The sequence below is a fragment of the Ruditapes philippinarum genome, unplaced genomic scaffold (assembly GCF_026571515.1).
Source record: "Ruditapes philippinarum isolate M1 unplaced genomic scaffold, ASM2657151v2 ctg71_1_1_1_1, whole genome shotgun sequence".
NCBI lineage: Eukaryota > Metazoa > Mollusca > Bivalvia > Venerida > Veneridae > Ruditapes > Ruditapes philippinarum.
In genome coordinates, this window is record NW_026863691.1 from 155,958 (window position 1) to 228,046 (window position 72,089).

The 72,089-nt window shown below is 32.4% G+C and overlaps 5 protein-coding genes across 9 annotated transcripts in view; 2 read left to right on the forward strand and 3 right to left on the reverse strand.

The window, feature by feature from the left end:
• The first annotated feature begins 602 nt into the window (after nucleotides 1–602).
• On the forward strand, nucleotides 603–23,258 carry LOC132723015 (RNA-binding protein 5-like). The gene is made up of 22 exons (XM_060707664.1): nucleotides 603–776; nucleotides 7,145–7,401; nucleotides 7,643–7,757; nucleotides 10,367–10,477; nucleotides 10,854–10,920; nucleotides 11,791–11,864; nucleotides 13,290–13,397; nucleotides 13,877–13,937; nucleotides 15,196–15,252; nucleotides 15,634–15,898; nucleotides 16,251–16,438; nucleotides 16,978–17,057; nucleotides 17,373–17,502; nucleotides 17,875–17,966; nucleotides 18,317–18,493; nucleotides 18,878–19,018; nucleotides 19,302–19,349; nucleotides 19,959–20,177; nucleotides 20,750–20,818; nucleotides 21,164–21,249; nucleotides 21,699–21,825; nucleotides 22,548–23,258. Exons 2-22 carry the CDS (start codon nucleotides 7,154–7,156, stop codon nucleotides 22,671–22,673), a joined length of 2,589 nt encoding a protein of 862 aa, XP_060563647.1. The 5' UTR covers nucleotides 603–776; nucleotides 7,145–7,153; the 3' UTR covers nucleotides 22,674–23,258.
• Nucleotides 23,259–23,541: 283 nt separating this feature from the next.
• LOC132722999 (uncharacterized) lies at nucleotides 23,542–27,248 on the reverse strand. The gene is made up of 3 exons (XM_060707644.1): nucleotides 26,634–27,248; nucleotides 24,334–24,393; nucleotides 23,542–23,795 (listed from the first exon to the last, which is right to left on the reverse strand). The coding sequence occupies exons 1-3, from the start codon at nucleotides 26,814–26,816 to the stop codon at nucleotides 23,685–23,687; spliced, it is 354 nt and encodes a 117-aa protein (XP_060563627.1). The 5' UTR covers nucleotides 26,817–27,248; the 3' UTR covers nucleotides 23,542–23,684.
• A 1,721-nt stretch (nucleotides 27,249–28,969) lies between these two features.
• Nucleotides 28,970–31,755, forward strand: LOC132723000 (S-crystallin SL11-like). 2 transcript variants are annotated; one of them, XM_060707647.1, is made up of 5 exons: nucleotides 28,970–29,322; nucleotides 29,592–29,687; nucleotides 30,038–30,153; nucleotides 30,681–30,792; nucleotides 31,124–31,755. In XM_060707647.1, the coding sequence occupies exons 1-5, from the start codon at nucleotides 29,190–29,192 to the stop codon at nucleotides 31,279–31,281; spliced, it is 615 nt and encodes a 204-aa protein (XP_060563630.1). In that variant the 5' UTR covers nucleotides 28,970–29,189; the 3' UTR covers nucleotides 31,282–31,755. The 2 variants fall into 2 exon arrangements, with proteins under 2 accessions (XP_060563630.1, XP_060563628.1); XM_060707645.1 differs by having other exon boundaries at nucleotides 28,975–29,322; nucleotides 30,681–30,788; nucleotides 31,120–31,755.
• Nucleotides 31,756–33,693: 1,938 nt separating this feature from the next.
• LOC132723001 (uncharacterized) lies at nucleotides 33,694–37,004 on the reverse strand. Its single transcript, XM_060707648.1, has 3 exons — nucleotides 36,734–37,004; nucleotides 34,646–34,705; nucleotides 33,694–34,061 (listed from the first exon to the last, which is right to left on the reverse strand). Exons 1-3 carry the CDS (start codon nucleotides 36,914–36,916, stop codon nucleotides 33,951–33,953), a joined length of 354 nt encoding a protein of 117 aa, XP_060563631.1. The 5' UTR covers nucleotides 36,917–37,004; the 3' UTR covers nucleotides 33,694–33,950.
• A 24,728-nt stretch (nucleotides 37,005–61,732) lies between these two features.
• The window catches only part of LOC132723016 (molybdate-anion transporter-like), a 26,578-nt gene continuing 16,221 nt past the window's right edge, over nucleotides 61,733–72,089 (reverse strand). The window contains exons 12-14 of one of the 4 annotated variants that reach the window (XM_060707665.1): nucleotides 70,015–70,094; nucleotides 69,658–69,718; nucleotides 61,733–63,050 (exon numbers count right to left, since the gene is read on the reverse strand). In XM_060707665.1, the coding sequence (XP_060563648.1) occupies nucleotides 63,027–63,050; nucleotides 69,658–69,718; nucleotides 70,015–70,094 (165 nt within the window). In that variant the 3' untranslated portion in view covers nucleotides 61,733–63,026. Of the gene's footprint in view, nucleotides 63,051–66,711; nucleotides 66,767–67,447; nucleotides 67,473–69,657; nucleotides 69,719–70,014; nucleotides 70,095–72,089 lie in introns of all 4 variants that reach the window. The other 3 variants (XM_060707668.1, XM_060707669.1, XM_060707667.1) reach the window with 3 other exon arrangements.

A 72,089-nucleotide genomic window follows, 5' to 3' on the forward strand; every position in this document is an offset into this window, starting at 1 on the left:
TTAACCTAAAAATAGACTATAGTTTGTCTGGAGTTCCTTATTTAAGGCTTAATCATTTGAGAAATTTTATATTACTTACCGTGGTAAATGAAGGCAGGGAACCAGGCAAGACTGATAATGCATATTGTTATGATTGCTTAAAGATAAAGACCCCACTTAACCATATAACAAATAATGTAAGATATAGCACATGCACGGGTTAAGCATATATCCGAGTGTCTAGTCCAATAAATCTCTTGTTAGTTTGTTGTTGTTGTTTTAAATATATATCTAAAACTCTTACAAAAACTCTAAATATTGCAAATACTTTACTTAGAATTTTTTCATCTGACAAGACATTTATTAACAATCTAGTTCCATATAAATGTACAAGCCTGTATTGAAATTTTATTTTTTGATGAAATTTTAGTTAAAAAAAAGCCCAAACTAGATCTACAATGTATTCGATACAAAATAAAAAGGACTTGTTGACTCGAAATACCTTTGTGGATAGTAGGGGGAGTGAATCTTGCTCTCCAATGCTGTGGTCTTTTCTTTCCTCATTTTTTTTCGTATATTTTCTAGCTTTCCGCTTTTTATGTTTTCAGCGTACTCTTTTTTTCGAGCATGCGCAGTTGTATAGACGAATTTACGCCATATTTGTTAATAAGCAAATCTTATTTTGCGCAAAAATACACAAATACCTTCGGGCTGAAAATTTAACATTAGATAAATTCAAAATAAGTATATATGTCATCGAAATAAAGAAGAGTTTACCATTCAGATTTTATAATAAGGTAATTGCAGAATGTCTAATTTGACGAGTCTTTTCACACAGACCACTTTCATGACTTTGGGTGTGGAGCGTAAAACTCCTTTAAAATCCAAATAAAATGTATATTTTTCAAAACCCAGCACATGTACTTAACATAGTTTTTTTGACCGAACATATATATCATTAAAACATATTATTACATGCTTTTCGGTGGTTTATAGAAATATATCAGTGAGTTAAAAACTGGTATCGATAATTTCACTTTTTGAAACAGTGAAATTATCGATTTGATAATTTCACTGTTTTGAATAATTGAGCCCAGTACGTTGTTTCAGTGAAATACAAGCATTTCACAGTACTGGAAACCAACTTAACTACCTGACGTCGTAAATGCAGTGTTGCATCTAGGCCGCCCGATTTGCGCATGTTTTATGCAGATCGCGCATTTTAATGAAGTCAGTGCGCGCCAAGTCTCGCATCTGACGATCTTTTCAACTTAATTCAGTTTATCTTCATCGTATCAAAAACTATCTCAAACGCTTCAGCCATGTTTGTTTTCACTCGTGGTTATGACTAAAATACGTACTAAATCGCGTGTAGCAGCCTACTGAGTCATCTCGCGTGTGTTTTGTAGTATTCGTCAATATTTTATTTTTTCTACTTCCGTTTTTGAGCGGACAATAACTGTCAAAAAATGCCTGAACGTAAAATAAATGAATTCTTTTCGGTATGTCATATTGTAAGGTAAATGTATGTCCCCCACATTTTTTTCAAATCCCCCACATTTTTCAATTGAGTGGGGGACAATCCCCCATAATTTTGAAATTCTAGATTCAACACTGTAAATGACATCACGTTGTATTATTATTTGGCGCCCTTTTTATTTAGTACTAACTTAAAATGTCTTTTTTAATGTTTCTTTGCATATAATAAAAGAAAATTTGTTTAATGTAATGTAAGATCAAAATATATTTCACCTTGTGAACACCAAAAGTTCATATTTCATTCGTGGCTGCGCCACTCGTGAAATATACCTTTTGGTGCTCACTAGGTGAAATATATTCCGATCTTACACTGAACTAAACAAATATCCTCTATATATTAGATGTATTGAAAAAAAATGTATTTCAACGTCTTGTTGTGTGGCGGCATGGCCGAGTGGTTAACGCGTTGGACTAGTAATCTAATAGGGGTGTAACAATACGGCAAAAACCGTATTGCAATATATTGCCATTTTGCTGAAGCGTATTGCAATATATTGCAATACGTATTGTTGTGTATATGTTTTAATATAAAGTCTTTTAAGATGGAGTAACATTATATATTATTATTATATGTATATATTTTTAGTAGAAACTTAATATAAATGTAAAGAAAAAATAGAAAGTAAAGTGTCACACAATTTGATAAACAAAACTAGTCACATGTGACCTTTCACATCTGAGCCGCTTATATAAATTATGCGGCCGCTTATTGATTTTTAAGTGTACTAGTTGTCGGATACTTTTACCTTACGTTGGTGCCAATAAAATTCGCCAATTAAAGATTTTATGTGAAATTTGTACAAAATTGGCTGGCAATTAATTGAAAATTATGATTTTTATAAAATACCGGTTTTCCAAAAATCATACCGTGGTACGAAATTTATTTTTTCATATTGCAATATATCGGTATACCGGTAAACTGTTACACCCTTATAATCTAATGATCGCTAGCCGCATGAGTTCAAACCCTGTCAGGGGCAAGTCGTTGTTTCATTGAGCAAGAAACTTTACACACATTGCTCAGTACTGTAAACTTTTGCTTTAAATGACATCTCCTCATAAACCACTGAGCCAATTTCATCCAAACTTCACAGGAATGTTCCTTTGGTGGTCACCTTTAAAAATTGTTCAAAGAATTTAATTCCATGCAGAACTCTGGTTGCCATGGCAACCGAAAGAAAAATCTTTAAATATCTTCTTTTAATGCTAGAGCTTAGATATTTGGCATGAAACATCTTCTAGTGAGTGTCTACCAAGTTTGTTCAAATAAAAGCCCTGGGGTCAAAATTGGCCCTGCCCCAGGGGGTCATAGATTTTCCCTATATGCATATAGTAAAAACTTAAAAAATCTTCTTTAAAGAACCCAAAGAGCTAGAGCTAAGATATTTGGCATGAAACATCTTCTAGTGTGTGTCTACCAAGTTTGTTCAAATAAAAGCCCTGGGGTCAAAATTGGCCCTGCCCCGGGGGGTCATTGATTTTCCCTATATGCATATAGTAAAAACTTAAAAAATCTTCTTTTAAAGAACCCAAAGAGCTAGAGCTAAGATATTTGGCATGAAACATCTTCTAATGAGTGTCTACCAAGTTTGTTCAAATAAAAGCCCTGAGGTCAAAATTGGCCCTGCCCCAGGGGGTCATAGATTTTCCCTATATGCATATAGTAAAAACTTAAAAAATCTTCTTTTAAAGAACCCAAAGAGCTAGAGCTAAGATATTTGGCATGAAACATCTTCTAGTGAGTGTTTACCAAGTTTGTTCAAATGAAAGCCCTGGGGTCAAAATTGGCCCCGCCCCGGGGGGTCATTTATTTTTCCTATATGCATATAGTAAAAACTTAAAAAATCCTTTTTTAAAGAACCGTAAGAGCTAGAGCTAAGATATTTGGCATGAAACATCTTGTAGTGAATGTCTACCAAGTTTGTTCAAATGAAAGCCCTGGGGTCAAAATTGGCCCCGCCCCAGGGGGTCATTGATTTTCCCTATATGCATATAGTAAAAACTTAAAAAAATCTTCTTTTAAAGAACCCAAAGAGCTAGAGCTAAGATATTTAGCATGAAACATGTTTAATGGGTGTCTACCAAGTATGTTCAAATAAAAGCCCTGGGGTCAAAACTGGCCCTGCCCCGGGGGTCATTGATTTTCCTTATATGTGTATAGCAAAAACTTAAAAATCTTCTTTGAAAAAACCCGAATAGCTAGAGTTTAGATATTAAGCATGAAACATCTTTAAGTAAATATCTACAAAGTTTGTTCAAATAAAAGCCTGGGGGTCAAAACTGGCCCTGCCCCAGGGGTGTCATTGTTTTTAACTATATGTGTATAGTAAAAACTTAAAAAATCTTCTTTTAAAAAACCCAATGAGCTAGAACTTAGATGTTTAGCATGAAACATCTTCTTATGGGTGTCTACCAAGTCTGTTCAAATAAACAAATAAAAGCCCTTGGGTAAAATTGGCCCGGGGGGGGGGGGGGGGGTGGGGGAGGCTATATACAGGTGAGCGACCTCAGGGCCATCATGGCCCTCTTGTTACATTTCCAATTGTATTTTCACATAATCCAGCAGATAGTATTTTCCATGATGATTTTCAGTTTTAAATTTCAACGTCATTTTAAATAATGCAACAGGCAAATATCAAGTATTGCCGATATACTCCATTGTATGGCTCTGACTACCAGTAGCCAGACTGGTTTTGTATTGTACAGAAATGAAGGTGATAATTTTAATTGTAATCAAGGTAAAGAGTCAACTCGGACTTCTGCCAACTGGCACAGGTCAACTCGGCACAGGTCAACTTGACCGGCTTCTGAAAAAAAAACATATTAAACGTATAAACTTTTCCTTATTAGCCCGGGTCTCCACGATACCGGTGTACATAATTTATACAAGGTTTTTTTCAGATAAAATTTTACTGACTTATAAAAAAGAAGAAATAAACAACTTCATTAACATTTAATCCTCTTAAAACTACATTACAGAGTTCTGTTACATTGAAATTCTCGCTCATTACGAATGTAAACTATGGTCGACCATTTTGTATGAAGTAGTTAAACAGACTAAATGCTACCGTGCACTGGTAAAAATGTTATTTATACGGAAAGCCATTGCAGTTTTAATAGCAAATATATCATTTTAGCATTCTTGTATACATATCTGAAAAAAAAAAAACTTTAAAACAACATAAAAGCATGTGTTTCAATAATTTACTGTTCATCTTTTATTACTCCCATGGGATCTCTGTTTAAGAATCTTTTCCTCCCAATTACAGGTGTATATTATACCATGTGGCTGGATTCAAAAATTCCCTTCGTTTAATTTTAGTGTTGTTGTGATTTTCTGGTCCTTTTATATCATTGAATCTATTTTATTTATATATGATGAACATTAAATATCAATATGGCACTTTACACAGACTCCCTTAAAAGACTGAATGAAACTAACATATGCACTAATGGCTTTCCATAGATTTATTTTTCCCCACCAAAAATGATGTCAAAAGGTCAAGTGACATAGAATGGAGGTTGAATGATGTCAGCACCTGTCATTTTTAGCTCACCTGTCACAAAGTGACAGGGTGAGCTTTTGTGATCGCTTTTCGTCCGTCGTCCGTCCGTCCGTAAACTTTTACTTTAAATGACATCTCCTCATAAACCACTAAGCCAATTTCATCCAAACTTCACAGGAATGTTCCTTTGGTGGTCACCTTTAAAAATTGTTCAAAGAATTTAATTCCATGCAAAACTCTGGTTGCCATGGCAACCGAAAGAAAAAAAACTTTAAATATCTTCTTTTAAAAAACCATAAGAGCTAGAGCTTAGATATTTGGCATGAAACATCTTCTAGTGAGTGTCTACCAAGTTTGTTCAAATAAAAGCCCTGGGGTCAAAATTGGCGCTGCCCCGGGGGGTCATTGATTTTACCTATATGCATATAGTAAAAACTTAAAAATCTTCTTTTAAAGAACTCAAAGAGCTAGAGCTTATATATTAAGCATGAAACAACTTCTAGTGTGTATCTACCAAGTTTGTTCAAATAAAAGCCCTGGGGTCAAAATTGGCCCCGCCCCGGGGGGTCATTGATTTTCCCTATATGCATATAGTAAAAACTTAAAAAATCTTCTTTTAAAGAACCCAAAGAGCTAGAGCTAAGATATTTAGCATGAAACATGTTCTAATGGGTGTCTACCAAGTTTGTTCAAATAAAAGCCCTGGGGTGAAAATTGGCCCCGCCCCAGGGGGTCATTGATTTTCCCTATATGCATATAGTAAAAACTTAAAAAATCTTCTTTTAAAGAACTCAAAGAGCTATGGCTAAGATATTGAGCATCAAACATGTTCTAATAGGTGTCTACCAAGTTTGTTCAAATACAAGCCCAGGGGTCAAAATTGGCCCCGCCCCGGGGGTCATTGATTTTCTTTATATGTGTTTAGCAAAAACATTAAATCTTCTTTGAAAAAACCCGAATAGCTAGAGTTTAGATATTAAGCATGAAACATCTTCTAGTAAGTGTCTACAAAGTTTGTTCAAATAAGAGCCCTGGTGTCAAAACTGGCCCAGCCCCAGGGGTGTCATTGTTGTTTTTTAACTATATGTGTATAGTAAAAACTTTAAAAAAAATCTTCTTTTAAAAAAGCCCAATGAGCTAGAGCTTAAATGTTTAGCATGAAACATCTTCTTATGGGTGTCTACCAAGTTTGTGCAAATAAAAGCCCTTGGGTTAAATTGGCTCTGCAACGTTGGGGGGGGGGGGGGGCCTATATACAGGTGAGCGACCTCAGGGCCATCATGGCCCTCTTGTTTATTTTTTGGGAAAAAAATGTGTTTTGTAGAAAGGCCAATTTATGCAATGGAGGAATAGGATAGTAAAATGCCTGTTGCATTATTTATAGTGATAAGAATTGACCAAACTTGCTTTTTCATCCTCTCAGTCTAAAAGAATGCTGAAGTTAAAATCTGACAAAGGGGAATTTTCTAGTTTAAGATATGCGGACTATCCTTGGGTATACTTTTCTGTTATAAAAGATGGCTTTTTCTGTAAAGTTTGTGAATTTTTATCTTAATTTGACAGAATTTTGTGATAAAAAAATCACAATTTCAGGGATAGGACTGTTGCAAAAAAAATATAAAAAAAAACAACACTGATTATAAAAATATTTTTAAATGTTTGTTCTTTATCTTATATACATAAAACAACATGTACTGCATTTATTAACATGCAATGTATTTTGCATTGTCACAAGGATGGATTGTAATAAATTTTTGTTACACAAATCATTGAAAACTCTTTCAATACCAAAAATGTAATAATTATAATTTAAGAAAACATCTTTCCATGTTTGTAAATAAGTGTTAGTCCAGATATTAAATGCTTGTCAACTGTTGTGTATTTCAGCCAGTCAAAATCAGACAGATTATATGATCATACAGTAATTACACGAATAAACCTGAAAGCCATGTATAAACTAGTTTTTCAACATTTTTAAATTTCTCCAAGTAACTAAAATGCTGCTTTTCCCCCAATTTAAACCCTGGTGTTATAGAAATAAATTTTAAATTTTTCTGTGGAAGCAGGAATTTCATTAAAGTACTACTTAAAAATTGATGTTACAATTTATTTATTTTCAGTTGGCAACCATGGCAACTACAGATTATCCAAACCCGTATGAAAATACAAGTTACCAAAGTTACCAAGATCCTTATGCTGAAACACAGAACAATTATAACTACAATGATTACAACCAAACATACAGCGAAACAAACAGTAATGAGGCATACCAGTCAGAAGAAAGCTATGGGGGATATCAGGACTCTTACACTGGCAACAATGATAATTATGGGAGTGACCATTCCAGTAGGAGTGGAGACCAAGAAGAAAGAGACAGGTAAATACTAAATTAACATTTTAGATCCATATCGTCTGTTGATATGCTGTTAAAATTGGTTGTATTTTCAGCCTGTACATAAAATTTAAAATATCCCTATGACCTTGGCCAAATTGGTTGTTTTTGCTGGCACATCTGTTGCCTTGGATAAAAACGAAAACGATTTTCTCTTAACTGCTTCTCCCACAGCACACGAAAAAATGTATAAAAACTTGAAGAAAATTGATTTTTTTTTTCACAGGCAACATAGAAAGAATCGGTCAGAGCGTAGACGTGAAATGAGGAGTGGCGGTCATGATCGTCATAGAGACAGAGACAGTTCAAGGAGTAGAGACAGAAGAGATGACAGATATGATGTATGATTTTTAGCTCGACTTTTCTATGAAAAGGGGAGCTATCCTACTCGCCCCGGCGTCGGCGTTGACGTCACACCTTGGTTAAGTTTTTCGTACCACCCCACTTTAATTTCAGAAGTATTACAAGTATGGCTTTGAAACTTACCATACTTGTTCACCATCATAACCTCCATCTACAGACAAGAGTACATAACTCTGTCAAGGTTTTTGACAGAATTATGGCCCTTTTTTGACTTAGAAAGTGTATTGAGCTTGGTTAAGTTTTTTGTACCACCTCACTTTATTTCAAAACCATTGGAGGTATTGCTTTGAAACTGACCATACTTGTTTACCATCACGACCTTCATCAACAGACAAGAGGACATAACTCTGTCAAGGTTTTTGACAGAATTATGCCCCTTTTTGACTTAGAAAATACATTGAATATGGGTAAAATCCACTTATTGCCTTAACCAGGGCTCACGCTGTCGGTCGCCATAGTCGCCATTTGCGATTATTTTATAAGATTGGCGATTATTTTTGCATTTTGGCTACAAAATCTGGCGATTATTTTTTACTTCCAACAGTGTTTATGTAAGGTATAAAAATCGATAATGAATGCAGAAGACCCAATTAACACCAGCGGGGTGCATTCAATTGAGTGTCAACTTTTACCGGTCACGTGCTGCTAACTATATTGCCCGAGGTGATAAAATACATGCGAGATGTATAATTGTATAAGTACTTTAAAGATATTGTCCAGCATTTATAATAGCCATCAAATATCCGTCAGTTAGCCACAAAAATCGTTTTAAAATTGATAAACTGGATATTGACTTACCCAAAATTTACCGTGAATTCCAGTAATTGCAAATTTTGATTTTTTTTTTGTTTTAAGCTACTTGACTAAATCGCCAGTGGAAAACAATGGTAAAATATTTAAAAAGTATTAAATTCCAAATAACTATTTGCACAACAACCAAAATTGTGAATATTTCTTCAGAAAACAGGAAAAATCCGATTGTCACATATTTTCGCGACACCGATAATTTTGATATTTATTTAAAGGTGAAATAAGCTATGTTCTGTTTAAAAATCTTTACTACTATTGCAGTAAATTTGTATTACATTGGTGATGATGATATTTTTCAGTTAACTATTCAGAAAAAAGGCTGCATTCTGTGAATGAGTTTGCAAACTTGTGTTATTTCTATAGGCTAATATGACCTAGATCTACTCCAGTTCTGTATGAAATGTGGAAATTGACAGTGGTTATAGCTGATAAAATTTGATTAGAACAAACAAAAAAAGTTGTGTGATAACAGCATTATGTAAAGTTATAATAAATCTTTAATATTATTGTTATACAGTAATTATACTAATTATAACGTTTTTATTCTGTTCTATAATTACAATTAAAGTACGTTGTGGTTCTATTTTAAAAAAAGGTAGTTATCAATATACACAAATGTATCAGTTTATTAGAGAATCCTTATAAAACTGAAAGATATGAATTTATGTTATGTTTATTTAATCAACTGCTTATGTTGTTAATCGCTAATTCGTGAAAAGTCCGCTGAACTTTTGGCTATTATTTTTTTAAGTAAAAATTATTGGCTATTATTTTATTTGAGCCAGTGTGAGCCCTGCCTTAACCCTTTGAGATATTGCTTTGAAACTTTTAATGCTATTTCACATCATTACCCCCATCTGTACGCAAGAGAAGGTAACTCTGTCAAGGATTTGTTTTAAAAATTAAGGCCTTTTATCGACTTAGAATCTTGGTTAAGTTTTTAATTATAAGGTAACTATAATACTTTCACATACAAAGTCAAATCTATATATTATGCTGATTGTACAAAAATATACTGCTTCCTTGGCATAGATTTCTTGAAAAATTATGTTATTATGTCATTTACCAAGGTGTTCTGAGTGACGTAAAAATACCTTATTCTCTCAAAGTGGGTTTAATACTATTAAATTTATTTAAGGCTCAACTCAGTTTTTTTTTCTTTCTTACCAGCCCTCTTTTGACATAAACATTTCAAACTTTGCTGCAGTGTTCAAGGGTATCACACAATTCAGTAAAATAATTCTTCACTAAATATCTTAATGCTCATGGCCATTGTTCACTTTAAAAATACAGAGATTCTTGTATTGCCTTTTACTGCAAAAACTTTTTTTATTGGCAAGCAATAAAAAAGTCGAGCGCGCTGTCTTACGGACAGCTCTTGTTTGTTGTTGTATTCAAAATTTCAGAGTACTTGATACTGTTTTTATAGAGCTCCACTTATATTTTAGTGATATTGTAAATACGTTTGAATTTAACCCTTCCCTTCTGTCAAATTAGGCTGACAATGCTTGAAACATTTTTCAGCCATCATAAGGGTTGAAGTCAAAACTTGAAAGATAATTGGAAACTTACGTACTACAGTAGTCTCATAATGAGTAAAAGGAAGGGGAAACAATGATCCCCTAAAACTAAAGTGGTTGTACATTCAGCCCCTGAAAAATTAATTTTTATGTTGTATTTATAATATTGACAAAGAGTAATGATTTATGATAGGTCTTGGTATTGTATATTTGTTGTAAACTGAATACATTTATATGTGAGATGGTTTGTATTATAGAGAGATAGGAGGGATAGAGATGATGATAGAGCTGGGGAGAAGTGGGTTACAGACACACCATCTAATACAGTCATTCTACAGAGGCTGCCCACATGTATTGAAGAAAAAGATGTAAGTTCAAAATTTCTCACTGACCAATCGTAAATGAGAGCTTGAACAAAAATTAATTTTACATAATGTGTATTTATTCAACAATGTTGTAAAACATTGTAAAACATCAACTTATAAAATTCAATTTTCTTTAACTTTAAAGGTTTCATAAAATATATTTATAGTTTCCAAATGGTACTGGTAGTACCAGAATTTATGCACAAACAGGTATGTGGTGGTCCCCAACAAAACAAGCTTGAACCAATCCAAGACAAAAATCAGCTCAAGGGTCAAAGTATTGAGCATATTTGTGGTGGGCATGAGCAAATTTGTTGTGGGCATAGTTTGAGAACATTATTTTTTAACCAAACATGACATTTTATATTTTGTTTTACAGATCAAAGCTGAACTGATGATGTTTGGGGCCCCAATCAGAGATGTGCGTCTTATGAGAAAAAGTTCAGGTTAGTATCGGAACCAAGTCAAAATATTTTTACATTACTAGGGGTACCATACTGTGCCATTGTATGTATATGTCAAGCCATCTTATTATATTGTCCCTGATATGTTTTTTATGGTCCCACTGAATTGCCAGAAACATTCTTCCCTTTACAGTATTGAAATTGACTTGCAAATTTGTTTAAACATTTCTGAAAAAACACAAAAACATATTTAACATTTAGAATATCTAATACTTCTTTTGTTTCAGATAATAGTATTTGATTATAATTAGTTGATCTTGCCATCAAATGCCATTTAATACTTCAACCTAATAAATGTTTTAGATATTAAAAAAAACATTTAATATGTCTGGTGTTTACTTGGTACATTTTGGTACAATATTATAGAACTTAATTCGAAAAGGGTGAAATATTATTTTTTGAAGGTAAGTTCGGATAAATTTTAATATATATACAATGCTCGTAATTTGGAGCTGATTCAAATAATGAAAATTAACATTCTGTCCAACCTGATAAATCGTTGCCTTGTCTGTTGGTACATGGAAGACTTGATATTTTCAATTAATTGCTCAATTTGGAAATAAAATATGAGCAATTTTGGTTCTTTTAAGTTCACATGTTCAAGAACTGAAGATTCCATTTACTTTATACACAAACTGTACACATAAATGGTAAGTATGTAAGCAAAGTAATACATTGAGAATGATTTCTAGGTCGTTCTGGCATATTCAGTGGGTGAATTTTTTTTTATTGACAAAACATTGTGGTATGACCTGTTAACCTGTTATAAAGCATATTATTGCTTCAGGTGCCTTAGTTAAGAATTTATCAAAACTTTAATATTAAAACATGACACATTATGATTATGTACAGGTGCCTCAAGAGGGTTTGCTTTCGTCGAGTTTCAGAATCGAGACGATGCTGTACGCTGGATGGATTCAAATCAGGTTTCTAACGACAAGCTTACTACCGTTATATATGTATAACCATTGTGATACGGTATAGTAAACACAAAACTGATACAGCTCGCTCACAACACAATTATTTATGTGTGTGCAGAAAAAAAAAATTTGTTGGAAAGATAAGAAGCCGTTAGAGGGAGGGCAAATATAGCATTTTAAGATTCGTTTAAAAATGTGGGAAGGGAAATGTGGGTGAAGATTTTCTGGGTGAAATAAGGGGAGATTGATATGTTAATACAAAGTATTTTGATTTGAGTTGTGTGAGAAAATATTAAAGAACTGAAGGGTGAAGTACATGTACAGGGATGGGCACTTTCTGAAGCTGTTTGGGAAATTAAGGTTTGAGAAAGTTTGACTTGTGGGGGATAGAGGATTCAAGTTTTGGAGAAGAAAATTTTATGCATGCTTCTATGAAGATAAAAAAAAATGCTATCAATTCAAGAAATTTGATTGTGATCATTTAGGAAATGAACAGAGAACTATTTAAGGTACCATGTTTTCCAGTTATACATATTACAAGACTTTTCTTTGGCAATTTTTTTTGTGGTTTCATTATCCTTTTGCTAAAAAGTTTGTTTTTTTTATACTAACCGAATACACTATATTGAAATACCATTCCAGTCATTGAAAGAGTTTCTCTATTTCACACATTTTATTGAGGAAAAAAGAAAATATTTCTCGATAAATTATAATGACAAGAGACTTATGATGCATAACATCACTTTGTTGTTCATACATCATTTTTTAATGTTGCCAGATTTTGAAAATACATAATATTTCACAGAATATTAATATCATTTTGATTTTGTTTAGTAAATACATGAACAAATATTATATTCGAGGCATTTTGAGAAGTTGTAAATTCAAGACTTGGCAGCATTAAAGAATTAGAAAATGAATTATCATTGTACCTTCAAATAACATTTTCGTCTGGTCAATAGTAGACCTGTGTTTGCATTAAGCTGTGAACTTGACAGAGTCATTTCAGTACACAGCATTTTTCTCTGACATTTAAATCTAAAAGTGCCAGTTGACCTTCAGTCCATAAAGTTACTATGCAATAAAAGTTGGATAGCTGTTTGGTTATATAGTGAAATAATTACAGATGGGAAATAAAGAGAAACAGTTTGTAAAAAACAACAACATTATATGTGTATGCAGGGTAAGGTCAGATGGCACAAAAATCCCTATTTTAAGTCGTCATAAGATGTAAAGGGAATAATTCACAAAATATTCTATCGTATTTTGACATTATAAAAAATGCACAAAAAAAAAATCAAACCAGATCAACCATTTAGTCACTGTCATACAGTGCACTCAAACAAAGGTGCCCTCAAGGTGGAGTTTTCAGCCCCTTTCTTTCTATGTCAAACTCATATACTAATTGTGTAAATGATTTATTAATTGCAGAAAAAGTTGATCCTGCAGAATCAGTACACATGTTCGATGAACTTCAGCACGCCCAAAGATCCAAAGGATAAACAGATGGTACATCGCATGGACTGGATTTGTGTAAAGGTATTGTGACGTTTATACACTTTAATACATATATGTATGTTATTTGTGTATTTCAAATTTGGTATTTATTACACCACAAAATCTTTTTTAAACTAATTTTTTTGAAGTTGAAATAATATATAAGCTAAGAGCTTTAGACTGTTCTTTATTCCAAGTACTTAAGAAGTAGGTTTTACAATTTTCCAAAATATGAATTACTTTAAACAATTATTGGCAGTATTTTCGAGACTTTAAATTATTGAAAAAACAACTTGTGTGAAATTTGTTCAGAGCATAGTGTTACACAGTTACACAGTGTGGTTAATGCTTCCGAGGGATCACTTTGTTTCCAGAATTTTGTTATATTCGTAAGAAAAAATATATATCCTGTACTAAAAGAGGTAAAAAGTTAAAGAATTTAAATCACTTTGGAGAGGGCTGTGAAAAAGTTTGAACTCCGGCGGTTTTATTATTAGTGTAAATGTTTTTATTTTCTACAGTGTGGCGTACATAATTTCAAGCGGAGAGACTATTGCTTTAAGTGCAACATGTCCAGATATGGTAAGCTATAAAATAGTAGACACTGATCAGATGTAAGGGTGAAAATCATTTGAAATATACACTTTCACACTGTTTTATTACATTGCATACCTTTACAGTGTAACTTCCGAAAACCGAACACCCATGGGACTTGTCAAAAAGTTCGGATTTCAGAGGTTTCCGGAATTCAGAGGTTTATGATAATGTGGACAAGACTAAGCCACTTAATATCACTAAATGTCAAGGACGATGTGGCCATTACTGTAATATATCAGTTTGTAAAAATGTTGTTAATTGCATAAACTTACATATCGTCCGATGCTAGTTAATTAATTATTACATCAAATGCAATAAAATCCCTAAAGACGTTTGATACATACATTGTCCCATTAATTGTCATTTAATCCACTAATAAACACTTCAAATTAAATGACCGCCGTAAATTACTTTGACTAACCGCATCACTTCAAACATACCATTTCAGTTTGTGATTTTAACGCGTGTCAAATTACACGATCACCGCTAATTAGTAAACAATCGATAGGGAGATTAAATCTTCCTGCAGGGTTTACAATGTATTTCACACCTTTGGATATGTCCGGTTTTTGGAGGTAAAATTGCATTGATTTGACTCTAATTTTTCGAAAATATCGTCCGGAATTCAGAATTTAGAAGTTCCGGAATTCAGAAGTATTATATAAATAGAAAATAGAAGGGAAAAATCGGGACCGAAAAAATTGTTCGGTTTTTAGAAGTTTCCGGATTTCAGAAGTTCCGGAATTCGGAAGTTACACTGTATTACATTAAAATGTATTTGCAGTGATTTTCCTACTTATATAACAGACTCCGAAAAAGGGCCTCTTCCCAATTGAAATTTTCTTTAAAATCATGCAGTTTTCCCAAAATCTGAACTGAAACATGCTTTTTTCTTCCCAAATTAGCAATTTTAGCGATAATTTTTCCCAAAATCAAGAGGCTAAGGCCTCTTCCCAATTAAGCGAGAAAAATCACTGATTTGAATATAATTATAGTATTAAACTGTTATTTTGGGCTTACTGTAATGTAATTAAGTCTCAACAATTCTTTCAAAGGTATTGAAGTATTCAAAATTGATCATAGGCAATGTGTATTTTTAAGGAGATATAAGGGTTATATTGAAAAGGGAATTACATCATAACATATACTATGTTTATATTGACAGTACCTGGGATAGTAATAACTATGGTAGATTTATGGTGATATTTCAATTTGCTAGAAGAAATACTTTCGTTTATTTTAGAATCTGGGAAATCACAGGCAGATGGATATGACCATGTTGGAACTAACCCATGCAACAGTAAGTCTTCTTACAAGATTTCTTGTTTGACTTGATCTCCTTCATTCTTGAAAGTTATTTATTTGGATTGAATATGCACACATTTAAATAAATAAAAGTGTAAGGAATAAAAAAACATAAAATATTTACTTGAGAAATGTGCTGCTTTAAAAGAAGGCTGGAAATTAAGAGAAGGCATCTATCTACTTTTGATAGTTTCTTTACTATACGATTCATAGCTGGTAATTCGATACTGGAATAACTTTGCTCTTTTTGGAACATGGTGAATTTTTTTCACTTAACACATTGTATCTCAAGAAATATATTCAGATATACAGCATTATCATTTATAGGTATTTAGTTTCATGTAGTACAAATATAATATTAATGGTTATTTTACAGCATTAGTTTTGCGAGGCCTGGATGCTTTGACTACGGAGGAGTCAATACTGCGGGCATTGAATGCTGTGACACAACTGACATGTAAAAATATCCAGGTTGTGAGGGATGCTACGAGTCAGGCTTCGCAGGGGTTTGCGTTCGTTGAGCTCGGATCAGTGGCCGAGTCAGTTAATGTGCTCGAAGTATTGAAACAGATGAATCCTCCATTAGAAGTGGATGGAAAACAAATTCTTGTGGCTTTTGCCAAGAACACTTTCACTACCTCGTAAGTTGAAACACTTATAAAGCAAAATGTTTATTTTAGTAGTTTAATGTTATTCAAATTTTAAAGAATTAGATAGAGCTTCCCTAAAATTGCTATCTAGTTTCTTTACTTTAAAACACAGAATTTGGAGTTCTTCTGTGTGTAATATGATTGTTTGGTGTATGTAGGAAGTTAAAATTATGTGACCTTTAAGTTTACAGTGTGTTTTTTGACATATAATTTAAGAACATACATTTACTGGTAAACCATTTTAGCAAGTTTTGTATGCAACTATTTAATGATTGAATTAATTTGGCATTGTAATACTTTATTGTAATTTTACTTAAAATCTTTCTTTTATGTTGTGTATCAGTATGGCAACTATAAACGCAGCTGGTCAGCAAAGTTGGGACCAGTCTAGTGGGGAATATTACCAGAACTATGATTACAATCAGTACGACCAGTCGGGTTATTACTCGGGACAGTACTATGATGGACAGAGTTATGACTACTCAAATTACTACACAGAGTCTGGTGATACTGCAACCACATCAACTTCAGGTACATATATGTGTATAAAATAAAAAAAAAGACATAAATGAGCTAGGAAAGAGGTTTCCAGAATAACCTGTAGAATCTAGAACCATTAATATAAAAACAAATCATGAAGTTTTGAATTTCTTTGTTTGGTAAATAACTGTTGGTGATCATAATGATCTCTGCAATTAAAACATGGAATAATAATGTTATCAAATGTCTAAAAAAGAGAGGAGGATTATTTCAAAATATATTTCAAATTAATTATTAGAACCATAAGGCAATGTCTTATATTAAGTACCATGTGATGGCCGGATGGTAAGGGTCCATACTCTTGGTGCCTGAAAGGGCGGATGGACCCTTAATAAGCATTAACCATAGACTACAGATTATATGGGTAATTGACTTCTGGATTGTTGCAGTCAGTGTACAGAAAGAAAACTTGTATCTTCTGTATTTTACTGATGTCTGGTAGATAAACTGGTAATAAGTTATTTCTAAAACTGGAGGATTTTGTTGTGTTCAACATAGATGACATACATGAAATAATATTGATTTTTCAGTGGACTCTACAAATGCAGCGGCTGCAGTGGCCCAGGCTGCAATACAGCAAGCTCAGGCAGCTAAACATTTCCAAAAACAGGTCAGTCACTTTCATATGTTGGTTATATCAAACTTAAAAAGTGAAATCCATTGATTTCTGCAAAACTACTTGAATGTATGAAGTATAAACAATATTTAATGTTGTAGTTTATGGTGATGTGAATGGTTAACGTACTTTTGTTACCATAGTTTCTAGGAACGAAATGTGTTTTTATCAACTAGATATTGGTGTATTAATATAATGTAAGTATCTTTATAGAAAAAACATATAGTAAAATGAAACATTATGAAACACAAATGGTTATTAAATTACCATAAGTTAATATGTATTAAATATAATATTCTGTAATTTTAGGCCCAGCAACAACAGAAGATAGCAGATATGTCTACAGAGGAGAGATTGGCTCATCAGGCCCAGGCCTGGAAACAAAAAACTGATGATAAACCTACGCAACAACAGCAACAACAAGAAGTTACAAAATATCGTAAGTTACTCTAGAAATGTAAATTATGTAGGATAAATCTTATCTGATACTATATTTTTCTTAATTCATCTTAAACTAGGTTTACTTGGGAGATAAACTTATAAAAGAATACTGGGTCTGTTTGTTTGAAATCCAAAAGTGTGCAGGACATGATTCTTTTTGTATGGTCACATTTAAGTTCTCTGTTACAACTTTCTCAAAATTAGAAGACATAAGAGTTTCCGTAAATCTTGATCAATAATTGGTACAATATAGAAAGGGAACTTGTAGGCAAGAAAGTTATAAATCTGAAAGTTTAGGTACCTCATAAATTAGTGATTTCACTTAGCTCATTAGTCAGATGTTATTCTAAACAATCAACATGTTTTGCAGCTGCACCAGATGTTAGTTTATACCAGTATGACGAGACATCCGGCTACTATTATGATCCTATCACTTCTCTCTACTATGATGCCAGCTCTCAGGTATGTTTTCATCTTAATGTTCTGTATGATTTAGTGTATGGTTTTCTGATAATCAGTAAGGATTTACGTATCTGTTGACTACAATGTTGAGCTATAACTTAATAATAAGAGACTGCTGATTGGCTACAGAGCAATATTAGTCAGACAATCAAACATGACCTTTCTGTCATTATTTCAGGCACGTTAAATTAGATTGCTAGAAACAAATTTTTGATAGGGGTAAGGTGATATTACTCATATACTGAATATGATCACATAAAGCTGTAGAGTAAGTAATTCAAAGTCAATGACTATCCACAAACCACTATTAAGCCCCTTTCTTATTGTCATGGTTGTCTGTAATATTTCAGTACTACTATAACAGTACAACAGGTCAGTTTATGTACTGGGATGCAGAACAATCTACATATTTACCTGCCCCTAATGATGACTCTCAGTCAGATATGAGATCACTCGATAATAAAGATGGAAAGAAAGATGGGAAAGATAAAAAGGAGAAAGTCAAAGTTGCAAAGAAAATTGCAAAGGTATTATTTTGACTCAAATACTATTTTGCAATAATATCATTTCATTTCAAGGGTACAAAATTCTAGTAAATATTTGTTCTAAGTTGCTTTAACACACTCTGAATTTCAATGGTACAAATGTTGTCTTTCATCCATATTTCATGATTTAAGGTGAGGTATTTATGTTAATGGAATAAAACAAAGGACTTGTTTCAAATAAAAACTTCCAAATTCAATAGGTAAAAAAGGAAAGATTAAAAAAGTTCAGTTTCAGAAAATTTCTCACAAATTAAAATTCACGATGCCCAATATCTGACTTGTAATTTTACTAATGATACCAGCATGGACTTAAAAATGATAAAAGTGCCTTTATGCCACTGAATAATAACTTTGTTTATTGTTTAGGATATGGAAAAATGGGCTAAGTCTATGAATGCTCAGAAAGAGGCTGTGAAAGATGGGATGAAGAAGATCAATATGCCAAACCTCTCTGGTAGGAAAGAATCGGCTACTGCAGATGCTGGTTTTGCAATCCTTGAAAAAGTGGTATGTGTTGCTGGTATATACCTTAACCAAACAGTAATGTCAGAAATTATGAGATTATTGTGACAGTCTTGTGTGGCATACATATTTTGTAATCTTTGCATTGTTAAAATATTTCTTGTGTAGAAGCTATTCTTCTTAACAGTTATTTCAAGGTGCTGTCTTTTGACCCTTATCACATCAAAATATAATTGATAATTGACATTATTTAGTTAGGATGTAAAAAATGCAGTATTTCTTTTTGTTTTATGTGACCAAGTGTGTATAATGGTGGTTTTTTTTACAGAAAAGTGTGCCAACAGAAGACAAAAAGTTGATGCCTCCACCACCTATGGTTTGTATACTACACATTGATTTTATATCAAAATTTTATCAGAATGTCCTTTGGCTTAAAGAAATTGGGAAATTAAAATAAATTTTGATATACTATGGAATTTATTTGACATGTACTACACATGTCATTGTGATTAAAATAATAAGATAAGTTTGAAGAGTTAACATTTTGTTTATACAAATTTTGGTATGTATGTTATTTTAAAAAGATGGGTGTGAGTTTTTATAATAGACGTAAAAAACTTTACTTCATTTTGATAACTTTGCAGTAATCTTACCGTTGCATATTCCTTCAGTAAATTTGTTTAGCTTTTCAGAGCAAAGTAGGAATTTTTCTAACCGTTTTAAGCCTTACCTAGCTTATTCTGAAAGATTTTAGTGTTTGTAATCAGTAAAACTAGTGACAAACTTCATATTTTCACCTTGATATCCCAAAAATTGATCACCAGTTCTAAAACTGAAAGCTGGATATGTCCACTTCAGAAATACAGAAGGTTGAATGCATACATTTTCTAAACTGATTATATACTGTACTAGTTGGACTGTAGGTAAGAGATCTTTATCCTGAAAAGTGCAATCCCTTTATAGTCTACTTCTGTATATTTTGCAGCCAGGGGGAAGTACTCCCACCAGTGAAGAGAAGGCAAAGCTGGGGTTAGTAGCATCGTATGGAGGTGACTCTGATGATGACGACGATGATGACTCAGCAAATGGATTTGATGAAAGTAAACTGTTAGATCATTCAAAGAAGGCTTGTCTACTGTGTAAGAGACAATTTCAGAGCAAAGAACAATTGATGAGACATGCTCAAATGTCTGACTTGCACAAGGTATTGTCTTTTTATCTGGTTTTACTGTTTGTCTCTGTTTTTGTTTGTTTGTTGTTTTTTTACACTATGCACATAATTATGATATCCTGTTAAGCATATCTATTACTTCAAATGCAGAACATGTACTTCAGAGTCAATTTGGTTGAAAACTCTATGATACTATGCCACTTTTGCTGATTTAGTAATGTAATTAATTCATATTGAAAATGTTAGCAGTTACTCAAACAATAATTTTAAACATGTACATTATTTGAAATTCTGAAAAACCTTTAATATATCTATTTGCCAGCATACAACAGAAATGCTGTTAAGAGACTATTTTATACGTGTTTATCATGATCTTATACAAACAAGTGTAGACTGTAAAGTAAAATTGGTGCTTAATATAACCAACAAAAGAAAGTTTCCCCAGGTGACATATGAATTTTTTTCTCTATAATCTTGAAGGATTTGTATAGCATGGTAAGATAGAATTTCATAGATATATCTGTTAAAAAGGAATGTTCATGTCTATTTTGTGATGAATGATTATTGTATTGTTTCTAACATAAAGTTACGTTTTCTGATTTCAGCAAAATTTAGAGTCTATGCGTCAGTCTCAGGGTGTTGGAAGTTCTCAAGGAGGGTCAGGGGGAATGCAGGTATTGTTGAAAATAACTGAAACAGTTCTTACATTGTAGACCATATCTTGCACAATTTTTTTTGCTATGCTCAAGATCATAAAAATTGCTAAAATTAAACTGGTGAAAATGAAAACAAGTGTGCACAGCTTTCTTCTTAATGCTTGTTTGTGTCTTCACAAGTACAAATGTATATGATATTATGATGCACAATGGTTTTGTAATGTTGTTGTTCTCTTGCTCAACAGCGAGTTATTGTTCCAGTGACAATTACATTATAACTGCTCAGATTGACTAGCTTGTGTTTAAGTTGATATTAAACCAAAAAAGTAAAGCAAAAATGTATAAATGTTTTATATTTTACAGTACCGTGACAGAGCTAAGGAAAGGCGGGAAAAGATTGGATCACTTGCTCCACCACCCAGAAAACGTCCAGCACCACCACCGCAACCGTAAGTTGAGCAAAACAATTGTCAGAAATTATTCTTCCTTCTAAATGACTTAAAAAATGTCTCAATCTTTATCTTGCATGAGTATTGAAGGGATTTTCTAAGTTTTGGGCTTAATTTAAGAAAGTGTTGTTGATAGATTGCCTCAATCTGTAGTTAGGTATTGATTCATTTTCTGTTGTTAATTGGGGCTTTTGAGCTGGCTTTCAAAAGTTCAGTTGTTTTGAACTAATGCTTGATATAGGTTGAAAAATTTCCATTAGTCAGTATGTTTTTATTACATGAATATTGTCACCCTATGAAAATTAGTGATATACCATAAGCAATTATTTAAAAGAGGATATTTGATTAAAACAAACTTAAAGTGATATGCACGACTGTCATATTTGTCTTGTTATTAGAGATTTGTTACAGGTTAAGTTATTTTTTCTGACATTTAATTGCTTTTTCAGATATGAGCAGCCAACTAAAGCTGGACTTGGGTCAGACAATATTGGTAGTAAAATGTTACAGAAGATGGGCTGGTCATCAGGGCAGGGACTTGGTAGATCAGGACAGGGCATCATTAATCCCATTGAGGTGAGGAAATATAAATATAAGTTCTTTTGGTGCATTTTTGTGCTCTTTATAATTATGATAAATTGATATAGACCCAATGCTTCAAGGTATGTTTTCAGAGTTCATAATACTTACCTAGTTATAGGTAATATTTTACAGCATCTGTGGCCAAGCGGTAAAGGTAATTGACTTCAAACCACTAGCCCCTAACTACTTTGAGTTTGAATACCTTCAGGGACTTTGAATTTTGTCATGCGAGGAAGCAATCCAAGTAGTCTAAATAATGTTGGTTATTCTACTCCCTTAAAATAATGAATAGAGTGACCCCTGAGGTCTTCCTTCCATTAGTGCAGTTGGAAAGTCACCATGTTGGTGTGATGTAAAACCCAACCCCAAAAAATGGAAAAGAAATATTGTAATAAAATGTTGTTGCATAATTTGAGCCGCACCATGACAAAACCAACATAATGGGTTTGCGACCAGCATGGATCCAGACCAGCCTGCGCATCCGCGCAGTCTGATCAGGATCCATGCTGTTCGCTATCAGTTTCTCTACTTGTAATAGGGTTGGTAAGCGAACAGCATGGATCCTGATCAGACTGCGCGGATGCGCAGGCTGGTCTGGATCCATGCTGGTCGCAAACCCATTATGTTGGTTTTGTAATGACGCTGCTCATTTGTTGTTTCTGAGTCCTATATAACTATAAGACTTTTATGTTATTAATCGAACATATGTTTTACAGGCAGAAAGACGGAATTCAAGTGCTGGACTAGGTATGCGGGGATCTAAAGTTAATATAGAGGAGACAGACAATTATAAAGATGCTTTAAAGAAAACTTTGTTTGCAAGATACAATGATATGGATTGAGCTGACTTAGAAAAAAACAAACATTTTTAACCAGAAATATTTTATTGTGTAGTCAAAGATAGGACAAAAACAATGGGCTGTTGGTACGAAGGTTGTTTATATTACTGTATGGAGGACGAGTTGTTATTATTTAAGTTTAAGATCAATATATGCAATAGTCTCAGGGGTTTTTCTGTTGACTTGCTGGTGTAACTCTTATGACAGATTAGAGGGATGCCTTTAACATAGTACATTAAGAGAGAAGAGTATAAATTGATAGCCCAGTTACCTCACAAATAAACTGTGGCTTTGTGCAGGCCAAGTTAGGTGGCCCTTTAAATCAGTCCTTGAAAAGGGATCTTCTGGAGCGGGCAGGAAGTTGGCAAACCGGCACGGAGTGTGTAAACGAGATTTGGAGTAAATGTTGAAACAAAAAATTATTTGCATTGATATGTGGACCTTTCATTTAGTGGTGTAATTTTTTATTGTATTTTTCGTGATGTGTTTGTTTTACTTCCAACTATGTATATATATTTGAATTAAATTCAAGATTATTTTTGACATTTTATTGAAATTATGCTAAAAGAAATAAATATCATAAGAGGACTTTATTAGTTTGATGTTGTAATTGTTTGAGTGACATAGTAGTTAGACTCATTCTGGTAGATTTACTAAGCAAAAGGCCCTTGAAATGTGCCAAATAGACCCATAAGGAGCCAAATAGAGCCCTAAGGATCTCTTTATGCCAAGAACTAAGGAAAGGAGTCCAAAAAGGTGCCATATATAACATTGCTATATCCTATGCAATAAAGGCAGATATATATACACTGGATTATAAGTTTATTTTGAATACTAAAAGAAACGACAAAAAATCCTTGAAAATCATTTATTTAGTTAGTCTTTTTCTAAAACTATAATGTAGAACAATGTATATTACTTGTGGTAATTGTAAGTCTTTATCTACATGTTCATCATGATTTGCATGCAAAAGAAGAAAGTCTTTATTTAAATTCTTCTGCTGTGTCCAATAAATTAAAGTCTCGGTGCCTTCTTATTAAAGTGGCAGTGGAATTCTTCCAACTCGAGATATCCTTGATGTCTTATTTCATAAACCAACACCTTACAGCGACGTCTTTGGTTCTTCTGAAATCGTGCAATATGTGACAGTGTAAATATCAGCACTTAACCATCTGATTGATTTATAGTAAGACTAAAGCGCAACCATTATTGGTACAACTATTTATGATTAAAGAATGAGCACAATACACATTACAAACGTAAAAATAAACAATCCGGAAAAACACCATCTGTTACACAGACACCACGTAAAATAAACATTTTCTTTACTAGAACATCAAATATAAAACCATATGGGACTAGACTACTCAATACTTGCGTTTGATTCTTAACGAAACATAGATATTACTAGCAAAATAGATAACTTACTCTATTACATAAAACATATGCGGGTGTGTGAATATTCATAATGATATGGTCGAAAGAGGCAGTAAATTTTACCTCGCCACACACCGCCCAAATTACAGGATTGTATACTATTCGAGTTTATAAGGCAAGGTTTTTGTATAGAGCCAAAATCTATTTTATGAAAATAAAATGTGTGTGACAAGAGAAAAGCGTTTGTATAATTTTAAGATCAATAAAAGAAACAAGAGTAACTTACCTTTCCTGGAATCACCTTTTTAGCAACAAGTTCAATATTGTACATCATTCCATTCACGACCTGGAAAACAACAAATGTTTTTAGCAACGTATTTTTGTCTAATGTGTAATGCACTTATCCCTATACCTGCATTTAGCTAGTTATCTTTAAAAAAAAATGATATATGCAAGTATTTTAGGCTTAATGGGGGTCCATCCGCCCTTTTAGGCACTGAGAGTACGGACCCCGTACATCCTTAAATGTTATTATCTACCAAAGGTGACCTATAAATAATTCATGAATCTTTGAAAAATTAAAAATTTGCATATTTTTTATATGACGGCAACAGTAACTTTCCTATGCCATCAGCTTTTAATAGTCAGCGTTGCCTGCTGTCTATGTATTCGACTTACTATGACAATAAGTAAATTACATAATTTTATTTATGTCACATTCATTAATGCAAGATACATTTATAATACTCACACATAATGATCAACATAGACTATTGATGTAGATCGGAAGCAAATGCACTTTTTGGAAAAAATGTTGTTTTTTTTACGCGTAGTCGGTCACAACGGTTACACACCTCCTCTATTGTTTGTGACAGGTCTATATTTTTCGGATAGACCTGTTTAAACAAAAGAGAGTCCGTTATGAGGTCTATATTTTGCACGTGCACAGGTCTGTTCTAGTCAGACAGACCCGGTCATGAAATACACGTGAAAAATATACCTGCAGTGGGGCAGACAAAGAAAACATAAAATGCAATCAAAAATTAAAAATTGAAATAAATTGTAAATGATTGTCATAATATTACTGTCTTACAAAATCGGCGAATGCACTAAGCAATAATTCCAGCATCCCTGTATCAAATCTTTGACTAAAAATAATGGATAGCATATCAAAGTTAGGACACATTTAACATTTATTTAATCGCCTCATTTTTCAAAGAAATAGTATTCTAAGTGGTTCTTCTGTCATTAAGTTCACAAATATAACAAAATGGACACTTCAAGTTCATATCTATGAAACTATATAGCAGTAATCACAGCATACTTATTACGATTTTAAAATGTTAATAAAGTTATAAGTGATTTAGTTTACAAATTTTATGACGAACGATCGTATTTTATTTTATCTGCTATATAAAATATAGTTTCGGTTCATGTATCTCACACTTGCCACCAATATACATATGTAAGTCTTTCATGGTCATTTGGGTATCCGGACATTGCCCTTCGGACAGTTGCCCCCTAGAAAGTGTGCCCGCTTTTTGCAATGGCGGTCATTTGCCCACTCATATCGTTGGGAGGGACGGACATTTGCCCCCCCCCTCCCTCCTTGTTTAAAAAATGTTAAATTATTTTATTGTTTAATTGTTTGCTACATGTACCAAAATTCATCGCATATTGTCGAAATTTCATAGTGCTCAAAAACACAAAAACTTTCGCGCAAATTTGTGAAATTCAAAAAAGCATCTATATATAAATGAACTATAATGTTTCCATTGGCATACAAAAAAATCTATGCAGGAGATAACAAGTGACAAGTCACAACAGCAAAAAAAGGGACAACCGTCCGGTGGGGGCAACTGTCTGGGGGCAATTGTCCTAGAATCTGCATTGTCTGATACTATCAACATAACATTCATTCTATAACATACCTTCCATTACAGTTCACTTTATTATTGACAAATTGCACATTTAGCTTTTATATTATTTTTATTATTTAAAAGGTAAAAGCAAAGTTAAATGCAAAATATATATTGTATTTAAGCAGAACGTTGATAAAAGCTTACCTGTATATGAATAATATTTGTGCATTACATCAAATGCTTCGGACCAGCCATTGCCCAAGCCAATATAGTTTTACGGTGTGTAGCCTAAGTTGGATATCGGCCTCGTACATCGATCTTTCTGTTTAGGAAATACCTGGTCACGAATTTCATGAAACACCTCGAGCGCTACGCGCTCTCGGTGTCACATGAAATTCGTGACCAGGTCTTTCTAAACAGAAAGACCTCGTACTCGGTCGATATCCTATACGTAGTCGATCAAAGAAACTTTTTTTTATCAAGTGTCGTTGAACTTCACGAATGACAACCATACTATTTTTCAGTCTGATACGAGTAATTTCCATTGGAATGTGCATATATGAACACGGTTTCCTGAACGGACGGTTTCATTTAAGGTAGTTTCGATAATCACCCAGGCATCAGGTGGTACCTGTCTTAAAAAAGTATTCCCAGAAATAAGCACGAAAAAAGAAGAAGAAAAAACAACCAACCAAACAAAATTTTTAATGATTATAATGAATACCTGTGTCGTGCCCGAAACAACTCGAACTAGTTCATATTCGGATCCCAGCTCCCCAACAGCAAACTCTGCCATTCGTTGAAGACGTCTGTCACTAGTGGACTGTCCTTCCGGTGCGCCAACCAGAACTCCGCCTGTTACCATGGCGACCACTGCAAAAATAACAAAAATCGCAAAGTACTTCATTTTTTTATGGATGAACTGCAACGTAAAGAGTCGTTTTGGCTATATCACTGTCTAACTTTTGGAACCACACTCTTTTATATACGCCAGAAAAATAGAGCATTATACCAGACGGCAATACAAGCTGTTGTCAAACGAAAGCTGGTCCATCAAATTGCTGTCATTTTCCCCGCTATATTTACATGTAGCATGTTGTTTTGAAAGAGTGGTTTATTAGTTTTTAAACATATTTTATTGCAGCACATACATGTAAAATATAGTGATAAGTATATAACAAAAAGCAAATGGGTTAAGGCAAAAAAGTTATAGCAACATTAGATTAAACCCTTTCAAGTTATTAATTATTATGTCTGACAGATCGGCATTTTGTAAATAGCGTAAATGACTTTTCATTAGCTTAGTTCAGAACGTTACCAACTTCACTGGTTCCATGGGCATTATTTTTTAAAAATATTATTAATAACAACATGTTTCCAACTATCAATCAAAACTGACATTATTATGCCGCTGTCTACATTATATACTAGCTCTTATTTACATGGTACATGTATACACATATCAAATTTCATGATTAAATATGTATTGTTAACGGTTGTCACCAGGAATCTTTGGAATTAATCATAATCATAATGATAAACGGCTGTCACCTTCTTTGGTGGGTTGCGCCGTATTCCGCCACATTCAATGCCTTTTTAAAGATATCAAACATCATGACCAGGGAGGTTTGGGGGCATTTGTACCATTATAACATCCCGTTTGTTTTACTGAAGGTCCTAAATGGAAAGGTCGAACCACACTTCTCCAACTGAAAATTACAAAAATAATCTACTAGACGAAGCATTAAAAACGAGTTCACTGCTTGTTATACCCAACATTATCCCATTTGTGAGTGGCGTGCTCTTCTAAACGCGCTCCCCATTCAAATCTTTTACGAAAGGCAAAAATGAGAAATTGTCTTGTCTTGTTTAAGTTAATATTCATCTAGTCATGACTATATATTCATGGTATTGAAAATATTATCACAATATCAGTAACAGGAACGAATGAATCCACGTACTATAACTTGTATCGATATTCCTTTGTCATAAAATGTAGAACTTTAAAGCAGGACGCGTTCAGCAATTACGTGCCCGGTTCAAAATATATGCTTCCATTAATCGTATTGTCATTTATTTGTTGTCATTTTTTATATCTGTGTCCTGGTTTACGACATTTCCCGACTTTTCTGGAAGAATTTATAAGAATGTAAGATTCGTGTAATCACATTAAAACGTAACAAAACAAATAAACCAACAAATAACGTCTACGTTATATTACATGAACATGTATATTAAAATAAAATACCTATGATAGTGAAGTTAGTTAATTTTGGAATTGACAAATTAAACAAACAAATTTACAAATAAGTTTTGCACACAAAAACAGCATATCTGCATACTATACTGAAGAGATGCAAAACTTAAGATAATTCTCAGACTTATTCCTTGGTTATTAACTGTTGGCAGATATATGCCACCATACTTAAGTATTTCATTGATCTGCTGATTGATAAACAATTATCCTCTATGTATGTAATACCTGTCACCACAAGATTATCAAAAACACCTCATCGTTAAAATGTACTATAGAAATGACAGTATAAACGAGAATTTTTTTCTCAAAAATATACATGTATTTTAAAAAAATCAATAAATTAATATAAAAAGATAAACGAATATTTTATTTTAAATGTCATTATTACTTCTGAGTTCGATATTAAGACCGCATCATTATACAAGGGTCGTACTGCTTTGTTCTCCGGTATAACTGCTCAGAATTGCCTTTGGTAGTTCGGTTGCTGATATTTGCGACGCCCATTGAAGATTGTTAGTTGTTTCTATTATTCAACAGGTGTCAGATGAGATCCTTGTTCTTCAGTTTTTAAGGTTTCATTTGAAACACCATTAGTGTTTCAGTATTGAACCTTGGATTTTCTACCTGGTTAATTGTTTTATGCTTTATAACAAATTGTGTTAAACTGTACATATTGAAGCTTTTAAACTCCGGCTGAGATAATTGATCTATTCATGAATGAATCACCTTTATAATTTTTCAATTTATACCTATTCTGCTATATTGTGTTCATTCAATACACGTGGCACACGCACAATAATTAATAAAAACGGATGACAGTGAACTAGGACGCGCAGATCGATCAGAAAGTAGGGTATCTGGGCTAAATAGGACTGTAAAAATTTGTTCTATTATGTTCTAAAAAATGTTCTCATTTCTAAACTGAAGCTCCCTATAAATATGCGATAAAATCTAAATTTTACACAAAGCCAATTTACCATTATATGAGCTACTACCCGCTTAAAGTAAAATCTGAATTAAATCATGTCTGAAATAAAGTTAACATACTTCAATGGCAGAGGACGAGCTGAAGTAATAAGACTGGTCCTTGCGGTCGCTGGAAAGAAGTTCGAAGACGTGAGACTGGACTTTGGAAAGTGGGCCGAAGAAAAGAAAAGTAAGTGGGGATTTTACACTGTTTAATTATTTGGTATGGCATTTGTCTGTTTATATTCATGTACATGATATCAAGGGTCAATGCGTGACATTTTACGATTTTTTTCATTAGTTTAAACTCGGTTTTATGACTTCTTTTCAATGGTTTCGGACATTTTATAAGAAGACATGCTATTTGACCAGTGATGATGACGAGGAAGGAAACAATAATACATGTGATAGTGTGATAGTGATGAACTTTTTTGTTAACTTTTTTCACTTTTGTTACAGACGCACCACAAGGAACGCTGCCTTATGTTACAATTGGCGGAAAAACTAAAGCTGGCCAGAGTATTGCAATAGCTAGATACTTTGCTAGAGAAAACGGTAAGATTTCGTTTATTCAAAAGAGTAAAGTTAAGAGCGACCTACTGATATTTTAAGTGAAATGATTGATTTATTTTCTCTTAAATTTATTAAATATGCGGTCGGTGTTATGAAGTTTTGAAACAAATTTATACAAATACCTTTAGTTGTAATACGAGCGATTTAATGAAAATTTAAAGTATTGAAGCTTCCCACTGAAGTTCAAGATATGCACTGAAACAAATTATAAGAAACATTCTACAGTTTTTTGTTTGCTTTAAGTTTTTTTTTTAATATCAAAGATGACGGGACTGTGGTTAATAGTTTACATACAGTTAAAATAGTTATCATTATTTTTTTTATCATTTCAGGTCTATATGGTAAGACTAATCTAGAAGGTCTGTACATTGATGAAATTGTTGACATTGCTTCTGAATTGTTGAACAGTAAAGCACCGCAAAGTAAAGAAAAAGATGAGAAGAGAAAGGTAAATTTTCAAATGTTTTAAAGAATTTGGAAAGCTTATTTTCTATCTAATTGATAGAAATAACTTATAACTTTAAAAACATTGGAATGGTTTCTGTATCCCTTTTTAAGTTGTATCCCTCTTTGTTAAAAAATCGAAAATAAATGAGTTTGTTCTGGAAATGATTGAAGAATTAATCTTCTTATTTGTAATATTACCACCGAAGTAATTTGTGATTCAGTCAATTGAGTTATAAGGGCCAAATGCAATTCAGATTTTTCATACATTGTATTTCATTTAGTATAGATTTATATCCTTTGTGACGTTATTAGCCTTCATAGAGTTACTGTGCATAATTCAATGTATAATTTTGTTGTTCAAAACAATCTTGGGCAAAATTAACAAAAGTTGATGAGTTCCTCCACAATAAAATTATTTTTGTAGAAAGCAAATCTATGTATAGGAAAATTCTTTATTGTTCTCATTATCTAAATTTATTTGTGTTTAACGTTTATGGATACTTTTAATTCATATAATTTGTGTTTAAGGCTGAAATGGAAAAAGAATTCAATGAAAACACAGCACCACGTCTACTTAAAAGTCTGGATGATGCTATATCTTCCAGAGGAAGTTCCGGCTTCGCCGTCGGATCATCGGTATGTACATGAGTATACTGTTAGCAACTATAATGCATTTTTTTTCTTTATTTCTGTGTAAAACTAAGAATTGAAGCAGTTGAAATGACATCTAATAGTTATGTCTGATAAATGTGTATGTTCTATTTCAGCACATTGTCTTTCATGTAGAGTATTTTAAAGGATTTTTGAAAAAAAATCTATATTTATTAATGAGTGAATGGGCGAGTGAGTGAGTTTGTTTGTTAGTTTGTATGTTTGTATTTTTTCTTTGTTAGTTAGTTTTCAGCGGAAATCGAGCATTGATGCGTGTATGTTTATCACGGTTACCAATGTTATTTTTTTCTTTTAGGTTACGCTGGCAGATCTTCAAATCTTCGCAATATTAGGTGTTGTACAACTACCTGATGATGTAGTGGCCAAGTACTCGAAGTTGAAAGCAAACCTTGACAAGACTGCAAGTCTTCCGAAAGTAAAAGAATGGGTTGCAAAACGACCTGTAACAAACTTTTGAGATAAAATTTGAAGAGTAGGCAGTGTCTGAACCAGAATTTTTAGTTTCATATTTCTATAATTATAATATTAAGTATTATATAAGGATATCTGGTATACAAAACAATGAGGGAATCTAGATCTGTGTAGAATTTTGAAAACTATAGTGGTTAGTAAAATATATTATTCTACAAGGTACGGGTCATTTGTGAGAGATTATTTGTTTACTTTTCACAACAAAATTTTTTACATGATAATTGATAAATACTCCTATGAATATAGTGCATTGAAATACATTTTGCCATGTGAAATATTTTTGTTATTTTTAACAGCATTTGTAAATTTTTTAAATACACAATTTGAATGTTCGAACAGATTGAATTTTGTAAATAAATGTATATACATGTACTACTTGAAATTGATATGTAATTAACCGAAAACATCTAGTAGATTGTACAATCATTGTGGTGAGCAGCAAATAAAAATGTACTAATTATGCTATGTTCTTAATTACTTTAAGCCCCATATATTAGACAGCCATCATGATATTATTTTGAAGTTAAAGAATAAGATCTACTGTATATACCAAGTGTCACACAGTACACTTCTTTTTTATTGTCCACAAACAAAAGTCGGTTTATTAATACTGGAAAAGAGAAGAAACAAAATTACGTTGCTTATACAGTAGTTCGAGCGCAATCAAGTGATGTTTTTCTGATCTGTCCTACGTTTGTTTTATAAACGTTGTTATCATTACAATAATTCGCACCAATTACGTATATACTCTTAAAATACTTAACAAAGGTGTACTGTTTTCGTGTTTGATCCCAACATCTACATTTAGCGCAACCTTTCTAAAATTAGAATTCTCATTTCATATGTTTTCCAATAATCCAATATTCGTTAAGCCTCGGCAAACAAAAAATCAAATAGCGTATCTCAATCTTACCATGTTAAATTCATGTTTATAAAAAGACCTATAGAATATATAACGTAAAATTGTACATACATGTAGTTGTTTTGTGTAGTTAAATGTTCACTGCATACAATTTTGAAATTGGGTTTCTCGTTTTCTGATTGCTTTGATCCCCAAAGTTCAAGTGATTCGGATTCTAGGATTTATACTTTCTAATAATGGCTACTCATGAATCTACCAAATGCTATTCAAGTAGAAAAAATGTTCGGCCAAATTGGCCATACGTGAGTTGGTCCGACTGTTCAAAAACAATAGATACAGATGAAGTTTCATTGCATGAAAACGTCGGTCAGCTGCAAGCGAGTGAAATACCTAACGAACCTGATTCAGACTCTGAAATGGAAGCTCCAGATCATTGGTTAGAGGATTTAGATGATGAAGTCACTGAGAACTGTCCGATAAAAATGTTCTTAGATTTGATAGAATCACCAGACGTAAGTTCATCGCAGGAGGCAAATGACATAAAATCGGACCTGGTGGCAATAATGGAAAATACTTTGCAGGCATTGTCAAGTTCTTATAATGTATTTAAAGGTAGCTATATAATGCTTATATTATGCTTTCTTTCAAAAGAGGTAAGGATGTACCTATTGCTTTGAAAGCATCGTTTCATCATTCTGGTAGTCGAAGTGTTATTTAAGCATGTGTATGAAGATTAACTTTCACAGAGTATCAGCTTATTTCGCTCCTTATGAAATACAGATTGATAGATCACTCCGTTTCAGTACAAAAATAATTGTATTTACACAGAATCGTTTCCTGATGAAGATAAAGAATGTATTTAACCAAAGATTGAGGTTATCAAATGTAAAATTGATGATGAAATTTTCAAAACAGCCTTGGCGAACTACGATGCGTTTCTCAGAGGAGAGGAATGGAATTTTGCCGAGATGATATGTCGCCTAACAGAAATTTTAAGCGTTCTGAGGACAGAAGTTGTCAGCGAGAGGGAAGAACTTGTAAATGATTCTGGGTGGAACAGTTATGGTCCTGTCAACTAGCTCCATTCTTAAAATACTATAGCAAACGCATTAGGGCTATGTTTGTAAATTGTTTATAATATAACCACCTAGAGACATGGATAATGTGTATGCTGGACTTGTTATTGTCACTGTATGGAGGAAGAGTTGTATTTTAAGTTTTAGATCAAGATATGCAACAGTGTCAGGGACATTTCTATTAACTTGCTCAGTAACTTGTAGTGACAGATATGAATTGTGTGTAAAACATTTAGAGAATAAGCTAGGGAATTGATCGATAGCCCAGTTACATCACAAATAAACTGTGGCTTTGTGCTAGCCAAGTTAGGTGGCCATATAAATCAATCCTCCGGAGCGGGCATGAAGTTGGCAAACGAGATTTGGAGTATAGGTTGAAACAAAATTGTTTAAATAAAGATTATTTGCACTGATTTGTGGACTTTTCATTTAAAGGTGTATTTTTTTTCTTCAACTATGTATATATATTTGAATTTAATTCAAGATTATTTTTGACATTTTATTGAAATTCTGAATACTAAAAGAAACGACAAAAATACCTTGTAATCATTTATTTAGTTAGTCTTTTTCTAAAACTATCTATAATGAAGAACAAAGTATGTAACTTGAGGTAATTGTAAATCTTTTTCTACATGTAATCTGTTCAATTTATAAGTTATGCATGATTTACATGTAAAAGAAATCTTGATTAAAATAATTCTGCGTGTGTCAGGTAAATTAAAGTCTCGGTGCCTTCTTACTAAAGTGGCAGTGGAATTCTTCCAGCTCGAGGTATCTTTGGTGTCTTATTTCATAAACCAACACCTTACAGCGTCGTCTTTGGTTCTTCTGAAATCGTGCAATATGTGACAGTGTAAATATTGGTTGAGTAAATATCAGCACTTCGTCATCTGATTGATTTATAATAATTAAGACACAGGGACAACCATTATTGGTAGAGCTATTTATGACTAAAGAATGAACGAAATAGACATTACAAACATAAAAATAAACAGAAACACACCATCCTGTTACATATACGCAAAATAAACATTTTTTACTGGAACATCAAATAAAAAAAAACTATATGTGACTAGACTACTCGATCAATACTTGCGTTTGATTTTTGTGGAAACATGAATTGATATTGCCAGTAAAACGAATGAAATGAAAAGCCTAACTTATTTCATTTCATGAAACAAGTGCGGGCGTTGAAATGGATTGACAGACCACACCACACACCATCCACAATAACTTACTGGTTTGTACACAATGCGATTTTTATATTGCAAGGTTTTGTATAGGGCAAAAATATATTTTATGAAAATAAAATGTAACACGAGAAAAGCGTGTTTCAACAGTTCATCGAGGATCTCATGGTATCCGACGATGCGAGATATTTAGGATCAATAAAATAAACAAAAGTAATTTACCCTTCCTGGAATCACCTTTTTAACAATCAGTTCAATATTATACATAAAGCCATTCACGACCTGGAAAAGAACACATGTTTTTCAGTATTTGTTTTATTTTTTATCTAATTTTAATACACTTTATCCTCGTTCCTGCATTTACGTCCTTATCTTCACGTATGTATTCTTGGCTTAAATGGGGTCCATCTGCCCTTTTCACTGACATCCTTAGATGTAATTATCTACCAGAAGGTGACCTTTAAATAATTCATTTTATTTTATGCTTTTCAGTGGATTACTGATTTCACCGTGAAAATTATATTTTATAATTTCACAGTGAAAATTATCAAAATATAATTTCACACTTTTAATGACGAAACTACTTTTTTAAGATTTTCCCCATGTGGTACCTCAATTTTATTTTTGCTGACAATTCTGACAATGTCAGGCTGTTTAAAGAAAAAGCAAAGCTGAAATGGATAAATAAATTAAATGTCAAAAGTAATAAAAAGAAGAAAACCTACTTCTAGTCATTCAAATTCCAATCACCAAATTTCGTCTCTAATTTTTTTGTTTCATTTTTACAGTCTGAAAAATACATTCCTTCCACATGCAAAACTGCTCTTGATGACATTTGGGCATATTAAAGTATCCTACGAGCAATAACTGCCGTATGCTTTATGAAAAATTGAAAAGCAATGACAGCCATCAGCTCGTAGAATAAGTAAACAACCCAGCGTTCCTGAGTCAGCATCCAAGTTTTCCATTGTCCTAGCTGCTTTTTTGAATGTTTTCACATCTGTCAACACTTATTTTTTGTCTGTTACAATCCTCAAATAAGTTCTTTCTTTATAAACGGTGTATGACTAAAAAATCCACATGATATCCCTCTGAATCAGACACAATTATTTTCCTCCCGTGAAATACACAACTTTAAAAAATGGCTGCCGCTTACATTTAACAAAGCCAGGTCTAATTTAAATTCGCAATAAGTAACAGAGATATGGATGGATGGTTGGACTTTTTCTCCTACAATAATTGTTTGTTTTTATTATTAAAACAAGCGATCATTCATATTTTTTTAAATAAAATGAATAATATCACCGTCATTTAACGTTGATTGTCGAACTTATTTTTCAGCTCAAGACTTCTTGTATTTAATGAGAAACTCTGACTAAATGGGGCTCTCAATGGGGAAAACAGATTTTAATATTAATGTTAATATTATGGAAAATTCGTTTTAACTTGTTTTTAAGCATAACATAAACAGAAAATTTGTTTGTTTCTTGTGTAAGATGTAATTTTATTTCATCTCGTGAACTTTAAAAACAGTATTACTGTTTTTAAAGCCCACTCGATGAAATAAAATTTCATCTTGCACACAAACAACCAAATACCCTCTATGAAGCTTTGAAAAATGAAAAGAAAAATGCACAATCTTTTGTATGACGGCAACAGTAACTTTCCTATGACATCAGCAAATATTTATTCAAAATTGAATTACATTGTTTTAATGATGCCACATTTGTTCTTCGACAAATACTCCTTGTAAATGAAAAAGTTTTCTTCTTCGTTATTTGCATTATTTATTGGTCTGCAAGAAATATTCATTATACCGGCATTCATTTAGAATAAGATGTCAGAGAATCTTTTGTATTTATGACTCGGTTATTTCATTCAAAGGTATATTAAAAAACAAGGTACATTTGATAATGAATGATCATTCTACGACATACAGTATACTTGCAGATTTGAACCATAGGAACTGTTTTTGACGGGTAGTCGATCAAACAAACTTTCTTGCTTTTTTTGCCATCAAGTACTTATGATTTGAACCATAGGGGTACGGCACATACTTGAAATAGAGGAAATATTTTTTAAAGCTAATTTAAAAAAAAATGTTTAAATGTTGATATATGTACAAAATAAATTCACCCCCCCCCCCAAAAAAAAAAAAAAAAAAAATAAAAAATAAAAAATAAAAAAAAAATAAAAAATAATTTTGTTTGGATAATCATCCAGGTGACCAGTCTTCAGAAATAAGAACGTAAAAAGAACACACAAAAAAACCCAACCAAACAAATACATGTAAATAATTTTAATGAATACCTGTTTCGTACCCGAAACAACTCGAACTAGTTCATATTCGGATCCAAGCTCCCCAACAGCAAACTCTGCCATTCGTCGAAGAGGTCTGTCGCTAGTGGACTGTTTTTCGGGTGCACCAACCAAAACTCCGCCTGTTACCATGGTGACCGCTGCAAAAATAACTAAAATCGCAAAGTGCTTCATTTTGTATGAACTGCAACGTAAATAGTCGTTTTGACTATATCACTGTCTAACTTTTGGAATCACAATCTTTTATATACGCCAGAAAAATACAGCATTATACCAGTCGGCAATACAAGCTGTTGTGTCATTTTCCCCGCTTAATATTGTTGTTTTGAAAGAGTCATTTATCAGTTTTTAAACATATATTATTGCAGTACATACAAAATATAATACAAATGATAAGTATATAACAAAAGGCAAATGGGTTGGAAGCAATATTAGCAGATTACAGCTACATGCCTCCAGATGAGTCAAAATATTTTAATAAAATCAAACTTGAGAAAAAGGTACTAAGATGTAATGAAAAGTAAAGAGTTTAAAGATTCAAGTTATATTTTAGATGTCAAGTGCGGTTAATGACTGATTTTTCAGTATTTGCAGCTATATTCGTTTCTACAGCGTTACTAACGCAATAAAGGCTATTATTGCATATTTTGACAACTTTTTTTGTACTTAACGTGGTTTGTAAGTGCCATTGATAATGTGTCAATTGCTTTCTTTGGGTTAAATCACAATATTACACATTCAAATACATTTTCTAAATTTTCATGAAAATTAGCATGATTCTGTAGGCGTGCTGCTTTAAGCCCTTCCCAGTCATTTATTGTTATTTATTATAACAATAATTCATAACGTAACCAATTTCCCCGTTTTCACCTTAAGTAACCCTGGGCATCTTTTTATTAATATAAATTGTAAACTATAAAAACAACATGTTTCCCAAAATCAATTAGAACTGACATATGCCGCTATCTACATTATATACGAGCTCTTATTTAAATAGTACATATATACAAATATAAAATTTAATGATAAAATATGTATTGTTTGTCCATGGTAATAACGGTTATCAACGATAATATAACAGTTAATCTTCGGAATTAATCAAGCTAATGAAAACTGAGGACAGTTAACAAGGACGCGCAGATCGATCAGAAAGTATGGTATCTTGGCTAAAATTGTTCTTTAATGTTATAATTTTTAATATAACGGAAGACCTCTATAAAGATGCGAGAAAAACTAAATTTTGCAAAAAAGCAATTAACCTTTATAAAAGCTACTACCTGTTTAAAGTAAAATCTTAATTAAATCAGTAAAATCATTATATGCCTGAAATAAAGTTAACATACTTTAATGCCATATAGGGCGAGCTGAAGTAATAAGACTGGTACGTCCTTGTGGTCGCTAGAAAGAAGTTCGAAGACGTGAGACTGGACTTTGCATTTTGTGCTCTGTATATGAATTATTGATGGAGACCCAATTAATGCATCAAAACATGTTCTTGGGGTACTTCTTCTTACCTAGCTATAGAAAATAATAAAGGGTATCAGTTGAGTGGTAACGGTCATTGATTTCAAACCACTGGCCCCTCACCACTGTCAGTTTGAATATTTTCAGGGACTTAATTATATTCCTATTATGTGAGAAAGCTGTCCAAGTAACTTACAGAATGTCAGTGATTCTACTGTTGTGCCCTAAAATAATGCACGGAGGGGCCCCTGAGGTCTTCTTCCACCATTCGATCAAAAAAAAAAAAAAGGTAAAAAATAATGTTGCATTTTTTTATGTAATATTTGAGTCTTATAAGACTTGTATACATTTTATGAGTATTGATATTATATTTTATAGAAGTACATGTTTTACAGGCAGAAACGTGGAATTCAAGTGCTGGACTTGGTATGCGATGATCTAAAGTAGATATAGAGAAGTCAGACAATTATAAAGATCATAACTTAAAAAATACAAAATGTTAACCAGATATATCGTGTAAAGTCAAAGATAAGACAAGAACAATAGGGTTCTAATATGGAGGTTATTCTTGTTACTGTATGGAGAAAAAGTTGTTACTATTTCTAGTTTGAGGTCAAGATATGCAAGTGTCGGGGTTTTTTTCTATTGACTTGCCGATGTAGCTCTAATGTCAGATTTGAAGTATGTATTGAACAAAGTACATTAAGAAAGAAGAGTTGTAATTGACAGCCAAGTTACCTCACTAATTTACATGGTACATGTATACGAATATAAAATTGAATGATTAAATATATATTGTTTGTCCTACGTAATAACGGTTATCACCAGGAATCTTTGGAATTAATCAAGATGATAAACGAGTGTCACCTCTTCGGTGGGTTTCGCCGTATTCCACCCCACTCAGCGTCTTTTAAAAGATATCAAACATCGTTACCAGGGAGATTTGGGGCATTTGTACCATTATAACATCCCGTTTGTTATACTGCAGGTCCTAAATGGAAAGGTCAAACCACACTTCTCCAACTGAAAATTACAAAAAGAATCTACTGGACTAAGCATTACAAACGAGTTGACGCTTTTTATACCCAACATTATCCCATTTGTGAGTGAAGTGCTCTTCGCCAATAGTTGTATTGTGATTTGGTATAAGAACACCGTGTGTTACATGAGTAACCTTCTTTTGTGTTAATTTTGCCATTTGCTCTGTAGGTGATTCTTTCTCCTTACTGGCGCTTGTCAACGGGCTCCCCATTCAAATATTTTACGAAAGGCAAAAATGAGAAATTGTCTTGTATCGTTTAAGTCATAGGGAACCGGCACAGTGTTGGGATAATGTAAAAAAGTAATTCTAGAAGAAAATATTTATTTTGTATGTAATATATAGACAAGGGGTTGAACTCGCAAAATCGACAAAATGCCACTAGTCCAGTATAAGTAAAAATTGCAAAGTCGTTTTTACGTAAATCATATTAAGTTATATATCAATTTGCAGCTAAATGACATGACTAGACGTTGACATTAACATTATTGTTCCCACTTAAACCGTTTTTTGAACAACAAACCAATATTTCGGATGGGTCATCGTATTTTTGCTAGGTCGACAACAACCTGTGCATCCTGTCAACACTCGATTTCTACGTGTAAAAACGCATTTCTAAACCATGTCATTGTACCAACCCGCAATAAATCGATAAAACAAAACCAAAGAAACCAAAGGGGGTTGCCAGAAGGGGGATAAGCCCCCTTCTGTTTGGGGGCTTTGAAGGGAACGGCAGTCCCCCTCATCGTCAGGAAAATTTTGGACTTGTGCGAGGCTAAAAATGAACCCAGATTGATCATAAGGTAACGTGTAACCAACGCTGAAAAGCATTTGACTCTATCTCAATCCATTGAGAAGTTGCAGCACTTTGAAATCAATATTGATGGTTAAAATCAACGCAAAATAGTGATTTTTGGCAATTTTGCCATGGTAACAGGGAATTTAAGTCTGAGCATGTTGTTACAAAGGCAATGGTCCAGTCAACATTTGTGCCAAGTTTGGTTAGAATTGAAGCAGTTTTTATAGTTTTATAGCAATTTGAACTTGTAACGGGAGACTTTTCAATGAAAACAGCCATTTTTCACAAAATGCTTATGAAGTAATAGGTTAAAACAATCTTGGGCAAAATTAACAATAGTTGATGAGTTCCTCAACAATAAAATTATTGTTGTAGAAAAAAATATGCTTTAGAAAATACTTTATTGTTCTCATTACCTATTTATTTGTGTTTAACGTTTATGCATACATTTAATTCATATAATTTGTGTTTAAGGCTGAAATGGAAAAAGAATTCAATGAAAACACAGCACCACGTCTACTTAAAAGTCGGATCATCGGTATGTACATGAGTATACTGTTAACTACTATAATGCATATTTTTCTTTATTTCTAATTAACAGACCTCTGTGAAACTAAGAATTGAAGCAGTTGAAATCAAATCGTAATAGTAATGTATGATAAAAGTGTCTGTTCTATTTTAGTACATTGTCTTAAATGTAAAGTATTTTAAACGATTTTTGAAAAAAAAAACTATATTTATTAATGAGTGAGTGAGTTTGTTTGTTAGTTTGTCTGTTTGTTTGTTTGTAAGTTTTCAGCGGAAATTGCGCATTGATGCGTGTATGTTTATCACGGTTACCAATGTTTTTTTTTTTTTTTAGTTTTCGCTGGCAGATCTTCAAATCTTCGCAATATTAGGTGTTGTACAACTACCTGATGATGTAGTGGCCAAGTACTTGAAGTTGAAAGCAAACCTTGACAAGACTGCAAGTCTTCCGAAAGTAAAAGAATGGATTGCAAAACGACCTGTAACAAACTTTTGAGATAAAATTTGAAGAGTAGGCAGTGTCTGAACCAGAATGTTTAGTTTCATATATCTATATAATATTAAGTATTATATAAGGATATCTGGTATACAAAACAATGAGGGAATCTAGATCTGTGTAGAATTTTGAAAACTATAGTGGTTAGTAAAATATATTATTCTACAAGGTACGGGTCATTTAAGAGTGATTATTTGTTTACTTTTCACAACAAAATTGTTTACATAATAATTGATAAATACTCCTATGAATATATAGTGCATTGAAATACATTTTGCCATGTAAAATATTTTTGTTATTTTTAACAGCATTTGTAAATTTTTTAAATACACAATTTGAATGTTCGAACAGATTGAATTTTGTAAATAAATGTATATACATGTACTACTTGAAATTGATATGTTATCAACCGAAAACATCTAGTAGATTGTACAATCATTGTGGTGAGCAGCAAATAAAAATGTACTAATTATGCTATGTTCTTAATTACTTTAAGCCCCATATATTAGACAGCCATCATGATATTATTTTGAAGTTATCTACTGTATATACCAATTAAGTGTCACACAGTACACTTCTTTTTTATTGTCTACAAACAAAAGTCGGTTTATAAATACTGGAAAAGAAAAGAAAAAGAAATTACGTTACTTATACAGATGTACAGTAGTTCGAGCGCAATCAAGTGACGCTTTAATGATCTGCCCTACGTTTGTTTTATAAACGCTTTTATCATTACAATAATTCGCACCAATTACGTTTTCTATATACTCTTGAAAGACATAACAAAGGTGTACTTTTTTCGTAGTTGCATGATCCCAACATCTACATTTAGCGCAACCTTTCTAAAATTAGAATTCTCATTTCATATGTTTTCCAATAATCCAATATTCGTTAAGCCTCGATCGGCAAACACAAAATCAAATAGCGTATCTCAATTTTCTTAATACCAGGTTAAATTCATGTCTATAAAAATATATAACGTGAATTTATACATACATGTAGTTGTTTTGTGTAGTTAAATGTTTACTGCATACAATTTTGACATTGGGTTTCTCGTTTTCTGATTACTTTGATCCCCAAAGTTCAAGTGATTCGGATTTTAGGATTTATACTTTCTAATAATGGCTACTCATGAATCTACCAAATGCTATTCAAGTAGAAGAATTGTTCGACCAAATTGGCCATACGTGAGTTGGTCCGACTGTTCAAGGACAATAGCTACAGATGAAGTTTCATTGCATGAAAACGAAGGTCAGTTGCAAAAGAGTGAAATACCTAACGAACCTGATTCAGACTCTGAAATGGAAGCTCCAGATCATTGGTTAGAGGATTTAGATGATGAAGTCACTAAGAACTGTCCGATAAAAATGTTCTTAGATTTGATAGAATCACCAGACATAAGTTCATCGCAGGAAGCAAATGACATAAAATCGGACCTGGTGGCAATAATGGAAAATACTTTGCAGGCATTGTCAATTTCTTACAATGTATTTAAAGGTAGCTATATTATGCCAGTTGGAAGTATGACAGAACATTCGAAGATTTACAAAGTTGATGAATTCGACTTCGCTGTTATGCTTCCCTCTCTTGCAGAGAAAGATATATTTTCATTGCTTTTGAGAAAAGATTCCATCATAACAGACGATGATATTAAGGAACTAATAGGAGATTTACATGATGAAACATACGAAGAAGTGATTCTTAATTTCGCAAAATATCTGAAACAGATATGGTCTAAAGAAATGTTATGCCATGTCACATCAAAATGGAAGATTCAAGATACCTCATGTAACAGCGATGACGTCAGTGTTGCCGGAACAATGCACTTGCTGAATTGTAGTGACAGCAGCATAGTCGATTTAGACGTGTGTTTCTGGGTGCCTCTTAATCAAGCACAATTGTCGACAGCAACAAATGAACTTGAACAGAGGGATTTTCTTTTAGAACATTGTCTAGATAAGGATGGCTTTGTGTACGCAATTTTACCAAGAGATGAAAATATAGAATTTAGTTTTAACAGCATTCGCTTTGCTTTGTCAAGCTTAGAAAGAAGCAAGTTTCAAGAATTTGGACCTGAAAATAACAGGTTAAAATGTTACCGCTTTTGCAAATGTATTGTATCGAAATTGGTTCCAAAGTTTCAAAAGAGGAAAGGATGTAGCTATTGCTTTGAAAGCATCGTTTCATCATTCTGCCTTAAAAATATAGTGTTTTACCTTATGGAAGCTTATAAACTAGGTAAGTTTTGGACTAATGCACAGTTACCAAATCGGGTTGTCGAAGTGTTTGCTATTTTAAGCATGTGTATGAAGGTTAACTTTCACAGAGTATCAGCTTACTTTGCTCCTTATGAAATACAGATTAATAGATCACTCCGTTTCAATACAGAAAATAATTGTATTAACACAGAATCGTTTCCTGATGAAAATAAAGAATGTATTTTACCAAAGATTGAGGAAATCAAATGTAAAATTGATGATGGAATTTCCAAAACAGCCTTGGCCAACTATGATGCGTTTCTCAAAGGAGAAGAGTGGAATTTTGCCGAGGTGCTTTGTCGCCTGACAGAAGTTTTATGCGTTTTGAGGACAGAAGATGCCAGCGAGAGGGAAGAACTTGTAAATAATACTGGGTGGAACAGTTATGGTCTTGGCTAAAATTAACAGCCAACTAGCTCCATTGTTAAAATACTAGGGCTATAACAAACGCAGTAGGGCTATGTTTGTAAACTGTTTATAGAATAACAGCCTGGAGACATTGATAATGTATATATATGCTGGACTTCCAAGTAACAGCTTAAGATCCAGATATGGCAGTTAAGCTGGCCATGTTCGATAAGGCAATATAACAAAAACCCTCGATTAACAATTTCTAGCATTTCTTCAGTTATGTCCTCCATTATGACAATAAATTCATGTAGCAAAGAAACTTGATTTTAATGTTTCTTTTGTCATGTAAAACTAATCAACATTTTTGTTTAATTGCTTTGTTCTTGTAAGTAGAAACATTTAAATGATTCACATATTTTCTACCAGTAAAAGTAGAAAAAAAACTGTTCAGATATCCTAGTAACCAATTGCATGTCCTATTGGTGGAGCATACTGTGATTCGTTCAGTTCGTATGATCGCCCATCCATGTTACCTTTTATTGTCCAATCCTTAACTTGAGAAGTAATAGACAGTCGTTTATGTTATATTGACTTTATGTCCCATCAACACAGTATAGGTCATATGGAGACTTTCCAGCTTAACTGGTAGAAGAAGACCACAGGTGACTGTGCCTTTATTCAGGGACAAACAGGCACCTTTGTATGATTGAAACGTTTGCCAAGCTGGAACCTATAGCGGTGAGAGACAAGTGGTTTGAAATCACCGACCTGAATAATTGGGGCATGGATGCTTCTAGTTGTTTATGTAACTTGATAGGGACATTGCCAATTATGTAACTTGGCAGGGACATTGTCAATTATGTAACTTGGTAGGAACATTGTCAATTATGTAACTTGGTAGGGACATTGTCAATTATGTAACTTGGTAGGGACATTGTCAATTATGTAACTTGATAGGGACATTGTCAATTATGTAACTTGTTAGGGACATTGTCAATCATGTAACTTGATAGGGACATTGTCAATTATGTAACTTGTTAGGGACATTGTCAATTATGTAACTTGATAGGGACATTGTCAATATGTAACTTGTTAGGGACTTTGTCAATTATGTAACTTGATAGGGACATTGTCAATTATGTAACTTGTTAGGGACTTTGTCAATTATGTAACTTGATAGGGACATTGTCAATTATGTAACTTGTTAGGGACTTTGTCAACTATGTAACTTGTTAGGGACATTGTCAATTATGTAACTTGTTAGGGACATTGTCAATTATGTAACTTGATAGGGACATTTTCATTTTTTGAAAGGGACATTATCAATTATGTAACTTGGTAGGGACATTGTCAATTATGTGACTTGGTAGGGACATTGTCAATTATGTAACTTGATAGGGACATTGTCAATTATGTAACTTGATAGGGACATTGTCAATAATGTAACTTGATAGGGACATTGTCAATTATGTAACTTGGTAGGGACATTGTCAATTATGTGACTTGATAGGAACATTGTCAATTATGGAACTTGGTAGGGACATTGTCAATTATATAACTTGTAAGGGACTTTGTCAATTATGTAACTTGATAGGGACATTGTCATTTATGTAACTTGATAGGGACATTGTCAATTATGTAACTTGATAGGGACATTGTCAATAATGTAACTTGATAGGGACATTGTCATTTATGTAACTTGATAGGGACATTGTCAATTATGTAACTTGATAGGGACATTGTCAATTATGTAACTTGATAGGGACATTGTCAATTATGTAACTTGGTAGGGACATTGTCAATTATGTAACTTGTTAGGGACATTGTCAATTATGTAACTTGTTAGGGACATTGTCAATTATGTAACTTGTTAGGGACATTGTCAATTATGTAACTTGATAGGGACATTGTCAATTATGTAACTTGATAGGGACATTGTCAATTATGTAACTTGGTAAAGACATTGTTAATGGCAAGAACGTTATTTAAAATCCCATAAAATGTGAGGCAAAATATATCGTAGCTAGAAATGCAAGTATTCAGTTATCCGGATGTACCAAGATGCGATTGATATTACCTGCCCAGGCATTCTGTTTTAACATGTATTGATAATATATAAATTGATAAATAACTCATGTATTGGATTACGGATTACACTTTTTAAACACCGCTAGGAAAGAATGTACATCTTTCTGTGTTATGTGTTGCATCAATTTATGTCACTTTCTCAAAGGCATTTGACTTACTTCAACTGACCAACTCAAACAACAAACATTTTTTCTTGCTTTATTTTCTTTTTTTTTATAAACAATTTAATAATCAATTTTTCTATATATATTATTCTTAATATCTTCAGCACAGTCAATGCAACTGATAAATATTGAATTATTTGACATATATACATGATTACTAACTACTACATTAATCAATCTTAACTAGAAGTCCCCAGAAAAAAATCCCCAACATCACGTGCACTAAACAATACTAAAAGTGAACCATCCTGAACACAGGTCTATCTCAGAACCAATAATTATATCATTAGGTTTGTTTTCAAACCTGAGTTGTAGCAACACTAAGCTGTTATTAACATGTATTTATCTCAAAATTACACCCCTCCAGATGAGTAAAATAAAATCAACTTCAAACTAATTATGTGTTCATAAAAATGTATTAATGTATCTAATCTATGTCATGTTTTGACATAACTTTGTCTATTCACATACAGTTACATTATCTAAAACAGTTTCTTAGTTTTCATAAACACCAGCATAAACCTGGAGGAGCCTTACTTAAGATTAAAACCATGAGTGAAATTTTAATTGTAAACAAAATCATGAATAACTTTGAGCCAATAGTAAAGTTTTAATTGAATTATAATTAGTTACTAGTTACGTAACTAGTTAACCTGATACCTAACTAGTAAATTATAATAAGTTACGTAACTAGTTAACCTGATAACTAACTAGTTAATTAAGAGGTTAACTAGTTACGTAACTAGTTAACCTGATAATTAACTAGTTAGTTATATGGTTATCTGGTGGCAGAAATATGCCACAAAAATGAAATAAATGTTTACTTTTCACTGATTTGATTCTTCTGGAAAAAAAATGATTGTAATATATTGGACAATTTCTTATCCTTATTTGGATTTTGACAAGGTTTATTTGCATTATAACGCTTAACTCAAGCTGAAAAAAGAGAACATTCCAAAGAAATTGTTTATATCATATTTTTACTCCCTTTCTTCATAATTGAAGTAAAAAGGTAACGCATATTCGAATAAGGTAACCTCCTATGCATGCCTGTAGAATTAGCAGCTACGAATATCGATCTACGCCCAAATTAATTATTTCATTTTTGAAATTTTATTTTTTTCGAAACTTTTTCTTTTTATACGCTCGTGCGTATTGGCGATTCGGTAGGTACGTCACTGATAAGTCTTATAATTTTAAAAACTGTATGTAAAACGGGTAAAAAGCAAGGATAATATATATATAAAAGGTTTATCTTCTCTATTGTCTATGAAGGAATGTGTTGATGAGGAAATATGGGCTATATCATTATAAATAATAAAGTAATGATAAAATTGATATGAATATAAATGCATCTCACATATCCATGTATATAATTACCTCAAACATAAAATATAGAAAAGTAATAAACCCACCATGATACCGCAATAGTCGTTGTTTTTTCCCAAATACATATGTGTTTTAGTATACAAGAACTAAATTATTTCAGAATGAATTATTTTGAAAATGATAATTGCATCTTTGTATTTCCTTTAATTAAGGTAATAACTAAAGAAAATTATGTACTCATATTGATAAGTTAATGAAATAAGAAGTCAAATCAACTTGAAATGTTCAGCTGCACTGACTTTCATAACAAACAAAAAACGATTATAATAATATTTTAGTGAGTGTAATCTTATGCATGCACTTTTATTTCCAGTTCATTCTACCATAATAATCAATCCTAAACACTTAACATATGATAAATACATAAATCTTAATGTTAATTGAAACTATGACATTTTTTTCAAACCAACATTATTCCCTTGTAACTCATATTTATGAAATAAACATAATGGGAAACTATAATGCTCCTAATAGAATATACCTTTAATTTAAAATATTAATCAAATTTTATATAAATTGTTAATGTCCATGAGAGTAAAAATGCTGCTGTTATTTCACATAAACACCTTAATTATTTTCAACATCTTAATTATTTTTTCAACATCTTTATAAATTGTTAATGGCCGTGATACAAAACGGATAAGAGTAAAAATGCTGCTGTTATTTCACTGAAATCTGTGGCCGAGTGGTATATTACCTATATTGTGTCGATGTGACGTAAAAACCCAAATCAAACAAAATCAAACAAAAATTTCACATAAACACCTTAATTATTTTCTCAACATCTTAATTATTTTTTTTTATAATTTCCTGTTCTTTCCTTCAATAAAATATTAACATGGTTACCCATGACAGTCATTTAAAATATTCACATCATAATTATTCATCATCTAAATAATTAATTAAGGTCAATTTAAGATCGCACTAAATCTTTTGAGCGTAGCTGAGACAGGGTCATATTAACATAGGGATAAGAAATAACATTTCTTATACAGTAATTCGAGCGCAATCAAGTGATGCTTTTCTGATCTGCACTTTGTTTTATAAACGTTGTTATTATCACAATAATTCAAATACTTTATTAAAGTGTAATCTGCATTAGCGCAATCTGTCTAAAATTTCACATGTTTTTCCATAATCCAATATTCTTTAAACCTCGATAAACACAAAAAACAAATAGCGTACCTCGATCGTACAAGGTTGAGTTAATGTTTATAAAAAGGTGTATAGAATATAACGCGAATTTGTAGTTGCTTTGTGTAGTTATATGCTCACTGCATACAATTTTGACATGGAGTTTTTCGTTTTCTGATAACGTTTATCCCCAAAGTTCAAGTGATTCGGATTCTAGGATTTATACTTTCTAATAATGGCTAATCATGAATCTACCAAATGCTATTCAAGTAGAAAAATTGTTCGACCAAATTGGCCATACGTGAGTTGGTCCGACTGTTCAAGGACAATAGATACAGATGAAGTTTCATTGCATGAAAAGGACGGTCAGCTGCAAGAAAGTGAAATACCTAACGAACCTGTTTCAGACTCTGAAATGGAAACTCCAGCTCATTGGTCAGAGGATTTAGATGATGAAGTCACTGAGAACTATCCGATAAAAATGTTCTTAGATTTGATAGAATCACCAGACGTAAGTTCATCGCAGGAGGCAAATGACATAAAATCGGACCTGGTGGCAATAATGGAAAATACTTTGCAGGCATTGTCAAGTTCTTACAATGTATTTAAAGGTAGCTATATTAAGCCAGTTGGAAGTATGACTGAACATTCAAAGATTTACAAAGTTGATGAATTCGACTTCGCTGTCATGCTTCCCTCTCTTGCAGAGAAAGATATATTTTCATTGCTTTTGAGAAAAGATTCCATCCTAACAGACGATTATGTTAAGGAACTAGTAGGAAATTTACCTAACGAAACGTACGAAGAAGTGATTCTTAATTTCGCTAAATATTTGAAACATTTATGGTTTAAAGAAATGTTATGCCATGTCACATCAAAATGGAAGATTCAAGATACCTCATGTAACAGCGATGACGTCAGTGTTGCCGGAACAATGCACTTGCTGAATTGTAGTGACAACAGGGTAGTCGATTTAGATGTGTGTTTCTGGGTGCCTCTGAATCAAGCACTATTGTCGACAGCAACAAATGAACTTGAACAGAAGGATTTTCTTTTAGAACATTGTCTAGATGAGAACGGCTTTGTGTACGCAATTTTAACAAGAGATGAAGATATAGAATTCAATTTTAACATAATTCGTTTTGCTTTGTCAAGCTTAGAAAGGAGCAAGTTTCAAGAATTTGGAACTGAAAATAACAGGTTAAAATGTTACCGCTTTTGCAAATGTATTGTATCGAAATTGGTTCCAAAGTTTCAAAAGAGGAAAGGATGTAGCTATTGCTTTGAAAGCATCGTTTCATCATTCTGCCTCAAAAATATAGTGTTTTACCTAATAGAAGCTTATAAAAAAGAAAAGTTTTGGACCAATGTACAGTTACCAAATCGGGTGGTCGAAGTGTTTTCTATCTTAAGCATGTGTATGAAGGTTAACTGTCGCACAGTATCAGCTTATTTCGCTCCTTATGAAATACAGATTGATAGCTCACTCAGTTTCAGTCCAGAAAATAATTGTGTGTGCACAGAATCGTTTCCTGATGAAGATCAAGAATGCATTTCACCAAAGATTGAGGGCATCAAATCTAAAATTGATGATGAAATTTCCAAAACGGCATTGGCCAAATATGATGCGTTTCTCAGAGAAGAAAAGTGGAATTTTGCTGAGGTGATTTGTCGCCTGACAGAAGTTTTATGCGTTTTGAAGACAGAAGATGTCATCGAGAGGGAAGAACTTGTAAATTATACTGGGTGGAACAGTTATGGTCTTGGCTAAAGTCAAGAGCCAACTAGCTCTATTCTTAAAATACTAGGGCTATAACAAACGCATTAGGGCTATGTTTGTAAATTGTATATAGAATAACAGCCTAGAGACATAGATAATGTACATGCTTGACTTGCTGGCAACAGCTTTAGATCCAGATATGACAGTTAAGCTGGCCATGGTCGATAAGGCAATATAAAAAACCCTCGATAAACTTTTTCAAACCATTGCTAGCATGTCTTCAATTATGTCTTCCATTATGATAATAAATTCATATAGCATATTAATGTTTCTTTTGTCATGTAAAACTAATCAACATTTAAGTTTAATTACTTTATTCTAGTACGTAGAAACATTTAAATGATTCACAAAGGTATTTTCTACCTGTAAAAGTAGAAAAAAAACTATTTAGATATCCTAGTAACTAATTATGTCCAAATGGTGGGGCATAATGTGATTCGTTCAGTTCGTATGTTCTCCCATCCATCAATTACCTCCTCATTGTCCTATCTTTAAATTGAGAAGGAATAGGCAGTCGTTTATGTTATATTGATTTTTATGACCCATCAACACAGTATAAATCATATTGAGACTTTCCAGCTTAACTGGTGGAAGAAGACCACAATTGACTTACCCTTAATTCAGGGACAAACAGGCACCTGTGTAAGATAGAACCGTTTGCCGGGCTGGAACCTACATCGGTGAGAGACAAGTGGTTTGAAATTACCGCCATGAATAACTGGGCCACGGATGCTTCTAGTTGTTTATGCAACTTGGTAGGGACATTGTCAATTATGTAAATTGGTAGAGACATTGTCAATGGCAAGAAAGTTATTTAAAATCCCATAAAATGTGAGACAAAATATCATAGCTAGAAATGTAAGTACATTGTATTCAGTTATCCCGATGTACCAAGATGCGATTCAAACTACCTGCCCCGGCAATCTGTTTTAACATGTATTAATAATATATAAATTGATAAATAACTCATGTATTGGATTACATTTTTTACAAACCGCTAGGAAAGTATGTACATCTTTCTGTGTTATATGTTGCATCAATTTATTTCACTTTCTCCAGGCATTTGACTTTCTTCAACTGACCAACTCAAACAACAAACATTTTTCTTGCTTTATTTTCATGTTTTTTATAAACAATTTAATAATCAATTTTTCTAGATATATTATTCATAATATCTTCAGCACAGTCAAAGCAAATGATAAATATTGAATCATTTGACATATTTACATAATTACTAACTACTACATTAATCAATCTTAACTAGAAGTCCCCAGAAAAATCTCCAACATCACGTGCAATAAACAATATTAAAACAGAACTAGTCTGAACACAGGTCTTTCTAAGAACCAATATCATTAGGAGTGTATCCCAACCACAGTTGTATCAACACTAAGCTGTTATATACATGTATTTATCTTAAAATTACACCCCTCCAGATGAGTAAAATAAAACCAACTTCAAACTAATTATGTGTTCAAGAAAATGTATTAATATTCCTAACCTATTGTTATGTTGTATGGATGATAACAAGATTCAAACTATTCTTCTATTTATTATAACCATTTAATACATGTTGTTAAGACCAGAGCTCAGATTTCAGAGAGGCATGATCATATATATAACAGAGCACAAATGAATATCAAGTAAAGGGAAGTAATTCCATTAACTGTACAACAAAACACGCAAAGAGTTATCTGATCTTGTTATCATAACACCTATGTCATGTTTTGGCATAACTTTGTCCATTCACATACAAACAGTCTCTTAGCTTTCATAAACACCAATACAAACCTGAAGGAGCGTTACTTAAGATTAAACCCATGAGTGAGATTTGTAATTGTAAAGAAAATTATGTATAATTGTTTGCCAATTGTAAACTTATTATTGAATTATAATTAGATTTTTTTACATGAACACAATTACTTTAAAAAATAATGTAAAACTTCTTCAATTACTTAGTGTTGTAAACATATATATATAAGTGAACATGTGAATGACAAATAAAAAATGTCTATTAAAATTAAAAATATTGTGCAGTAAAATTATAAAAAAAAAGTTTGCTAAAAATGCACTTTTTCACTTTCATACGCCAATTCCTTCATGTTCATGTATATATAAAATATTTAATAAAATTTTAAGCTGAAGATACACGAACGTAAAGCATTGAATGTGCTTTTCAAAAATGTTGTTTTGCTGTTGTTGTTATTAAAAAACAACAACAACAACAATAACATTATTTTTTCTCTTATATACTATACATAAATTACTGTACATGTTTATCACCTATTAACACCTGTTCCACACCTTCATATAATTTAAGAAACTGTATGCAAAATGGGTAAAAAGCAAGTATACACTTAACAATGATAAAATATATATAAAAGGTTTATCTTTTCTATTGTCTATCTATTGTCTATGGAGGAATGGGTTGATAAGGAAATATGGGCTATATCATTATAAATAATACAATAATGATAAAATTGATATGAATATAAATGCATCTCACATAAATATGTACGAGTATGTTCGCATCAATTGTGCTTATACTCTTCATGTTCATTTTTTCAGTATAATCTGCATTAGCGCAACCTTTCTAAAATTAGAATTCTTTTTCACATTTTTTCAGATAATCCAATTGTCTTTAAACCTCTACAAACACAAAAATCAAATAGCGTGTCTCGATCGTACCAGGTTGAATTCATGTTTATAAAAAGATCTATAGAATATAACATTAATTTGTAGTTATTTGGGTAGTTAAATGTTCACTGCATACAATTTTGACATTGGGTTTCTCGTTTTCTGATTACTTTGATCCCCAAAGTTCAAGTGATTCGGATTCTAGGATTTATACTTTCTAATAATGGCTACTCATGAATCTACCAAATGCTATTCAAGTAGAAAAATTATTCGACCAAATTGGCCATACGTGAGTTGGTTCGATTGTTCAAGGCCAATAGATACAGATGAAGGTTCATTGCATGAAAACGACGGTCAGCTGCAAGAGAGTGAAATACCTAACAAGCCTGATTCAGACTCTGAAATGGAAGCTCCAGATCATTGGTTAGAGGATTTAGATGATGAAGTCACTGAGAACTATCCGATAAAAATGTTCTTAGATTTGATAGAATCACCAGACGTAAGTTCATCGCAGGAGGCAAATGACATAAAATCGGACCGAGTGGCAATAATGGAAAATACCGTGCAGGCATTATCAAGTTCTTATAATGTATTTAAAGGTGGTTCTATTATGCCAGTTGGAAGTATGACTGAACATTCGAAGATTTACAAAGTTGATGAATTCGACTTCGCTGTCTTACTTCCCTCTCTTGCAGAGAAATATATATTTCCATTGCTTTTGAGAAAAGATTCCATCATAACAGACGATGATATTAAGGAACTAGTAGGAGATTTACCTGACGAAACATACGAAGAAGTGATTCTTAATTTCGCAAAATATTTGAAACATTTATGGTTTAAAGAAATGTTGAGCCATGTCACATCAAAATGGAAGATTCAAGATACCTCATGTAACAGCGATGACGTCAGTGTTGCCGGAACAATGCACTTGCTGAATTGTAGTGACAACAGGGTAGTCGATTTAGACGTGTGTTTCTGGGTGCCTCTGAATCAAGAACAATTGTCGACAGCAACAAGTGAACTTGAACAGAAGGATTTTCTTTTAGAACATTGTCTAGATGAGAACGGCTTTGTGTACGCAATTTTAACAAGAGATGAAGATATAGATTTTAGTTTTAACATAATTCGTTTTGGTTTGTCAAGCTTAGAAAGGAGCAAGTTTCAAGAATTTGGACCTGAAAATAACAGGTTAAAATGTTACCGCTTTTGTAAATGTATTGTATCGAAATTGGTTCCAAAGTTTCAAAAGAGGAAAGGATGTAGCTATTGCTTTGAAAGCATCGTTTCATCATTCTGTCTCAAAAATATAGTGTTTTACCTAATAGAAGCTTATAAAAAAGAAAAGTTTTGGACCAATGCACAGTTACCAAATCGGGTGGTCGAAGTGTTTTCTATTTTAAGCATGTGTATGAAGGTTAACTGTAACACAGTATCAGCTTATTTCGCTCCTTATGAAATACAGATTGATAGCTCACTCCGTTTCAGTCCAGAAAATAATTGTGTGTTCACAGAAACGTTTCCTGGTGAAGATCAAGAATGTATTTTACCAAAGATTGAAGACATCAAATCTAAAATTGATGATGAAATTTCCAAAACGGCATTGGCCAACTATGATGCGTTTCTCAGAGGGGAGGAGTGGAATTTTGCTGAGGTGATTTGTCGCCTGACAGAAGTTTTCAGCGTTTTAAGGACAGAAGATGTCAGCGAGAGGGAAGAACTTGTAAATGATACTGGGTGGAACAGTTTTGGTCTTGGCTAAAATCAAGAGACAATTAGCTCCGTTCTTAAAATACTAGGGCTATAACAAACGCATTAGGGCTATGTTTGTAAATTGTTTATAGAATAACAGCCTAGAGACATGGATAATGTATATACAGGACTTCCAGGTAACAGCTTTAGATCCAGATATGACAGTAAAGCTGGCCATGGTCGATAAGGCAATATAACAAAAACCCTCGATAAACTCTGCATTTTTCAAACAATTGCTAGCATGTCTTCAATTATGTCTTCCATTATGACAATAAATTCATGTAGTAAAGAAACTTGATTTTAATGTTTCTTTTGTCATGTAAAACTTATCACTATTTTAGTTTAATTGCTTTGTTTTAGTACGTAGAAGCATTTAAATGATTCACAAAAGTATTTTCTACCAGTAAATCAACACAGTATAGATCATATGGAGACTTTCCAGCTTAACTGGTGGAAGACCACAGGTGACTGTGCCTTAATTCAGGGACAAACGGGCACCTGTGTAGGATAGAAAAGTTTGCCGAGCTGGAACCTACAGCGGTGAGAGACAAGTGGTTTGAAATCACCGACCTGAATAACTTGGCCATGGATGCTTCTAGTTGTTTATGTAACTTGGTAGGGACATTGTCAATTATGTAACTTGGTAGAGACATTGTCAATGGCAAGAAAGTTATTTAAAATCCCATAAAATGTGGCAAAATATATATCGTAGCTAGAAATGCAAGTATTCAGTAATACGGATGAACCAAGATGCGATTGATATTACCTGCCCAGGCATTCTGTTTTAACATGTATTGATAATATATAAATTGATAAATAACTCATGTATTGGATTACATTTTTACAGTATGTACATCTTTCTGTGTTATATGTTGCATCAATTTATTTCACTTTCTCCAGGCATTTGACTTTCTTCAACTGACCAACTCAAACAACAAACATTTTTTCTTGCTTTATTTTCATTTTTTCTTTTATTAACAATTTAATAATCAATTTTTCTAGATATATTATTCTTAATATCTTCAGCACAGTCAATGCAACTGATAAATATTGAATCATTTGACATATATACATGATTACTAACTACTACATTAATCAATTTTAACTAGAAGTCCCCAGAAAAAAAAACCCAACATCACGTGCAATAAACAATATTAAAACAGAACTAGTCTGAACACAGGTCTATCTAAGAACCAATATCATTAGGAGTGTGTCCCAACCACAGTTGTATCAACACTAAGCTGTTATTTACAAGTATTTATCTTAAAATTACACCCCTCCAGATGAGTAAAATAAAACCAACTTCAAACTAATTTTGTGTTCAAGAAAATGTTTATATATTCCTAACCTATGTCATGTTTTGGCATAACTTTGTCCATTCACATAGTGTTATATTATTTTAAACAGTTTGTTTTAATAAACACCAATATAAACCTGGAGGAGCGACACTTAAGATTAAAACCATGAGTGAGATTTTTAATTGTAAAGAAATTTTGAGTTTTTATTGAATTATAATTAGATTTTTTTACATGAACACAATTACTTTCAAAAATAATGTAGAACTTCTTCAATTGCTTTGTGCTGTAAGCATATATATACATGTGAACTTAAGTGTGAATGACAAATAAGAAATGTCTATTTGAATTTAAAAAATATTGTGCAGTAAAATTATAAAAAAAAAAGTTTGCTAAAAAATGCCCTTTTTCATTGCATACGCCAATTCCTTCATAAAAATGTATATATAAAATATTTGATAAAATTTTAAGCTAAAGTTACATGCACATTGAATGTGTTTTTCAAAAATGTTGTTTTGTTGTTATTAAAAATAACACAACAACAAAACCAACATTATTTTTCTTTAAAATAAACGATTTTTTTTAAACAAGATTTTATATACTATGCATAAATTACTGTACATGTTTGTATACCTATTAACACCTGTTTCACACTTCCATAGTCTTATAATTTTAAAAACTGTATGTGAAATGGGTAAAAAGCAAGTATTCACTTAACAATGATAAAATAGATATAAAGGGTTTATCTTGTCTATTGTCTATCTATTATCTATGAAGGAATGGGTTGATAAGGAAATATGGGCTATATCATTATAAATAATACAGTAATGATAAAATTGATATGAAAATAAATGCATTTCATATATCTATGTATATTATTACCTCAAACATAAAATATAGAAAAGTAATAAACTCACACTGATACCCCAATAGTCGTTGTTTTTTTTTAAAGTATACAAGAAGTGAGTTATTTCAGTATGAATTATTTTGAAAATGATAAATGAATCTTTGTGTTACCTTTAATTCAGGTAATAAATGGAGAAAATTATGTACTTATAATATTGATAATGTTCAGCTGCACTGACTTTCATAAATAAACAAAACATTTATGATAATATTTCAGATATTGTAATTCACAGAATGATATCATATTCTTACATGCATGAACTTTGATGAATAATAAAATACAATTAAAACATGTTTTTTTCCAATGAAAGCTGTACAATCAAATAGTATATCTACAGCTGATATGTTGAAAACACTTTTATTTCCAGTTCATCCTACCATTAAAAATTAATCCTGAACACTTAACATATGATAAACAAATTAATCCTGAACACTTAACATATGATAAACAAATGAATCTTAATTGAAACTATGGCAATTTTATTTCAAATCAATATTATTTCTTTTGTAACTCATATTTATTAAATAAACATACACAGATAATGGAAAACTAATGCCCCTAATAGTATATACAGTAAACTTTACTTATAGCGAACAGGGTTATAGCGAACTTCCGGTTATAAGGAACAATTTATTTTGGCCCGAATTTGCCATTCTTTATTTAATATAAAAATATACGGTTATAGCGAACACGGTTATAAGGTATCATTGCTCATAAGGAACTCATTTCTTAGTCCCAATTTAGTTAAAAGTGCAGCAAATTACACTTTTATAACGAACTCCAAAATATGGGCTATTCGTAAATATATCCCGCATTTTCAACTTTCCTTTTCATTGGCACGGATTAAAACTCCCGGGATGTACCGTTTATTGTTGTATGTACTTCAATATATCTATGAAAATGAATTTGTATACAAGTATGTTATAGTTTTCTATTTAGGATATTTTTAACAGGAGTTCTTGTCAAAAAGATATAACTGTTATTCCTTTAATTCTATTATTTCTTTTCTTTAATAGTTTTGCTCGAGTAAAATAATTATGATCATTTATAATCAGTTTCAACATAATCATGCATGCTTGCAAACATAATCCATAGAAAACTACAAAGTATGCTTGATTGAAATGAAAAAAAAATCTATATATTTCATTAGCAAAAATCATCCTTAAAATGTAATGGAAGATATTCAATATAAAAAGAAGAAAAAATGGAAAATCTTGTTTATTTTTATTCATGGAAAGAAAACGAAAAGCACTGAGTTAAGAAACAAAATATGATATTTTATGAGAAATTGAGAAAGGGAGTAAAACTTAAACTGAAATAGCAAAGGATTTTCAAATTCCAAAATGTACGCTCTTGGGTACTGAGTCTAAAAAAGAAATAAATGACTAATTACTCTTAATCAAATACTCTTCAAAATGGCGGACGATGTTTATCAATCACTTCGTTATATTAAAATTTGTTCGCTGTAAAAACTCCTGATACAAAGAACTAGTTCGCTATATGCTTACAAGGAACTCCGGATATAAGGAACAGACTTTGAATGTCCCAATGAGTTCATTATAAGCGGAGTTTACTGTACCTTCAATTGAAAATATTATTAATCAAATTTTGTTAATTGTTTGTTAACTGCTTATGCCAATGATACAAAAGAGAGATAGAGTAAAAATGCTTATGCTATTTCACATCAGCATCTTAATTATTTTTACCATCTCCTGCTCTTTCCTTCAATACAACTTTAAGCCATGACATTCAATTAAAATATTCACATCATAATTCATCATCTAAATAATTACTTAAGATCAATTTAAAATCAATTAACACTAAATAACTTGAGCATAACTGAGACAGGGTTCTATACAAGCAAATTCGTTGAATTTATATCCCCCGCCGAGTACTGGTTATTACTAACACAACAACTGAAGACATAAGGCTTTATTTATATATTTATAATGGCATTAACAGTAATATTCTTTGAACTTGATAAATATTCAGGGCAATAACAGAGCCATAACTCTGTGTTAAAAAGTAATATCTGGAAATGCCAATGAGATGTATGCATACTGCATAACTAATCAAGGGCCATAAATCTGAGTTATATGTGTCTGACCGGAACAAGGCGACTTTATGCACATCTCCTCTTTGTATCCCATAAAGTTTCATTGAATTCCAGCCAGTAGTTACAGAGAAGTAGCACATAAACAATTATTGCTCTGGTTGTATACTGCATAAGTTATCAAGGGCCATAACTCAAAGTTAAAATGTCTGACCCGAACAAGGAGACGATATGCGCATCTCCTCTTGGTATTGAAGGTTCCAATAAAGTTTCATTGAATTCCAGCCAGTAGTTGCAGAGAAGTAGCGCAGAAACAAATATTTTCTATATGCATACTGCATAACTAATCAAGGGCCATAACTCTGAGTTAAAATGTCTGACCCCAACAAGGCAATGATATGCGCATCTTCTCCTGGTATTGAAGGTTCCCATAAAGTTTTGTTGAATTCCAACCAGTAGTTGCAGAGAAGTAGCGCGGAAACGATTTTTGCTCTATATGCATACTGCATAACTAATCAAGAGCCATAACTCTGAGTTAAAGTGTCTGACCCAAACAAGGTAATGATATGCCCATCTCCTCTTGGTATTAAAGGTTCCCATAAAGTTTTGCTGAATTTCAGCCAGTAGTTGCAGAGTAGTAGGGCTGAAACGATTTTTACTCTATAATATGAGTCTATATGCATACTGCATAACTAATCAAGGGCCATAACTCTGAGTTAAAGTGTCTGACCGGAACAAGGCGACGATATGCGCATCTCCCCTTGGTATTGAAGGTTCCCATAGAGTTTCATTGAATTCCAGCCAGTAGTTGCAGAGAAGTAGCACGGAAACGATTTTTACTCTATATGCATACTGCATAACTAATCAAGGGTCATAACTCTGAGTTAAAGTGTCTGACCGGAACAAGGCGACGATATGCGCATCTCCCCTTGGTATTGAAGGTTCCCATAAAGTTTCGTTGAATTCCAGCCAGTAGTTGCAGAGAAGTAGCGCGAATACGATTTTAACTCTATATGCATACTGCATAACTAATCAAGGGCCATAACTCTGAGTTAAAGTGTCTGACCGGAACAAGGCGACGATATGCGCATCTCCCCTTGGTATTGATGATTCCCATAAAGTTTCGTTGAATTCCAGCCAGTAGTTGCAGAGAACTACTCCGGAAACGATTTTTACTCTATATGCATACTGCATAACTAATCAAGGGCCATAACTCTGAGTTAAAGTGTCGGACCAAAACAAGCCGACGATATGCGCATCTCCTCTTGATATTGATGATTCCCATAAAGTTTCGTTAAATTCCAGCCAGTAGTTGCAGAGAACTACTCCGGAAACGATTTTTACTCTATATGCATACTGCATAACTAATCAAGGGCCATAACTCTGAGTTAAAGTGTCGGACCGAAACAAGCCGACGATATGCGCATCTCCTCTTGATATTGATGATTCCCATAAAGTTTCGTTAAATTCCAGCCAGTAGTTGCAGAGAACTACTCCGGAAACGATTTTTACTCTATATGCATACTGCATAACTAATCAAGGGCCATAACTCTGAGTTAAAGTGTCAGACCGGAACAAGTCGACGATATGCGCATCTCCTCTTGATATTGATGATTCCCATACAGTTTCGTTGAATTCCAGCCAGTAGTTCCAGAGAACTACTCCGGAAACGAAATTCGGACGGAAGGATGGACGGACAACGCCAAACTATATCCCCCTCCCGATTCCATCGGCGGGGGAAAAAAGTGAAATCCTATGAGGAAACCAAAATAATAAATCAATTAATGAATATATTTAAATTATATTTTGCAATAACTGTTATTTATACATCATAACCCATTACAGGGATTAGAGTTTATCAAAAATAAAATATTGCATTGTAATCAAATAACGGAACCTTTGACCTCAACCAGAAAGCAGTGTGTCTGAAACAAAGCAGTGTGTCTGAAACAGAGTTCTTGTGCATTGTCATATTAATTTCACGTCAGATGTACACAAAAAATTCAAAAATTAATAAAATTAACTACGGTAATCTGAAAATATGGCAATTTGAATATTATTGAGACATAGTTGACTACTGGTATATACATGATTAATAAATTAATAGTTTTATGACTACTTGTTTCAACTTTGGGAAATATGACAGACAGTCTTGTGGTGAAAACATGATTGAGATGTAGTTGTATTACAAAATACACTAAATAATGAGCTGGTCCCATGATTAAAATAATGTTAATCTTTATGCATGGTACATAAATCAATAAAACGTAATGCTCTGTTCATGTGTTTGATTTGTCATGCTTTCAGAACTGGTCAATATGAGTTTGAAACATCTTAATATTTAATTTATTATAAAAGTGGAAAAGCCATTTCAACAGAACTTGGTTAGACTTCACAGAAGACTGGCCTTATTCTAAATGGCGTAAACAACAACACTTTTGCTGCTAGCACACTAAGTTTTTAACACACATGTATATGACTAAAATAAACTCAATATTTGCACTTTATCTTATGGCTGTGTGAAAGTTTAAGCATACAATGACTACTTCTAACCTATCTAAACAATATATTTAACAAAATACAAAATGGCACAAAAAAAATAAAATCAACAACTTCAAAATAGTTTATACAATCTGCACTTTCTCCATGTTCCATGTATATCTGAGAACACATTTTATCTGAACACTATTCTTTACACCAACAGCTTGTAAAATTTCAGCAAACTTTATTACTATTCAAATTCAGCAAACTTCATTAACTATCCAAATTCAGCAAACTTTATATTAACTATCCAAATTCAGCAAACTTTATATTAACTTACCAAATTCAGCAAACTTTATATTTTATCCAAATTCAGCAAACTATCCAAATTCAGCAAACATATCTGCTTTCCAAATTCAGCAAACTTTATATTAACTATCCAAATTCAGCAAATTATCCATATTCAAATTGAGCTTGTAATGTTTACCAAATCTTAACAAGCTGGTGACTGATGTAAACTTTAATGAACCCCAAAAAAGAGATCTGTTTCTCTGACCCCTACCCCCACCACTACCACCAAATAAAAAGGAGGCTAGGTAGGTATATAATTTATATCTATACATAATAAAGTGCAATACACATATTGTAACAATTTTTTTGTAAAAAGGGAAGGCAAATACAAAGTCTTGGGCTGGTTAAATTGGGTAGGAAGGGAGACCCAGAAAAGAACTGGGTTTTTTTCTCTTGAGCACTGTATATTTTATGAGACAAAAACAAGAGAGTTGCACTGCTTTGAAATAGTTTGCACAGTTTACCATCTAGAGTTCTATTTTACACCTATAACTTTTTAAAACCTAAACCAGAAGTAAACCCTTGTAACAATAATCAATAAAAAAATCAAGTAAATTGTAAAACATTATAAACAAAAAAATAACTTAAATCACTAGGTAATAAAAAAAACCCACAAAACATGAAGCTCATTGTGAAAACTTTCAGAATTGTAAATCTTACATCTCTAATAAAAAATATTTCCAGTGAAATTACTGGAATTGTTGAAGAATAAAAAAACACCCAAAAAACCTAACAATTATTGCACATGGAATGAAAATATATCAGAATAAGATAACAAATTCCATGTCACTTAAATAACAACAATATCACAGTCTGTGACTTCTGTTACATAAGTAATTCTTTAACATATAAACACCATAACAGTCCAAGAGACAATAGCAAAAATATCTTGATAAATAGTGTGTGCAACCAATTAAAACCAATTAATACCCAATTTAGAAAGAAATACATACAGCAAATAGTATTTTATGTATTTCATTTGAGTTGGATCAACTTAAATTTTACATCACAGCTAGTTTAGCTAATTAATTGTAGAGTTTCTTCATAATAAATATTCTGTACAAAAATTTCTCATTCATTTATTTTTCAATCGAGTGTAATCACAAGAGAAAGTTTAAAGGAAAATAATTTTGAGTAAACCAAAATGAATTATACAAAGAAATAATGCAGTTTGTGTTCCTTCTTAGATTGAGTATACATTAAATAACAACATAAATTTATTGTGATAAGTGAATAAATATAACAATAGAACTAAACCACTCTTGATTAACTGCTCGCCTAAACCACCTGTTCATCCCCTTCCTGTGGTATCTGTACAAACTCAGCTTTCCTTGTTCTTGATTGTCTGAAAATACACAGTGAAATATAATATAAATAAATGCACATTACATGTTTATAACAACAGAGCTGATGATGAATGTACATTTCACACCTTGCAAACTTACGCTGCACTTCAAAATTGCGGTGTAATAAAAAAATGAGCAAACTGCGTTTCCAAGATAGAGCGGATGCCAATTTAAACAGCTAATTTTGTAAGTACATGTATTGTTTATATTTCTGTCTTCTTATTCATTTAAGTTGAATTGTTTCAAAAAAATCATTCAATGTAGTTCCATGTAGGATTCAATATTCAACAATTTGTTGTTCACTTCCTCAGGTGAAAAAGTTCTCCCGAGTTTAATTTAATTTTCTTTTCACAACAGTTCAGATCATTGGAGGCCTTCAACAATCCTATGTTAACTACACTTGTAAATTTTTTAATACAACTTATATAAATTAGAAGACAAAAACATAAACAATACTTACAATTACCATTTTTCAGTACATAACAATTTTGAATAGGAGCGTAAGTTTGTCAGGCATGATGTGGAAAGACATATCTAGCAGCTACTAGCATAGTTGTTTCTTATATTATATTAAGCATTACATGTTGCATATAGGATTTGTTGAGTAAAACAGTTTCACATCACACCCAGCCTATAAACCCTACATGTATCTCTGATGAATTTATCTATTGAACTCATCCTGCTTTGATATAAGGAAAGGCCATACCGGTAGATTTGAGATCGTTCTTCAAATTTTAGATTATTTAGTTGTTTTTTTGTATAATTAAGATCTAACGTGTTACAGTACGATGACTGTACCCTCGGTAATAAACAAAACATTCAACAGCCGAATCGTGAATAAAATGCTAATTTAAATATTTTAATTTTAACAAATTTAAAGAGAAGGAGATAAAAATAAAAAGCCATCTACCAACATAATGTTTCCTTTCCTGTATTGTAAATAAAATAGGCTTGCTTTATTATATATAGACATACTTTATATACAATGCTTTTTATATCAACAATATCTACATGTCTATTATATATATTGTATATATTATCTGACTATATATCACTCTATAATGCTATGTATTAAAAGAAGAAAATAAGGTTCATTTGAAGGTGCATTTTAAGCTATATAATACAGTACATATATATAAGATATAAAAACTTTAATATGTCATCAGAGCTAGTTTTCCATAAAGCTGGGGACAAGAAAAGGGAACTACATGTACATTGTATTTTCATCTACATAAATTGTTATATATTGTCTATAATGATAATTATGCTTTTCATGTGATAAGCTTCTGGAAGGTATTAGAAATAAAGCATTATATTCTGCTAAATTTTGTGTAATGGACTTGCCCTGCTTTGAATTTGGATCAGTCCATTAGTGGTTTAAGGGATTTCAATTGTAGGAAAATACAATTAAGTAGTCAGCAGTGTAGAGCCTGGTCAGGTAGTACAGATATTAGTAGGCTTGCTTGACTGTGTTCTCCTGACTAGTTTGGCATTACGGTTTCAGCTTTTTAACGGCTAAGTAAAGATGGGCATTCTTCAGTTTGCATGTAAGGAAAGATATAAAAGAGTGCTGATTAATAATTTCTATACTCCTAAAGCACTGTAGTATTAACAGTGGTTATTGTTATGCTGAAGTTAAAGCTAGAATAAAAGAAAATATATGAAATAGGTTAATGTATTCATTATTGAAGAAGAAAATCAAATGAATATACATTGAAGGTGAACAAATGAAAGATTATCGTTATGTCAATGTAAAACCTGATCTTGTCAAACAAGTTTGAAACAATGGTTATGCCATTTTCCTTTACATGTCATGATCTAAACACAGCTGTCTGAAGTTTATATTTTCCTAATCTATTGTTGATAAAATGTCTTTATCCCTCTCAATGTTGATAACAAATTTTTATAAGTACATATAAACCCCTTACCTGCTGTATTTGAAAATATTTATGTCACCACCTTAGTGCAATAACTTATTAACTCATATTTATTTTAGAAGGAGTTAACTTGTTACTGCACTTAAGGTGCTGATGTGTGCTTTGAATTTAAAACAGTCTAGTATGAGTTTTACTGATTTTAATACAAAAATATAAATTTTAGATATATATAGATTAAACAGAAAGTAACATAACAACAATATAGAGCTTGGTCAAACTGCACAGATAATGCATGCTGGCTAAGCTCTATAATAGTGGTAAAATCTAATCATTACCATTTCCAGCAGGTTACGGGATCAAATTTGGCAAGATATGGAATCTATCAAGTTACTTCCTTTGTAATGAATAATTAAAGATATAGAGAATAAAATATTTTAAGCAAAGATTATTTTAATAGCTATAGTTGTGTTAATAGAAAAAAGGCACACAATTTGTGTTAATAGAAAAAGAAACCCTTCAAACATGCATCCAACATATTCTTTCCAACTAAAGCCATGCTTCAAATATCATCAGCATTAGTTTTTTCATCCTCCTCTTTAGTAAATGCTTTAGCTCTGACCTTGATAATTATAATTATACCTCTACCACCTGGTTTTCTACTATTTATATTCTCTCAGCAAGCAGAAGAAACATATGAGCCCCGCCACGACAAAACCAATATAACGGGTTTGAAACCAGCATGGATCCAGACCAGCCTGCGCATCTGCACAGTCTGATCAGGATCCATGCTGTTCGCTTACAAACTCTATAACATGTAGAGAAACTGATAGCGAAAAGCATGGATCCTGATCAGACTGCGCGGATCCATGCTGGTGGCAAACCCACTATGTTGGTTTTGGCATGACGTGGCTCATATGCTGATTGTGTTAGACCATTTCCTTTCTAAATATCATTTCAACATGCTGATGTTAATTTCTTTTATTCTGTATTGCCTTTCCCCTTAATGAAGTTGATGATGTTTTGTTTATTTAACTTCTAGAATTACTTCTGATTTGGGAGTATTTCACTAATGTGAAATTAGGAGAATATTTGTGCCAATGTTCCCAGGAATATGTACCAGTACTGCCTTAATTGTTCTCCATGAATACTACTACGTTCTTAACAATAGTCTATTTACAAGGGCAAATTCTATCATCTATCTTTACAGTCACTCTCAATTGATGACAAATAAGCCATAAACTGTTAAGAACCTAACTTGTTTGGTCAAAAAAGTTAACCTATTTATCTTCAATGGATTGAGGATGAAAATGCTTTCCCATAAATGTATAAACATGATTTCTTCCTAAAGGAACAAGGTTAAAATGGTTCCAGTGTATACAAAGGCATACAAAAGGTACGAAGGTATATAAAGACAATGGGACTGAAAGGTTCCAACATACCCAAAATGCTCAAATAGGTTAAAATTTTTCAGATGTACCCAAAGGCATAAGGACCAAAAGATATCATATATCATTGTGACTCAGCCATATTCCTTAGTTAAAAAATAAGGAATATGGATCTTTAAACATTAAAATTATAACAAAAACCTTCTGAATGGAAAAGACCCTACTTCCTTCAATATATTTCTATAAGAAATACTGGGAGACACCTGTTTTTTTAAATGTAAATACTTAAGTATACATGTAAAATAAATATGTGTATAAATATATATGTGTGTGTGTGCTTGATATTAAATTCAATAGTATGAAAAAATAAAATATATATAGTGCCCTTCAAACCATACCTCATTTCAAATTGCCCTAAGTGGTAACGAAGAAAAACCCTTAGACTGAATATACCTGAAGCACAGATTAATAATGGCTACATAGAAAATATGAAACATAAACATCGCAACAATTTTTGAGAGACATTTCTGTCACATCATTTTCTTGACATTTTTTTGTATGTCCAAATAATACAACTACTTATGTAATATGTTTTATTTGCAAATAAAGCGTTCCAAATACGTGTGCTGAAGAAAGTTACAGGGATTTTAAAACAGGTAAATCATTCATTACTGGTAAACAGTTCAACTCATGCTTAAAAACCAGAGCACCATGTTAATCTAAACTAAATGATATTTTATTTTCAATAAATGAGCCGTGTCACGACAAAACCAACAAAGTGCGTTTGCGACCAGCATGGATCCAGACCAGCCTGCGCATCCGTGCAGTCTGATCAAGATCCATGCTGTTCGCTTACAAACCCTATTACAGGTAGAGAAACTGATAGCGAACAGCATGGATCCTGATCACACTGCGTGGATGCGCAGGCTGGTCTGGATCCAGGCTGGTCGCAAAAGCACTATGTTGGCTTTGTCATGACACTGCTCATATTTTGTTTTTCAACTTTTACCAATTATGATATCATTATTTCTATACAGCCATGTAAGTTCCTCTTTTCCTTCCAGGCATACACATACAATACTGATATTTATTTAAATTATTAACGCCTTTTTATATATTATATATATATCTTACCAGGAAAGGGCCAATATGTTGATAGCTGGCAAACACAAAATAGTGAGATAATAACTTTTGCCTCATCTTTCTTTTAAGAAACAGTAAATTCTACGTAAATGATTTTCTATGCAGTAAATTACAAAATGCCATGAAAATACTTAACACAGCATATGCATGTATCATGCCTTTAACATTTATAATATTAGTTGTGAAGATTTTTGACAGGTTATATGGCCCTATATAAATTGCTGTGTGAATTTATAACAAAGCCACTAGGCAAGGGTTATATTGCAAAACAATTGTTTATATACAGCCATATAACCTGTCAAGAATCTTTATAATGAAATTACAATACATGTAACACAAACTTCATTCATTGAGAAAAAAAGGAATTATGTGTACTGCATAAATTGTGTACAGCTGTGAATATGGTATATATATTCAATGAAAAGCCATGTTACAAACATGCAGTTTTATAACATAAGTAAAATATACGTGCATGATTTTTAAGTTAACATTAAACTGTAATTATGTGGACTTTTCCCCCCATAATTTTCTACAAAAGACTAAACCTAACTGGTAATGCTTTTTTTTAAACTTTTTATAAGGTCATGACAGCATCATTATAATATTACTTTTTCAAATTTATTGTTTCTAACCAATCAAAAACCTGAGAAAATTGTTATATAGCTATGACCCTGGTGGTAAGTTTAATGCAACCTTAGGATAAAAATCAAAACATTGGGTCATAGCAAAATGAAAAACAGACACATTCATAATTAACCTCTCTTCATATGCAGCTTTGAGCATAATGCACCAACCTTCATACTTACCATACACATTTCACTTTTATTTTCTAAATTGAGTGTGACCAACAAGATCAACTCAAAACTTGGCTACAGAAACATGACAAAAAGTTATTCAATACTTCTAAGTAATTCTAGGAAAAAAAAAATTCCACTGATAATAAACTATTTTCAATTTTTGTTTTACAAATAATATGGTTGTCATAACATTTCATTGCTCATTCAAAGCACAGAGTTTCTTCAATCAAAATTAAATCAAAACCAGGTCAAGCCTTTTTAACTTTTTTTATCATAAATCTACACTAAAATCAGAATGTTCTTAAGAAATAAAAATTTAAGTTTAAAAAAAATTTAAGGCACCTGAAAATAACAACACCTTTATTCTAAGATATATATTTATAACTCTTTTTTGCCAAAATCTATAAAATTGCTTGGAAAAAACAGATAAAACTACTTGTTAAAGCATAAACTATCTACAATATGTAGCTATGTTTAAAGAAATTATTCAGAAGAGGGAAATTAAAAGCCAAAGAATTTTACTGGATAACATATTTACAGGGTTCAGGTAAATCATCCATCATTAGCTAGCGAAAACTTCGTATATTTCACCACATTCTGACTTTAAAGAGGCCTTCAGCTATTCTAAGGGTTAAATATGTTATTTTTAGATAAATCTTTCCATATAATTGTCTTATCAAAAGAATTAAGGTGGAAAATGAAATTTGCCGCTGATAAAATACATAAACAATAAGGAAACCTCTTGATACCTTTAATGTACCAGTCTCCTCTGTAAATGTAAATTAGTAGAGCCATTGATTTGTTTTCCGATCTATTTTTATCTATCAAAAAAAAAACAACCATCACTGGCGCCCTATAAATAACACTCTGCTGTTTTTAAGTTGACCTAACAGTGATATAATGCACTTTTCCACGATACAATTAGTGAAATACTAAGTTTGAACAATACAGAATTGTTTTTCTAATAAAAACTGAAGGCCGCTTTAATGATAATCAAATAGGCAATGAAATACATCAGGCTGACAAGAAAATAAACTTGTTTGCAAATTTTTAATTTATTTTTTTGCTGGGTTTTTAGTTAAATGCATCAACCTTGTAAAGACCAAATGGTGACTTTCCAATGAAGACATCAGGGGCCTCTTTGTGCATTATTTCAGGCAAGAATTTCCACTAGAGAATTACCACCAACCTTTATAAAGCTGATGTATTTTGTTAGATTCAAATTTAAGAGCTTTAAGGTGCATTCAATTCAAATTCAGCAACCTTATTCTTTTAAGCTCCTGATGTCTGAAGTTTACTCATAAATTCAAGCTTCAGATGGATGGAATTACCTTAAATTAAACAAATCAACCCTCTAAAGGTTAGGAGGGTCCTTTCATCTACAGACAACCCCTTATATCTCACCTTTATGGTTGAATCAACCTCATTATATATATAGCCTCCAAATTTCTTTAATTTCAGGCTGCTAAATTATAGTAAAACAATCAAAAAACAAAACTTTTTAAAAGCTCCAAGTATTATGAATCCCACAAACATGTGACAAACCATAAATTGTAAGACCATGATTAGTTTCTAGCTTGCAAATGTGTAATTAAATCATGTATACTAATAAGTATGATACATATACATGTATAAAGTGCATAAATCTATAAATACATTACTAGCTTAACATACAGGGATGCAAATATTCCATACTGTACAATAAGAACATTCAAGACAAACATTACAATAGCAATGTCTAAGATATTTATTAACACTTACTGGTAAAGCCAATGCTGGAATACTGTTGCCAACAATAGGAACGCTACACAGCATTGAAATATGACTGCCATATCAAGATTCTGAAATAACAAAATACAATGTCTGAAATATATCTGCCATATCGAGATTCTGAAATAACAAAATACAATGTCTGAAATATGACTGCCATATCGAGATTCTGAAATAACAAAACACAATGTCTGAAACAAATCTGCCATACCGAGATTCTGAAATAACAAAATACAATGTTTGAAATATGACTGCCATATCAAGATTCTGAAATAACAAAATACAATGTTTGAAATATGACTGCCATATCAAGATTCCGAAATAACAAAATACAATGTCTGAAACATATCTGCCATACCGAGATTCTGAAATAACAAAATACAATGTTTGAAATATGACTGCCATATCGAGATTCTGAAATAACAAAATACAATGTCTGATATATGTCTGCCATATCGAGATTCTGAAATAACAAAATACAATGTCTGAAATATGACTGCCATATCAAGATTCTGAAATAACAAAACACAATGTCTGAAACATATCTGCCATACCGAGATTCTGAAATAACAAAATACAATGTTTGAAATATGACTGCCATATCAAGATTCTGAAATAACAAAACACAATGTCTGAAACATATCTGCCATACCGAGATTCTGAAATAACAAAATACAATGTTTGAAATATGACTGCCATATCGAGATTCTGAAATAACAAAATACAATGTCTGATATATGTCTGCCATATCGAGATTCTGAAATAACAAAATACAATGTCTGATATATGACTGCCATATTAACAACTAGAAATGTGTCATCATGCCACGGATGCCCCCGCATGCAGCCAAAATTTCAGATGGTGCATTAATTATTTTTTTCATTTTAAGTTCAAAGCCCTTAAAACTTTTCAATGTTAACACAAACCATTTTCATACAATGTTCAAGGCACTGAAATTATTCAGTCTTAACCTTTTAAAAATAGCATATTGCATATTTGTAGCCAAAAAAATGGCTAAAAGTATGAGTGCTGAAACTGAAAGTTCAAAATATTTCCAACATTCAGGTAAGATAAGTTTGTCTAAAATCATTGAACCATGACCAAATTCAAACTTAAAGTGCTTATTCCTAAGATGTATCTATATTATTTTCAAAGTGAAAGGGGCATAACCCTGCCAAAAATCATCAAACCATGACCAAATTCCAACTTGACCTGCCCATTCCTTTGACATATCCATATGTCAAATTTAAGTTGAATATGTAACACTGTTGGGTAGATAACGAACAGAAACTGTAAATTTCATATTATTTTCAAAGTGAAAGGGGCATTACTCTGCCAAAAATCATTGAACCATCACCAAATTCGAACTTGGCCTGGGCATTCCAAAAACATACCCATATGTCAAATTTGAGTTGAATGTGTTGTACCATTGGGGAGATAATAAACGGAAACTGAAAATTTCATATTACTTTCAAAGTGAAAGGGGCATAACTCTGCCAAAAATCATTGAACCATGACCAAATTTGAACTTGACCTGCGCATTTCTTTGATGCATCCATATGTCAAGTTTGAGTTGAATGTGTTGTACCGTTGGGGAGATAATGAATGGAAACTGAAATTTCATATCATTTTCAAAGTAAAAGGGGCATAACTTGCCAAAAATCATCGAACCATGACCAAATTCGAACTTGACCTGTATTTTCTCACTCATGACATATCCATATGTCAAATTTGAGTTGAATGTGTTGTACCATTGGGGAGATAATGAACGGAAACTGAAATTTCATATTATTTTCAAAGTAAAAGGGGCATAACTCTGCCAAAAATCATCGAACCATGACCAAATTCGAACTTGACCTGTATTTTCTCATGACATATCCATATGTCAAATTTGAGTTGAATGTGTTGTACCGTTGGGGAGATAATGAACGGAAACTGAAATTTCATATTATTTTCAAAGTAAAAGGGGCATAACTCTGCCAAAAATCATCGAACCATGACCAAATTCGAACTTGACCTGTATTTTCTCATGACATATCCATATGTCAAGTTTGAGTTGAATGTGT

Excerpts from the sequence above, each read along its gene's own strand:
- LOC132723015 (XM_060707664.1), top strand. The coding sequence starts at position 7,154 with ATGGCAACTACAGATTATCCAAACCCGTATGAAAATACAAGTTACCAA. Across the intron at positions 11,865-13,289 it reads GCTGGATGGATTCAAATCAG|AAAAAGTTGATCCTGCAGAA; the intron begins GTTTCTAACGAC and ends TATTAATTGCAG. Across the intron at positions 13,938-15,195 it reads GTGCAACATGTCCAGATATG|AATCTGGGAAATCACAGGCA; the intron begins GTAAGCTATAAA and ends CGTTTATTTTAG.
- LOC132722999 (XM_060707644.1), bottom strand. The coding sequence starts at position 26,816 with ATGAAGTACTTTGCGATTTTTGTTATTTTTGCAGTGGTCGCCATGGTA. Across the intron at positions 24,394-26,633 it reads TTGTTTCGGGCACGACACAG|GTCGTGAATGGAATGATGTA; the intron begins GTATTCATTATA and ends GTTGTTTTCCAG. Across the intron at positions 23,796-24,333 it reads AAAAGGTGATTCCAGGAAAG|AAGAACCAAAGACGTCGCTG; the intron begins GTAAGTTACTCT and ends GCACGATTTCAG.
- LOC132723000 (XM_060707647.1), top strand. The coding sequence starts at position 29,190 with ATGTCTGAAATAAAGTTAACATACTTCAATGGCAGAGGACGAGCTGAA. Across the intron at positions 29,688-30,037 it reads ATACTTTGCTAGAGAAAACG|GTCTATATGGTAAGACTAAT; the intron begins GTAAGATTTCGT and ends TTATCATTTCAG. Across the intron at positions 30,154-30,680 it reads AAAAAGATGAGAAGAGAAAG|GCTGAAATGGAAAAAGAATT; the intron begins GTAAATTTTCAA and ends TTTGTGTTTAAG.
- LOC132723001 (XM_060707648.1), bottom strand. The coding sequence starts at position 36,916 with ATGAAGCACTTTGCGATTTTAGTTATTTTTGCAGCGGTCACCATGGTA. Across the intron at positions 34,706-36,733 it reads TTGTTTCGGGTACGAAACAG|GTCGTGAATGGCTTTATGTA; the intron begins GTATTCATTAAA and ends GTTCTTTTCCAG. Across the intron at positions 34,062-34,645 it reads AAAAGGTGATTCCAGGAAGG|AAGAACCAAAGACGACGCTG; the intron begins GTAAATTACTTT and ends GCACGATTTCAG.